Source organism: Hesperophylax consimilis, chromosome 1, assembly GCF_061612785.1.
Source record: "Hesperophylax consimilis isolate HC1 chromosome 1, BYU_Hcon_1.0, whole genome shotgun sequence".
Classification (NCBI taxonomy): domain Eukaryota; kingdom Metazoa; phylum Arthropoda; class Insecta; order Trichoptera; family Limnephilidae; genus Hesperophylax; species Hesperophylax consimilis.
Window position 1 is genome coordinate 46,542,598 of NC_142836.1, and position 72,089 is coordinate 46,614,686.

At 36.6% G+C, this 72,089-nt stretch overlaps 1 protein-coding gene across 1 annotated transcript; it reads right to left on the reverse strand.

Moving 5' to 3' along the window:
• Positions 1 to 3,115: 3,115 nt before the first annotated feature.
• Positions 3,116 to 9,493, reverse strand: LOC149427007 (uncharacterized). The gene is made up of 2 exons (XM_089632955.1): positions 7,693 to 9,493; positions 3,116 to 6,855 (listed from the first exon to the last, which is right to left on the reverse strand). Exons 1-2 carry the CDS (start codon positions 9,491 to 9,493, stop codon positions 3,116 to 3,118), a joined length of 5,541 nt encoding a protein of 1,846 aa, XP_089489081.1.
• Between the last annotated feature and the right edge of the window lie 62,596 nt (positions 9,494 to 72,089).

The following is a 72,089-nucleotide window of genomic DNA, read 5'->3' on the forward strand; positions in this document are numbered from 1 at the left end:
GAAATAAGTTAATAACGGCTCTTTTAAATTACATACCTTCCAAGTTATTTCACTTTTGCTTAAATGTTAGTATGTAGGTCAATGATGGGCAAAGTACGGCCCGCGGGCCAAGTCCGGCCCGCCAGGCTAGTCAATCCGGCCCGCGACATTGTTTTGAGTAACCCTACCACAATTTACCAATTGAACAAAATGTATTTTCTACGTAGATAGAATAGAATACTTAACGGTTTCCTTCTCATTGTGTTTTAAGTACGGTATTATTGCATCTAATATTAGTTTGCACACAACCTCGCGCTTTGCAGATCGGTAGCATGGCGAATGCATGGCGATGTGAAGTGCAATGCGTGTGTTGCTCGGCTAAGTTCGGGACAAATCGGGCGCTACCATTTTAGTTTCCTCTGTTGTCAAGGTCAGTGTTCAATCGTTCAATGTTCATCAGTGTAGTTCGGACAGTCACGACGCGACGTCACGTGCGTAGTCAGTGTCAAGTCACCTCTGCGGCTGTATGCCTGGCTTGTGTTTCTATGGTTGTGCTTTTTTGGTAGTGTTTTTGACATTTTTGATCGTTACAATGGCAAGTAAAAAACGTAAAATTGATTCAGAATGTCGTCATTTTAAAGATGAGTGGATTTGGAAATACTTTTTTACACATATTAAGGATAAACCTGTGTGCCTCATATGCAATGAAGCTGTAGCGGTATTTAAGGAATTCAAACTCTCACGACACTTCATGACAAAACATAACAACGCCACTTATGAAACTATGACCGAAGAGGAACGGAAGCAAAAAGCAGAAGCTATACGTAAGAAACTGTCAGGTCAGCAAAATATTTTTAAAAAACAAAGCTGTTCTCAAAAGCTAGCTACATTCATGCCAGTTACGTTGAAGCATACAATATTGCAAAAAGTAACAAAGCATTTTCTGATGGTGAATTTCTAAAAACTTGTATGATCCAAGTATGTGACATTTTGTGTCCTGACAAAACAAAGGATTTTGAGACAGTAAGTTTGTCTCGAAAAACAATTTCTTCTAGAATTGAAGTAATTGATAAGCAGTTTGTCTCACAACTAAAGTCAAAGATAAGCGAGTTTAAATTCTGTTCTTTTGCGTTGGATGAAAGTACGGACATAATTGACACAGCTCAGTTACTGATATTTATAAGAGGTGTTGATGACAACTTTTGTGTTACTGAAGAATTAGCTTGCATGCGTTCATTAAAGGGAACGACCAAAGGATCAGACATTTTTCAAGAATTTCAAGAAACTATCACGTCTTTGAAAGTACCTTTGACCAAAATTTGTAACATCACTACTGATGGAGAACCGAATATGACAGAGACGAAATCTGGTTTCGTAGGCATGTTTAAGGAATCATTTCCTGGGAACAAAGCTGTGTTTCTTCATTGTATCATACATCAAGAAGCTCTGTGTAAATCTGCTCTAGACATGAAACATGTGCTTAATGTTGTTATTAAGCTTTTTAATAGCATTTGTTCACGAGCACTCAATCATAGACAATTTCAAGAGTTTCTTGACTCATTGCAGTCTTAGGACGGGTTGTTTCGGAGAATCTGAACAATTTGTCAAATTTCAACGTTCATTTTCGGGTTCTGTGAAAGACTTATTCAATTTCTGTTTTTATATCATTGTAGGCTAGTTGTTTGACAAAACTGAAATAAAAACAGAACTTGAAAAAATCTTTCACAGAACTTGAAAATGAACGTTGAAATTTGATGTACTTTACTACACTAAAGTAAGGTGGCTCAGTGCAGGACGAGTTTTTGAACGAGTTTGGGATTTAAAAGACGAAATAATCTCTTTCATGGAAGAAAAGGGAATGGACGAATGCGAACATATGAAAGATATTGAATGGCTTTCAGACTTTGCATTTTTTACAGATCTTCTCAGTCACATCAATAAATTGAACCTTAAACTCCAGGGAAGAAATCAATTAATCAATAATATTTGGGGTCATATCAGGAGTTTCAAAATGCAATTGAATCTTTTTTCTAAACAACTAGTCAAGAAAGACTTTACCCATTTTCCAAGACTAAAAACTATTGCAGTTAGGGAGGACCAACTTAAGAACTATGAGAAGAGCGTGAAATATCTTTATGAAGAATTTGAACGAAGATTTCAAGACTTCAAAGTTATAGAACAGGACCTGGACATTTTCAGCATGCCATTTAATATGGATTGTGAATCAGTCAAACCAGAATTGCAGCTCAAATTGATTGAGTTGCAATGTAACACTGAATTGAAGCAACTGTTTCTCAACGTTTCCAAAATTGAGTTCTACAAGGCCCTGTCAAAATCAAGTTTCCCAAACCTGAAATCTCATGCTCAGAAGATAATTGCGACGTTTGAATCTTCCTACATGTACTGGACGGGAGTCCGCACAAGACTGTAGATTTAGGCGCCGGGTCCAAACCGTGTCTTCAACCGATGAGATGCTCCTTTACGGCCGATGATGATGATTGTAGTTGATATTGGTGATGAAATCTGCCTCCCGCACCCAGGCTTGGTGAATGGTGGGCACTGGGCGTGCTTTCGTCTCTGCTCGCTTCTGGTGTTGGCGGTTTTCCAAAGGAGGGCCGGCTGGTCTCGAAGAGGTAACACCAGAAGATCTTGGAGCAGAAGACTCGGCGAGGTGAGGCAGATGTTGAGCAGGAGTCACTTGTTGATAAATAAAACGCTTGGTTTTGGTGGTAAAGATGAACTGATTTATTTTGAATTATGGGGCTGCTTATATTTAATTAGCCTGACTCGCGCCCGACATTGGGCTAGGAGCCCAAAAGTGGTGGGGGGTTGTACCCGCGCCAACAATGAGTTTATAGCCTCCGACAAACTGTTGCATATTCATTTTGTCGGTAGTACTGGTGATAGTAGTCGCTTAAATTTGCGAGTTAGAAAAGATTTTGAGCGCTTACATGAATGAGTCAAAGTTTTCAAGCCGCTTGGGCCGAAAACTGGACAAAAATGACCAGTGGCGGGGAGTGGTGATTTTGCCAGTGGCGTGGAGTAGGGACATTTTATGAAAGTAAAACAATTTTTATGAAATTAAATAATGTGGTCAACTACGTCCGTTACACTCCCCCCGTTTAGCTATGCTAAACTAAAAAATAGGACGTTTGTTGGTACGGCGCAGTCCGCGGCGGCCAGTCCCTCTGGGATGGTGCTGGGCTGGTGGTACTGTTGAGGCTGCATCGGTAGGTGGGGCCGGCAAGATTACAGCGAGCTTCACAGCGGGGCGGACGTAAATTCCGGTGCTCGTCTGGATCCTGGCGGTCCTCACTTGGCCGTCTGCAGCAGGGGTGGCATCAAGGACTCGACCGCGTGGCCAGCTGTTGCGGGGCATAGCGGGGTCCATGATGATCACGAGGTCATCTTTCTTGATGGGGATGACTGGCTGTTGCCATTTTTGGCGAGCAGCCAGGGTGGGGAGATATTCGCGGAGCCACCGTCTCCAGAACATATCAGCGAGTTGTTGGCTGATACGCCACTGGCGACGGAGGCATACCTCCTCATCCTGCCTGTCGTATAGTGACAGATGAGGTCGGTTTCCGGCTCTTCCCAGTAAAAAGTGGTTGGGGGTGAGGGGCTCTTCGTCCCTGGGATCCACCGAGACCTGTGTGAGGGGGCGGTTGTTTACAGTCCACTCGGCCTCGGCAAACGCTGTCCTAAAGGTCTCTTCGCGTGGAGCTCGTTCCAGCAAGATGGCCTTCAGGGCGGTTTTTACAGAACGCAAAAGGCGCTCCCAAGCTCCCCCCATATGAGGAGACATTGGAGGGATGAAGTTCCATTCGATCCCCTTTGTTGACAAATGATCCCTCATCCGGGTATCATTTTTGAGTGATTCGATGGCATCCTTCAGCTCGTTGTCGGCACCATGGAAGTTCGTACCATTGTCTGAGAACAGAGCTTTTGGTTGGCCTCGGCGCGCCGTCATGCGTTGTAAAGCCATGATGGCGGAGTCCGTGGTCAGTGAAGTTGTCAGCTCAAGGTGAATGGCACGAGTAGATAGGCATGTGAAGATTGCACCATATCTTTTCTCCCGATGTCTGCATACGGTGACTTTCATCGGCCCAAAGTAATCTAGTCCACAGTTTGTGAATGGAGGAACATGGTGGGCTAGCCTTGATGGCGGCAAGGGCCCCATCAGTGGGGGGGCTGGCTTGCTCCTGCGCATCTTGCAGGTGGGGCAGTTGTGGGCGATCATCCGAATATTTGTTCGCAGTCGCAGCACAAGGTAGCTGCCTTGCACCTCAGCCATCGTTCTCTCCGTACTTGGGTGATTGGCTTCCTGATGATGATGTCTCACCAGAAGTCTTGTATAGGCGTGATCACCATCTAATATGATCGGTGTCCGCACTGCTTGAGGCACTTTACTGAGGGCTTGTAATCTGGAATTCATCCTCAGTAGGCCGTCAGGTCCAAGGAAGGGGCTCAAGGCTTTGAGCCGGCTGTCACTTGGTAGTGGATCTCCTTTCTGGAGCGCATTTATGTCATGATAAAATGTCTCTTCTTGACATATTCTTGCCCATCGGGCCTCTGCTTCTTTGATTTCATCGCTTCTTAAATATTTATCAGGTTGTTCGTGATGTTTTCCACGACACCTTTTAATAAAACGGTGTATCCAGCAGGTAGTTCGAATAAGTCGACGCCATGAAGAGAATCTGTTGATTTCGGGCAGTGTCTCTGCCACAGTTGTTGTGATGCCGACGTATTGAGGCCTCACTTCTAGGGTGCCATCATCAGGCTGAGGCAGTTTGCACCGTTCGCGCGGCCATTCTGCCTCGTCTGAGGTCAGGAAGGCTGGTCCACTGAACCATCGTCCAGAGTGCGAGAGGTCAGGAGTGTTGACGTCTCGGGTGCCGATGTCTGCCGGGTTTAGTTTGGTAGGGACCCATCTCCAATCTGCAATGCGGGTGAGCTCGTCGATTTCGCCGAGTCTGTTGGCCACAAAGGCGGAGTATGTGCGTGGATCTGTGCGCAGCCAGCACAACACTGTTGTCGAGTCTGTCCAGAACACTGTTCGCGCAATGTTGCTGCGACATTCTTTCTTCAGGGTTGCTGCCAGTCTGGCCGCCATGAGCGCTGATTGTAGCTCAAGGCGGGGTATTGGAAGAGGTTTCAGAGGAGCCACTTTGCACTTGCTGGCCAAGAAGGTGGCTGTGGTGTTCCCATCAATCTCCTCGGTATGGTAGGCGACCGCACAGCATGCCTGCTCTGAGGCATCACAGAAGAGGTGGAGGGTGACGAAGCTCTCTTTGTTTTGTAAGCAGCGCCGAGGTATGGCAACTTTGCAGTCTTGCAGAAGTCCCAGCCAGTCCATCCACCTTTCGTTGTGTTCAGGTGTGATGATGTCGTCCCATCCGATGTTGGATCGCCAGACAGCTTGTAGTAGTATCTTCGATCGGACTGTGAGGCAAGCGACGAAGCCCACAGGGTCGAAGATTTTCATAACAATGCTGAGCAGCTGGCGTTTGGTAGGCCTGCTGATCAGTTCAGGATCGGCAGCATCGCGAAATGCATATAAAAATCGATCTGTGACAGGATCCCACAGAAGTCCGAGGATTCTCTCGGTATCTGCTTCTCCGCTGTTTATGGTGATGGCTGACCTGGCTCGGTCTATAAGCGGGATAGTAGCCATCACTGAAGTGTCGTTAGAGGCCCAGTTTGTTAGGTGGAATCCTCCAGTTGACAGCACTTTGGCAACAGTAGTGATGAGTGCTGTCGCTTCAGTTTTGGTATCGACCGCATCCAAATAGTCATCCATATAAAACTTTGTTTGGATGGCGGCTGCGGCAGCAGGGAATAGTGCAGAATTCTCCTGGGCCACTTTGTTTCGCACGTACTGGGCGCTGCTTGGTGAACAGGTAGCGCCAAACATCATTGATGACATCATGTAAGTACGTGGTTCTTGTTGAGGTGTTGGTCTCCATAAAAACAATTGTGACTGTTGATCTTCACTTTTGATTTTCACTTGTAAAAACATCTCCTTGATGTCGGCGGCGAGAGCTATTTTTCCCTCTCGAAACCGGAGTATGTTTCCTAACAATGAAGTCAGCAGGTCAGGCCCAGTCAGCAACTGATCATTGAGGGAGGTCCCTCGGCAGCGGTTGGCAGCATCAAACACCACACGGATCTTGTTTGGTTTGTTTTGGTTCACTACGGCAAAATGCGGTAGGTACCATTTGCGGGCAGAGGGTTTTTCTACCTCTCGATCCGTAAGTTCACGTGCGTGGCCTTGTGTTATAAGTCCGTTGATTTTAGCTGCATAGGCGGTTGCCAAGTCCTTTTCCTTCGATAATTTTCTCTCCAGAGACCACAGTCGTTTTAATGCACATTGCCGATTGTCAGGCAGTGTGATATTATTCTCCTTCCACAGAAGGCCGGTTTCCCATCGGCCAGATGTCAGTTGATGGGTTGTATCTTCCATCAGCTGATTTGCACGTACTATGTGCGCAGTTACACGAGAGGCGGACGTGATCCCCAATGAGTCAATCGCAAAATTGTGTTTGATGAGATCACTCATGAGGTCGTCTTTGTGGCTCTCCTCGCGCAGGGCCAGTGTTGTAGCCTCAGCTTCGTGTTCAGGGGCCCCTCCGCCATGGGTGATCCACCCCAACGCCGTCCGTGACAATATTCGCGTAGAGTCACGAACGTCGCGCACTTCCCTCGAGACAATAAGGTGTACATTGTCTTGCCCGATGAGAAGTGTGGGGGTGATGTAGCGGCCGTGGATCCTCTGTTCAGGAAGGCTGAGCTGCTGGACGGTGTTGGCCTTGATGACGTACTCGTCAGAGATTCCGGCGCCGCGTAGAGTAATTGGCACGCGGCGGGACGTCAAGTCTGTTGAGCACATGTTTTTTGCTCCGTGTAGTCGTAGCTCACGGGTAGGTCCGGTTTTGCCGATTTTCTGTGCTGTGGTGGCATCAATAAGGGTGACAGTTGAGCCCTCGTCCAGAAGCGCAAAGGTTTTAATCTGTCGCTTGGGGCCCGACAATATGACCCCCACCACTTTTAACACGGCACTTTCGGTGTGGCGTCACATATTGTGAACGTTTGCCACTGTATTGTTATTTTCACGATAGTTCGGGTTGTGAAGAAGTCGGTGGTGGGGGTATCTGCACTCCCCCACTCCGCACCAGTCACTAACTTTGCAGAATTTGGTAAAATGTTTGCCATTGAGGCATACTCGGCACAATCCGGCACTTTTAACTGTCACAAAACGGGTTTTTATGTCTTTCGCGGCGAAAGTACGACATTCGCTAAGTTGGTGGCCATTTTCACCGCACTGAACACACCCGGCACGGTTGTCGAACTCGCGAACTTCATCGTAACTGTTTTGCACTTTTTCCCCGCTTCGATTATTTTCTCGATTATTACCAGACAAAATTTGGGGCATTCGATTATTACCAGACAAAATTTGGGGCTTTCGATTATTTTTCGCGAACTGTTGTTTTTCACTAGAATTGTTGTTGTAAACATTGTTTTCCCGCGATAAAAACCGTTCTGATGCGGCAGACGTGTTTAAACTGTTGTCACAAGTGTCACTTTTGTTCGAATTGTTTTTTCGCGAAAACTTTTCTGACGCGGCAGACATATTTAAGAAACTTTCACAGGTATCACGTTTTTTAGCACCGTTTTTGCGCGAAAACTGTTCCGTTGTCGCGAGCGTGTGTTCACGGCGTGGGCGGGACCTCGCGGGGTCAACCAAACCGGACTTTGGGATGGCGTTCGCGACGGTTTTCAGGAAGGCGGCAAACTGGCAGATGGTAGCGGAAGCCTCGTAGTGCCGCACTTCCATCAGCCACGCCAACCGCAAGGTGGGCGGCATCTTCCCCGCGATGTCACTGAGCAGCGCTGGATTCGTCAGATAGCCATCATTGTTGAGGGAGCGGAGTGATGCCACCAGGTTTTGAACTGTGCCAGAGAAGTCTGCGATGTCCTCCAGAGAGGCCTCAATTGTGAGGTGGGGCAGCTTCTTCACTTTGTCCAGCATCAGAGCAGCGAGTGAAGTAGTCCCTCCAAATCTCTGCTCCAGGACTGCCAGGATCTCCGGAACCTGGGCAGGGTACATCAGAAGGGGGCCGACGGCTTCTCTGGCTTTCCCCTTGAGGGCCCGCTGTAGGCGGATCAAGTTTTCGCTGGAGGTCATCCGACATGTGGAGGTAGACTGGTTAAACTGTGCCCTCCAGGTGGGCCACTCCAGTGGATCTCCAGAGAATGGAGGCAGGTCCTTGGCCATAGATTGTCTGGCAATAAGGGCCGCCATTCGTGGATCGTCCTCGATTGTGGGACGGGGGCTGTCCTGAGCCCTTGAAGCTCTGATGGCTTCTGTCAGGGCGGAGGCCAGCTGAGCCATGGGACTGCCATCATGCTGAACCCAGGCTCTGGTATGTTGGGCCGTCTCATCCGCCGTAGGTTGGGGCGGGAATCTCGGCATGGAGCTGGTACTGGCTGTGGGCGGGCCATCTGGCCGTGCCGGCACGCCATACTCCTGTTCGCGCAGTGGTACGGGCGGCACATGTCCAGATGGTCCAGAGGGTCCAGGTGGTCCAGGCTGTGTCCATGGCACGTCCCACTGCTCCAGCAGTCCGGCAGGTGATCCTGGCGTCGGCGTTGGGTACCCCGGGTGGGGCAGAGGTACGGGCAGCACAGGGCCATGAGGTCCAGGCTGCACCAGTACTGGGCATCCCTGAATGGTCCAGGGTGCTGGTTGCGCAGGGCCTGCTGGCTCTTGCTGCGCTCGTGATGCGTACCTCTGGTCCACCAGAGGTACAGGTCCGGCTGGCACTTCAGGTACGGCTTGCCTCTGTTCTATCAGAGGGGCGGGCGGTACGGGGCCAGAGGGTCCAGGCTGCATCATGTTTGGCCACCCTGCATTGGGCCAGGGTGACGAGGGCGGGGGACCGGCTGGCCTTGGCTGCGCCGCTGCTGAGTACCTCTGGTCCACCAGAGGCACCGGGCTCGGTTGGCCGGGCTGCACCCATCCAGGGCTGTACCCTTGGAAGCGCCAGGGTCCTCCTTGGGCAGGATACCCTTCCAGGAGTACGGGTCCAGATCGGGCAGGCACTGCTGCTGCTGGTTCCTCGTACCTCTGGTCCACCAGAGGCACCGGGCTCGATTGGCCGGGCTGCGTCCATGATGGTGGTGACCTCTCCAGGAGCTTCGAAGGTCCAGGAGGGGCAGGGGCTGCTGCTGTTGGAGCTGATTGAAGAGCTGCTTTAAGTCTCTCAATGTGCTCGGTTTGACTGCGAAGCTGTTGTCGCAATGACTCCATCGCATCCTCTTGAGATGTGGAGGGCGGTGAGTCATAATGTGCAGGTGGTGCCATGTCAGGAATAGTGCTGGGCGTGGGCATGGGGGTTACGTCAGGCGTGACGTGAACCACAGCCGTGGCCTGAGACCCAGCGTCCAGGGCATCTGCAGATGGTGTTGAGGATCCATCGTCTTGGATCCGGCTCGACCGTAAGGTTGGAGACATCCTGGTTGAAAGCGTGTGAGAATCCGGCTCGAAGGACCACTTGTACTGGACGGGAGTCCGCACAAGACTGTAGATTTAGGCGCCGGGTCCAAACCGTGTCTTCAACCGATGAGATGCTCCTTTACGGCCGATGATGATGATTGTAGTTGATATTGGTGATCAAATCTGCCTCCCGCACCCAGGCTTGGTGAATGGTGGGCACTGGGCGTGCTTTCGTCTCTGCTCGCTTCTGGTGTTGGCGGTTTTCCAAAGGAGGGCCGGCTGGTCTCGAAGAGGTAACACCAGAAGATCTTGGAGCAGAAGACTCGGCGAGGTGAGGCAGATGTTGAGCAGGAGTCACTTGTTGATAAATAAAACGCTTGGTTTTGGTGGTAAAGATGAACTGATTTATTTTGAATTATGGGGCTGCTTATATTTAATTAGCCTGACTCGCGCCCGACATTGGGCTAGGAGCCCAAAAGTGGTGGGGGGTTGTACCCGCGCCAACAATGAGTTTATAGCCTCCGACAAACTGTTGCATATTCATTTTGTCGGTAGTACTGGTGATAGTAGTCGCTTAAATTTGCGAGTTAGAAAAGATTTTGAGCGCTTACATGAATGACAATTACATAGTTTAAATGCATAGTAGTTATAGGAATGTGTATCTTGACAACTAGATTTTTTGTTTGTCAAGATACGACAAAAAATAAGAAATGTTTGTAAAATAAATGTGTAAAAATGATCTCAAGCGATCAAATTTGTAAAACATGTTAAGTTAGTATTTTTCCGAGGTCCCCCGTAACATAGCGCTCAGAAAGAGATAAGATTCACTATGCTACGAGGTTCCTGGATTTTTGTACACGCAAAAAAGGTAAAAAATATTGTTCAAAAATGGGTTTACATATGGGTGAAAAACAGCTTTTTTAATATCTCCTCAGCGGTAGTATATCGAAAATAGTGTTTATTTGACTACCGCCGAGGGGATGAACAAGTAAAATATACATATTTGCAATGTTTAAAAATTGATTTTTCCATGTAAAATTTACATAGAAAAAATGCTGGACATTGATCCACGCGGCAGGTAAGCCGGCGATGTGGTATCGAAGCCATTCGGAGTCAAAGTTTTCAAGCCGCTTGGGCCGAAAACTGGACAAAAATGACCAGTGGCGGGGAGTGGTGATTTTGCCAGTGGCGTGGAGTAGGGACATTTTATGAAAGTAAAACAATTTTTATGAAATTAAATAATGTGGTCAACTACGTCCGTTACACTACATCTGTGGACAGGTGTTTTCTACTATGAAGGTTCGCAAAAACAGTGTTAGAAACCGATTGACTAACCACCATTTAGCTTCACTACTGGGAATCAGCTCATCCCAGTTTTTACCAGATTATGATAACTTGTTGTGATAACTTTTAAAAGCTCAGCCACAGTCACATACGCCTTCATACTCTTCTAAAGAATAATCAATTTTTGTTATTTTTTTACCATTTTAGCATATAATGTACTCAATATTATGCATGATGTAAAAATTAAAAAATAAAGTACTTATATCACTTATTAAAAATTATTTTATTAAATTATTTTTCCGGCCCGCCTAGATAATTTTTTTATTTTATCTGGCCCTTTCCTTAAAAAGTTTGCCCATCTCTGATGTAGGTCAAAGATATTTCACCTTGTGAAAACGTACAGTAGCCAATTATTACACGTACAGTAGCCAAATAAATTGATTTTTGAAAATTTGAATTAGCCATTTTAAAGACACCCACGCATACACCACTTTGTATCACTTTTCTCCACTTGGATTATTCTTTATCTCCGTTCTTTACCCTTTCTTTTATCTTTTCTCACTTTTCCCGATGTGTGTGGTCTCCAGGAAAATTTCATACTTCATTTATTATTAATTAATATATATTTTTCCACACTTCTATGGGAGATATACCTAATTTGACTCTGGAATATCTGTAACTTTTATTGCCTTACTTGATCTCCGCCCCATCTCCTATCTCTTACATACAAGATTTCACATATATTATACGTCTGGACATCTGTTTACGTTCCAAATTTTGGTACTAGACTCGTAAATTTTATTTAATTTCAAACCTATTAATTTTAATATCTTTTGCTTTAAATAAATATCTCATAAGCCCAACGTTAAAGTTAATCGCTTTTCTAATGGCTTATCACCTTAACGTAAATAAAAATCATGTTCAAATTTCGATTGTTTATCCTTCAAAATACACATGAGACCGTCAACCTTTTATCTTGTTTCGATCCCTCTGTAATCTTGTGTAGCTCCAATATCTATCTATCCTGATAATTATGTAAAATGTCTACTTTTCCTACATCTAATCTATCGCTATATGTTTAGTTTTACTGTCTTCTTCTGATACTCAATTTTCATGTCCCTAGGACCTTTGTAGCAGTTCAAAATCTCTGTATTATCCTTCCATTCGGTCGCCGCACTTTTCTAAAATGTCTATTTTTTTTGCGAGATTTTCATTCAAAATTGATTTACCAATATGTCCGTTTCATCTTAAATTGATAACGATTAATTTCCATTGTTTCCAAAACTCTCACCTCTCTTTAGTACGATTTTTTTGAACTCGACACCCTACTTCTATCATAAATAATTGCACTACAGTTGAAAATTCCGCCAGTAACTTTCCTTCGCTTTTCCCGTCCTTTTTTATACTATCACGTTTATAATTTTTTTCATTGCATTTTCGTGTGTGTGTTTTTCCAACATGAAAACTTCAAAGCACTCGATTACCATTGGTTCGCTACCTCCTAAATTTCTCAGTTATTGTAAACATTCCCAGGAGTTTGTCACCTTGAAAGTCGATGCTTACCCTAAAGTGCGTTCACCTCTAATTTCTGTGAGAATCGAGACGTCGTTAATTATCTATTTTAATGTCGGGTCCATAGTTCATTCCTTTGTCTTTCGTAGACACACGCCCCTCCGTTCACTGATTGGTTACTCAAAATTTTATAGCTCTTTGTTCAGATCTATTGGTTGACAAAATTCAATATTTTTTTTTAGGCCTAGAAAGGGGGTTTTCTTTCTCGTGCTAGACGATTTTACGACCTCTCTGCTTTCGTACCGGAACCTTGATTTAATTCCAACTATTACAGGTGTCTACTGCAAGCAAGCTGAATCAATTCTTTCTCCGCCAGATGTCGTTAGCATGTCCGTTTTCATAAATAATTTGTATATTTTTTTTTTGCAGCTATGGTTTATCTGTTTTTTCACTGTGATTTAAAGCTTTTCATCACAGTTCCCCCCTCTGAACTCAATTTGCTGTGGCTAACGTTGTATACTACTTAGACATCGAAATTGTGTTCAAATGTGGTCTAGCTATTCTCCCCCCTCGTTATCACTTCCTGTTATTTCCTTTCTCTACCTCACTCTATCATTCCCTATCTCTCTCTCCATTCTGTTATTTCCTTTCTCCCCCCCCCCTCATTCTGTTATTCCCTATCTCTCTTTCCATTCTGTTATTTCCTTTCTCCCCCCCCCCCTCATTCTGTTATTCCCTATCTCTCTTTCCATTCTGTTATTTCCTTTCTCCCCCCCCCCTCATTCTGTTTTTCCCTATCTCTCTTTCCATTCTGTTATTCCCTATCTCTCTTTCCATTCTGTTTGGATTGTTAACAACCTTGACTTTGAATCACATTGTATTTTCTATTTTCTTTTCGCGTAGATTTTATTTTATGGAATTCTCTCTAATTTTGATAAACTCAAAATTAATCTCTTTTTTTTTTTCTGGGAAAAAACACGCCCCTCGACTCGCGTGTTTAGGTGGTCCTCAACCTGGTTGGACTAAGACCTCCCTTACAATGATTCAGGTAAAGATTGTTTGCAATCTCGCGGTCTATTGACCAACTGAAGGGCGGGTGGTCTCTTGGTGTGCAAATAATTGTTTGTTTTGGTTTTGTAAGTATTATATTTTTGTGAAATGTATATCTTTGCACGACCTCACCCAATCCGACAATCAGTGGTATACATGTTTCATTTAAACTTTTCCAGCATTTTGTTGTTTTTTTTTTTTTTTTCTTATTCGCTAAAAAATTTATTTTTTTTGTGTAATTTCTAATTGTCTTTTCATAGATCATTCAAACAAGTTGTTCTAGCCTAGGTGTTGCCCATCCTAATTTTTAAATTTCATAAATGTTCTTAACTAACCTCCAATTTTCTCATCGTTCCTGTTTCCTTTTAAATTTTTTTTTTTTTTTTTAAATTTTAACCTAACCATATCGTAATTTCTAATGTTCCCTTTTTATCTTTACCTAATGTCTACTCTAAATCTATAGATTACCTTATTTCAAGTTTTCAAAAAAAATTCTAACTCTATGCATTGTCAATTTAAAATCTTGTTTTATAAAACGTACCCTATCCTTTTTATAATATATATATTTTTAAAGTTCCTTTTGTGGGTATATAGCTCCTATACGTTTTCCTTCTGTGTTCTTACTTTTCTAACAAAATTTTCCTACACACTAACACACAAAATTTTTTTCTAAACTAGAAAATCAATATTATCGAAAAAATTTTCTCTTACTCTATTAGTAAATTAGAATATGATTGTCGCTTATTAAGAAATTTGTTCACTCAACCTTAAAGACTTAAGGACGACCCGCCCCTCGCAAACAAACTGATAGTCTAATATTTTAGTAATTTTCTTTCTCCCTCCCTCCTTAAATTATATCGTATTCTAACATATTCTTATTTGTATTTCTCAATCGTTTGTTTATTTAAAGTTTCAAATATTTGTAAATTTCGCATTTTATTCGTTGATTTCCACTATCTCTAAACTCGGTTTTTGTTCCTTATTACATGTATAATATTTCGCTCAATGAATTGCGCTATAATCTCCTTTTATTTCCCGAGTTACCGGATCAATTAGCGTATACGTGTTACTATAAACTTCTGACCCAATTACATAAGGTCCATCGTAAAGCAGATTGAATTTTTTTATTTCTTTTTTGAGTAGGTTTGATTGTGTAAATTTTTTCAACTTGACCAGGGTCCCAATCTCATAAGTTATTAATCTTTTGTTGAGATTATAGTATTTCTGTCGATTTGCAGCGCTTTTCTCTAAATTTTTCCGTGCTGCTAATCTTATTTCATTTATTGTTTTCGTAGATCTTCCGCAGCCTTAAGTATACCTGTCTAAACTATAAGTTGGTGATTTCCCAAAAGCTATTTCATTAGGTGAGAATCCTGTTGAACAGTGTATCGAATTATTGTAGGTTTGTTCTATTTCTTTAAGGAAAGCCGCCCACTTGGTATGTTTTTCGTGACAATAAATACGGAAAATTCTACCTAGTTCTTTATTCACGCGCTCTGTTATGTTCGGTCCGGGATTTCGTATTGAAGTATGTACGATTCGTATGCCCATCCTATTTAAGTTGTTTTCCCATTTCTTCGATGTAAATTGAGATCCGTTGTCAGTTAACAAAGCATCTATTTGTATTGTTTTATTAAAATCCTCTACACAATTTAACACGGTCTTAGTACTTGCTATCCTCAATTTATATAATTTTACAAATCTACTGAATGAATCTTGGATCACGAAAATGAATCTAACCCCTCCAATTCCTCTCGGTAAAGGTCCGTATAAATCTGCCATAGCTAATTGTCCTACTTCTTTGGTAATTATGGATTTACTCGGCCCTACAGTTGGTCGAATTTCGCGCTTCGCTTCGCCAGCTGACATAGGTGACACCCTCTCACTATGCGTTTTATATCTCGGTGCATGCCTGGCCAATAATACCTATCTCCCAAAGCTGTCCCTGTTTTAAAAACTCCTCCGTGTCCAATTTCTAAATGTATCATTTTTATTAGTTCTTCAGTCAACTCTTGTGGTACTGCTAACACCGTTTTGTTTAGTCCTGTTGTGTAATATAAAGTCTTGCCTATTTTTTTGTAATTTTTCAAATACCTATTAACATCTTTTGTCGGCGGCCCAAATTTTCCCTTGCGCAAATATCCGAAAATTTCTCCCAAAAATGTGTCTTGTTTCTGTAGTTCAGTTATATTTTCTAAGTGTTTTCGAATCTGTTGTCTACCCTTAACTGCAAAAGCTGCTATCTCTGGGCACGTGTTTTTCTCCTCCTGTACATTTTTTGCATCACAAGAATAACGAGATAAAATATCAGGCCCTATATTTTCCTTCCCTTTGACGTACTCTACAGTGAAGTTAAATTGATTTAAATACAAAATCCACCGTGTTAGTCGGCCACTGTACATCTTCCAGCTCTTTAAAAATGTCAATGCTTGATGATCCGTTCTAATTATTAAATGTACTCCTCTTAAATATGTCTCAAATTTATGTAAAGCATATATTATCGCCCATAACTCTTGCTCTGACGTGGTCCATTTCAACTCCGGTCCTCTTAAAGCTTTGCTAATAAATCCAATAACGTGGTGATTCCCTTCCTCATCCAACTGATATAATTCTCCTCCTATCGCGAACCCCGAACTATCTATCTGTAAATAATAAGTACTATTTGGGTCATGATGATGTAAAATAACTGTCTCTAAAAATAATGTTTTCACCCTCTCGAATGCGCGCTGTTCTGAGTCACCCCATCGCCAGGTTCTATTTTTCTGAAGTAAATCGCACAAAACCCGTGTTGTTTCCCCATATTTATTCGCGAATCTACGGTAATAATTACAAAGTCCAAGAAAGGCTCTAACTTGTTTTATTTTCTTGGGTACCGGAAAATTTTTTATGGCGTCAATCTTTTCCGGATCCATTTGAACTCCCAAAGGCGTTATAATATGTCCTAACATACGTACTTCTGTGAATAAAAATTGACATTTTTCGAGTTTACAAGTCATGTTTGCTTCCTTTAACCTCTCAAGCACTGCGTTTACATGTTCAAAATGATCTTCTTGACTACCACACGTATATATTATTAAATCATCTAAGTAATTAGCGCAGAATTCTCTCACCCCTGGTCCTAGAATTTTGTCCATTCCTCTTGAAAAACTCCCTACTGATGTTTTTAACCCCTGCGGTAATACCTTGTATACGTAAGATTTTCCATTGTATACAAACCCAGTATACTTGCGACTTTCTGGACTGATAGGTATTTGAAAGTAAGCTGAATTTAGATCTATTGTGGTTATGAATTTTACACCATGAAAACGCTGTATAATTTCTGAAGTTAATGGTGGTTTTTCTACTTCCGCCTGCATTCTGGTGTTTAAGAATCTAGCATCTAAGAGTATCCTAACCGTCCCATCTTTTTTCAAGGTAAATGTTAGAGGACTAGAAAACTGCGTGGCCTCTCTACTGATGATTCCTAATGACTCCAATTCTCTAATTTTTTCATCAATCTTATCCCTGTAAGCAAAAGGTACTGGGTAGGATCGCTTAACGAAAGGCGTCTCGTCCGTCATTCTTATTTCGTGAGTGTACAAAGTAGTTAGACCCGGTTTGTCTATAAATACATTCTTATGTTTAATTAAAATCTTTTCTAACCTTTCTTTTCCTTTTGAATCTAAATTTAATTCGGACACAAAGGTCGTTATTCTACGCTCGAGGCACGCCGTATTATTTATTTCAGGGTTTACTTCAATACTAATTATTTTTCCACTTGTGAAATTTTGATTTCTAACCTCCTGTTTAGGTTTCCTATGAATTACGGATGAATTTACTAACTCTATTTCCTTCTTTCCATTTCCTGTTTTTATTTTTAACTTTCTGTTTTCTCCACATTTAAATTCAGCTGTATATTCGTCTAACCAGTTGATACCCAATATAATTGGCCTAATTAACTTTGGTATTATTAAACACGGCGTATTTATTATAACATCTCCAAATCGCAACGGTACTAGAACCAACCTAGATATTCTCTGACTTTTGTGTCCTATCGCTACTTTAATCTGTATAGTCGTTACAGGCATAATAGGATAAATTGTTTGATCATTTAAATAATTTTCATAAAACTCTTGAGAAACGCACGTGATTTGACTTCCGGTATCTATTAAACAGTGAACTTCCGTGTTATCTATCTGTGCTTTGGCTTCCGGTAATAACGGTAAAGTGCTACCCTTTTCTACTTCCTCATAATCTCTGTCTTCGAAAATGTTGTTGAACCCACTAATTTCCCTTCTTGTTTTCTCTTCGTTCATTTCCAATTGATTCCATTCATCCGTTATTTGTTGTAAAGAATTGACACATACTTCCACATCTATTTCCGCTTCCGTTCTCGTTTCTTCCGCTCCATCCTTTCGTCTTCTCACATTCCTTTCTGCTTTTATTGGAACAGTCATCCCTTGTTCATTTCTTCCCAATCCTTTCATCGGATTCCACCCCCATTTCATCATAATCTTCAATGCAGTGTTGTGTTTTGGTGCCGGCGTCCCTCTCCCTGTGTGAGTCGTATTCTTGAGGGCTAATGAATCAACCCTCGGCCGTTTCCCGAATTGTTCGCGATGACTAGCTCCTTGCCACTTGTAGTTATTGTAGAACCTCCCTGTGAAGATGTCGTAGTTTCGGTACACTTGTTGCAGCTAGTGCCTCCTTCCACACTCTCTATTGCGTGAATTCTCTTCTTTATAGCGTGGTAACGGTCACGGTATTTGTCCTTCTTGGTGAACTCCTCCCCACTCCTTTTCTTTGTGTTCCGTTCTTCCGGTGTGCAAACCATTTTATCTAGTTTTCGAAGAAACTCAGCAGCGACAATCTCATCTCCTGACTGTCCTGAAAACCATAGCGATTGAACTTCTTTAGGGTAATGTCTCATAATCTCGTCAACTACGCTCAACGGTGTTTCGGTAATTTTTAATGCTTTCGCTAAATCCCAATAATTTGCGAAATGAGTGAGCATGGATATATCTCTCTTGGCATCATATACCCCTTCCGCAAGACGACGGCGAACCTCATTCTTCTTTATATATCCCCAATAGGTAGCTAAAAAATCTCTTTCGAAATCCAACATTGTTTCCCATCGCTTGTTGTATAACTTGGCCCACGTTTTTGCTTCTCCCTTCAAATTTTCCCGTACGACAATTAATGGATCTGTACGTTTATCTTTTCTAGTGTATTCTTTTAAATCTTCTAAGAAACTTATGGGGTTTTGATTTCCACCGGAAAATGAAGGTCGTTCTTGCTGCGGTAGCATTTCCACTACTTGGAGAACGTTTTTCGGCGCACTATCCTCTCCTGACACCGCCACTGTTGTTGGTCTTCCTAATTGTTTCTCAAGTTCCTGCATTTTATTAACAAGTGGTGCTAAAGCTGCTTGAATTATTGTAGTAACATCTCCGATGTTCACTGTTGACGTCCCAGCTGTACCATTTTCCCCGATTGCCGTCACTAAAACTTCTGCTCGCCTTCCCATTCCACGTTTTCCCACCATTTTCTTAGATCTTCCGAGTGTTACCGGCTTATGTATCTATATTTTTCTCTTACTAAGCGACAACCTCAATATTCCTATTTTAATTTTCTTAATTATTTATATATATGTTGCCTTTCTTATTCTATATTTTTTTTCAAATTTTCTCGTTTTTCTTATTTTTTTTTTGTTTTTCTAGATTTTTCTTGTATTTCATCACCTGATTGTTCCTGTAAATTTTCAAGTTCATTTATGATTTCCACGTCACTCTCTCGTATATCTTTGACTTCGACATCCGAATATGTTCTAGCCTCCTCCTCTGACTGCCTCATATTTTCAGGTGCCTTAAGATTTTCAACTTGTAACGAACTTTTTCGCGATCGTTTGAATATTTCTCTTAGTTCATCAACTAAAGGAACTGTTTCGGTGCTTACCTTCGCGTCATCGAGTTTTCTTTTCTCTGCCATATTTATTTATTGTTGAGTTCAAATCTATATTCAATTTGCAAAATTTGCAAATTCTATTATGATTTTTTGAAATACCTAACGAGATTTTTTTCAATACCTATCACGATGTTTCCTCTAAATAGGTATATATATACACATATATATATCTCATCATAAACATTCGTCAACGACATTAAAATCTCGAGCCAACTCTGAATTGTATTTTTTTTCCTTTGAGATTGAAGGTCGAATTCTCAACTAACATTTTGTCTTTTCAAAACAACGTTTATTTGTTTGGCCTATACTTGAATTCCTTATCGAATCCATTGACTGGGTTCTCTGTGTCTTAAAATATGTTTTAATAATCAGCAACCTGACCCGAATGTCAACAAAATTATCATGAGTAAATCTTACGTTATTTCAACTTACCCATTTATATGGTAAATTATATTATGTAAGATTAATCTTACCTCACAAAACAAAACATCAAATGTTTCACCCTCATTAATGTCTCTGTCGATTATCGAGATTTGTGATCCTGACAACAAGTATCTACATTGGCGGTACGTAGCGCGACCATTTGAATCTAACACGTGGTCCTAATGAGTAACTATGATGTAATACAATTACACTTTTCTATTTTGATATTATTGTTATTATAGATCTATCTATCACATGATATGGGTGTAATATTTCCGCTATTTATTATGTTACAACATGATCATAATAGATTACACCCCAACATCTCAAAATAATTGTTTTTCTTTTGTTTTATAATGATATTAATGTTAATCAAAAAAAATATTTTTTTTTTTTGTTAATCAATTGATATTAATCAATTTTATATTTTTCGTAATTATTATTTTAGCAAAACCAATGATATCTAGTAAGGTACATTGGGTGTTGTAAAACATTAATCAATTTAATTTGTCTAAACCTTTCTATTCTTCTAATAAATCTGTCGAATGTCTAGCGATGAAATAATAATATCTTTTCCTGACTTTCTGAATAATTTGTTAAATTACCACAGACCGCCGCTGGCCTGTTGTTTTCGGATAAGGAAATAAACAATAATTGTTTACGTCAATACTTCACGATATCCGAATGCAATGTTTATGTTATATTTGTTCCAGCTATCTCGTTTTTGTGTCATTGTTTATTTAATCTCGACGTTTGTTATTTAATTTTTGTTTCTCAGAGTGATACGTATTATTCAACGATGTTTCCGACTTTTAAAATCTCGATGTTTTTACGCCCGATGTTTATCTTATCAATTTTTAGATGTTCTTTGTTGTCCCAATAAGTTCGATGTTTTTCGGGTTTGTCTTTTTATTAAACTTGCTTCATATCAACATTCCGATTCGTTCGGTGAACCCAAAACATAAACAATGTTTTTGTTTACGGAACGCATTCCTCTCGAGTGAATGACATCATTAACCTACATACCCTTTCTTATTGTTTATATTATCGTATGAAAGGAATTTTTATTGACTCTAAAGTTCACGGTCATTTGAATTAACACATTTTTATTTATAAGGACACTTTTTGTATTATAAGATTTATTCGTTAACACTTTCTTTTTGGATTTATTGTTTGTTTACGTTAATCTATCATTATTTTTAAATTTCACTGTATATTTATGTAATGTCGCACTTTTCTGATATTTTTTTTTTTTTTGTTAACTCTTTAATTAATTTCGTCCTATTTATTATTATTATTTTCTCCGTTTTTGCAATAGGTTGACCAATAACTTTGTTTTTTTTCTCTCTCAAACTTGTAAAATCTGAACCTCCTGATCACGGCTATGCAGTGTAATATTTCGCCTTTTCGCCATTCTTTTATTTTGTTTAAAACAATATAAAATTTTCTTCTCTCTTGGCTATGATCGATATTTAATTTTTTTTCTAAGGCTTTGCATATGTGTTCGCAGGGATGGAAAATTCCTCCCCTACAACACATAAGCCTCCATGAAAATTGGACCCTTTTCTTTGATATCTACAGAAAGCTACTTAAAGCTCTCTTGTACTATATATCTTTATAGACATATGTACTTAACTAATTAATACGTTATTTACGAACTTGAACGCAAATATTTCCGTATTTATATTGTAATTAAATTCCATCAAACGTTGTGTAATTTTTTGATTTATGATATAGGATTTTAATTACCTTCATTTTTGTGGTAACCCCCTTGGTTCTGATCGAGGCGTCGAGTTTCACAATTTAATTGGTCTTTCCATTGCAAACCCAGACTTAAATGAATTCCCTGAATGAGCTAACTTTCCTATTGTAATTATTCTGATTCCCTGCACCCTAACAAAGTCGTAGTTAAACGCTGATAAAAGATATTATACATGTTTATTTGGACAGGTAATTAAAAATAACTCAAATGGTTAATTGTTAGTAAATTTGATTTTGGTAAACTCTTGTGTCTGTTTGGCGCCACTCCTTTATGATTCTGCTGCTATAAGGTACATGTAAAGATTGATTTAGTAGGTTAATGTAATTAGTTAATTGCATATTTGACGAACTCGGAATAGCCCATTTGCTGGCATAATTTGGCTCCAAATCCTCCTGCAAGTAAACAAGATGATCGTGAGTCAACAAGAAATTCGCACAATCCTTTGACACGGCTCTTTGATTGATACCTAAGTTATCGCGTCCCAAAAAGCCTTCCACGTCATCATGCACTGCCTTCAAGTTTCCCCTCGAGTCCCGATACCCCCAAATTCCGACCCCTCCTTGGACTACAATTTACTTAGGGCGAACCGGTTTCGTCCTATATACAATCATATACTCACGGTTTGTGTGGACTTACGGGTCGTGAATCCTCATTCCACGTTTAAAAGAAGATGCGAGAGTGGTCCAGAAGACCTAAAATGCAAGCTGTATGCAGGTCCGCATCCTCCAGTAAACAGTACATACGAATAAATATATGTATACATACAGTTTGGGAAAGGTTTATAACTCGCAATACGAGGCTATCTACCTCGCATTCCAAGCTCGGATCTCGCACGAAGAGTTCTGCGAAACTCTAGGATTGGTAACCGAATATATACGTAAGAATAAGGTTATACTAATAAATACTAGTAAAATAAGATCTTATGATAGTTTGTTTTGGAGAGCTATCGAACTCCAGGCTTTTTGTTTGTTTGGTTTTGACGTTTTTATTTAAGAGAATCGCCATCTCTATTTGGTTTGGTTAATGGTCTTGTTATAGGAGCGACCACTGCCTCCTATTGGATGAACTGTATTTGTTTTAAATTTTACCTCCAGGGTTCAACATTAATTTTGTTCATCCTATCCCGTGATTTTCCAATTGTTTCAAGTAGTTGGTTGCCACATTAGAGAGTACTCGACTCTCACATGTCTCAGGCAACTGATGGGGTTCTGTATGAGCACCCAATCAATAATATTCAAATGTTTTGTATAATTATCCGATATAATCCTACTAACCGGTGATTTTCCAATTGTTGATTGTGAATGATAAGTATTTGTAAGCACGCAGCTTCCAGCTGTTTCAGGTAACTAATAAAATCTATGCGACTATCTAATCAATGATATTTAAATGTTTCATGTAATTTTTCGATATAAATCTTGCTAACCCGTGATTTTCGATTGTTGTTTGTGAATGATAGGTATTTGTGAATACGCAAAAATCGCTGCACATTGTACAATGACATCCTGGTAATTATCCTTATAACCCTGACAAATTATCTAGTTATGGCCAAGGTCGTTTTCAAACTATGCAGTTGACTGACCCAATTCTTCAGTGTATGCTTTGTTTTATCAACAAATTGAACAATGTAAACATCTCATCTGACCCACTAACCCAGATGTGAGATTGTTTATTTTAAAATATCTCGCGCTCTCCTTGTGATTCAGTTATGCCACCGTTCACTGTGCATAGTTAATTTAAATATTTTTAATTCCTTTATTGAAGTTAAACTATTTTTCATTTTCCGAATTTAGTAAATTTACTAGAAGTTAGGTGAAAAATAAATATAAATATATATATAAGTACACATATCTCGATTGTCAAAATACGTTAAATAAGATTACATATATTAATAAATAAATATAAGATATATGATTCTACATAGTCTGGAATATTAATAAATACATATTTTCTTTTTCAATAAAATAGTTATGTCCTCAGGTAGGTATCTAAGATCGCTACCATTTCGATGTTCTGATTAAATGATAAATATATATATACCAGTAGGCACATACATTACTCATATATATATTCTTTATATACAATATATTACTTTATTTTTTTATATAGATAAATACAAATATTACATTTATTAGTGTGTAATTCCTTTTTGTTGTTTTTCTTTAATATTCAATTGATATACTTCCATTTCACAGCCCTTCTGTGTCTCCTGGGACCTGAAAATTATTTATAAAAGGAAAACTTACCCCAATCAAGGTATTTCCGGTTGGGTGTACACAACAACCTTGATGAAGAAATCCTACCTAATTAATTGTATTTTTCAACTAATTTCAAAATAAATCTTTTCGACTATTTATTCCTATATAATATTTTATTCTCGCTTGAATCATATAAATTAGCTGATATTTAATTTTTCTTCCGAACGAAATCCTAATCCAGAAAACCCGTTGATTTAATAACACCTTTCTAGTTTAGGCTTTTGAATGATAGCTGTTTCAAATACTTTTTTTCGAAATGGTAGATTGATGTTTAGAATTCCGGTTAAAACGACAAACACTTTTAACACTGTCGCTATACGCACGATGGATTTTAATTGATCAATTTTTTTGATTCTAAATTTCTTTTTATTTATTTTTATAAGAAAATTTTTTCCGAATTGCGCAGATTTTTAATTATCTCGATTCTTAATAAATTAGTTTCTTTTCCGAACTATTACTTTTAGAACAAAGGTTTGAGCATTTGTTGTTATTTCTTTTCGAACTGTCTAGATTGTGTTTATTATAAACTAAGACGTAAATATTTATTACTATTATTTTTATTTTTTAACCAAGTTGATGTTAAATTATAATCTATTTTTAAATTTCAATTCACGAGCACATCCACTCTAGATGAACGACAACACTCTCAATCGAATTTTAATTTTCACTTTGAATGAAATAATTATTTTTAAATTTTGATTTAATTTTTTAATTCCGTAATCACTTTTTGCACTTCACTTAACACTTTTTAAGCACTGAGTTTAAATTATATTTATTTTTCACTGTTTAACCAAATTAAACTGACTCAACAAAACTTCACTGATGGAATTTTCAAAGGAATTTAAACTGAATTTAAAATTTCTAACTTTTCACAAAACTTCCTAAGTCCAGGGAATTGTTCAGAATTTAAACTTAGACTTTTTCAAAAATTAACACTTAGATTATTTCACTAGAATTTTACCAATAGACGTAGTACTGCGACGTAAACTCCGTTTTCAAAATCTCGACTGACTGTCCCAAAACTGGTGTGTACCTTTATTTTATACCCTTCTCAGATTCCAAAAGACGTATCTGAATTTCCTCTGATGATCGATTCCATCTTTTACCAACTCGCAAATCCGAACATCCCTGCCATCAATATCGATTGTGCTTCCATAAGATGTTCTGCTTTCCGGCTCTGGGCGGTGGTCAATTTCCATCTCACAACTCTAAATCGATAGGGTCCGAATCGGGTAAGTCTGTGTTAATCGCCCAAGCTCCCTTTGTCCTCTGTCCATACAAAATGTAGTTAAAATCTCATGATTTTGCGTTCCTTTTTTTTCTCAATTCGCGATAGGTCTGTCCTCAATAACATATATATAGATCCCAATTTTATGCATCTCGTGCGAAAATTGTTTAAATCCATGTCGAAGTCTTTACTACGCATTTTTGAATTTCGATTTGTCTAAATTCTACTTAATTTTATTGTCACTTATATGAGCTTTTCCATTTCCACCCGTACTTTCTCTTCTTTATGTCGCAGATTCGAATTTTCCCTTTTTCTTCGAATTTTATATTATTCGCGACGTTTTCTTCCACAAATTTCTTCTTTATTCTTATGTTATTTCCCATAACTCTACAGCTACTTATTCTCCAAGTCGTATTTATTTATTTCACGGATAAATTTGAATTGTATCACTTTTCTCCACTTGGATTATTCTTTATCTCCGTTCTTTACCCTTTCTTTTATCTTTTCTTACTTTTCCCGATGTGTGTGGTCTCCAGGAAAATTTCATACTTCATTTATTATTAATTAATATATATTTTTCCACACTGCTATGGGAGATATACCTAATTTGACTCTGGGATATCTGTCACTTTTATTGCCTTACTTGATCTCCGCCCCATTTCTTATCTCTTACATACAAGATTTCACATATATTATACGTCTGGACATCTGTTTACGTTCCAAATTTTGGTACTAGACTCGTAAATTTTATTTAATTTCAAACCTATTAATTTTAATATCTTTTGCTTTAAATAAATATCTCATAAGCCCAACGTTAAAGTTAATCGCTTTTCTAATGGCTTATCACCTTAACGTAAATAAAAATCATGTTCAAATTTCGATTGTTTATCCTTCAAAATACACATGAGACCGTCAACCTTTTATCTTGTTTCGATCCCTCTGTAATCTTGTGTAGCTCCAATATCTATCTATCCTGATAATTATGTAAAATGTCTACTTTTCCTGAATCTAATCTATCGCTATATGTTTAGTTTTACTGTCTTCTTCTGATACTCAATTTTCATGTCCCTAGGACCTTTGTAGCAGTTCAAAATCTCTGTATTATCCTTCCATTCGGTCGCCGCACTTTTCTAAAATGTCTATTTTTTTTGCGAGATTTTCATTCAAAATTGATTTACCAATATGTCCGTTTCATCTTAAATTGATAACGATTAATTTCCATTGTTTCCAAAACTCTCACCTCTCTTTAGTACGATTTTTTCGAACTCGACACCCTACTTCTATCATAAATAATTGCACTACAGTTGAAAATTCCGCCAGTAACTTTCCTTCGCTTTTCCCGTCCTTTTTTATACTATCACGTTTATAATTTTTTTCATTGCATTTTCGTGTGTGTGTTTTTCCAACATGAAAACTTCAAAGCACTCGATTACCATTGGTTCGCTACCTCCTAAATTTCTCAGTTATTGTAAACATTCCCAGGAGTTTGTCACCTTGAAAGTCGATGCTTACCCTAAAGTGCGTTCACCTCTAATTTCTGTGAGAATCGAGACGTCGTTAATTATCTATTTTAATGTCGGGTCCATAGTTCATTCCTTTGTCTTTCGTAGACACACGCCCCTCCGTTCACTGATTGGTTACTCAAAATTTTATAGCTCTTTGTTCAGATCTATTGGTTGACAAAATTCAATATTTATTTTTAGGCCTAGAAAGGGGGTTTTCTTTCTCGTGCTAGACGATTTTACGACCTCTCTGCTTTCGTCCCGGAACCTTGATTTAATTCCAACTATTACAGGTGTCTACTGCAAGCAAGCTGAATCAATTCTTTCTCCGCCAGATGTCGTTAGCATGTCCGTTTTCATAAATAATTTGTATATTTTTTTTTTGCAGCTATGGTTTATCTGTTTTTTCACTGTGATTTAAAGCCTTTCATCACATCTTTCACCAGGGTGACACTGAGAGTATCTTCCACTCGAATCAAAATAGTTATAAGAATTTAACACAATAACAATAAATTAACATTTTCTGTTGTGCCGTGTGACCATTAAATGAAAGCACATCTACGAGTAAGCACTTATTAAATACTATTTTATTTTTATTAATTAACATCGCCCTTATGGCCTATTTACATACTTATACAGTTAACAAGATTGAGTCCGCTTATAATAAAACTATAATGAAGTCTCAGGTTTATCTTAAATTATTATCATGGATAATAAGTGCCTAATAATGCATTATGGGGTTGGGGTATCACCAAATTTCTATCGTATATTACACAATGATACGTTAGAGGATGTTTTTGCACATAATAAAATTAATATATTGTGTTGATTCGTAAGTTCGTGGCTTTAGCAAAATAACAAGCACATAAATCAACAAGCTGAGTATGAACAATATAAGCAGGCACAATCCAAGCTATCGCGGAGAAATCTACATCTCAAAGGGATTCAACAATTGTACAACAACAAGAGTACAAAATGAGTACTTATAATACTATGAAACAGTTACAGAGCAAAGCGTGGCAACATTGTTGAGGTTAAGAAAAATAAACCAGAGCAGTTTGAAATTGTTATAAGTGCGAGAACCTAACACTGGAAATTAAGTAAAATAATGAGTGATCTCACTAATTAAAAGTTTGTATTAAATAACATTTCATTTAATTATAATATCAGGCTACAAAAACCCATTCGTTCATGAAAAGATTCATATAAATACCTACGTCGAAATTGAGAATTTAAAAATAAATTAAACCCGAAACTCAGACGAAAATAGCTTTTTTGGAATTTAAATGGCAACAGATATTTCGTGTATCACTTACACTTAATTAATAACAAGTATCAGTAAAAATACAACATATTTTACTAAGAAACATATTATTATGAACGAACGTTAAGAAAATGCTTCACCGTATGTGCGGTAAAATTTGTTAATAATTCGTTCCCAATCTTCAAATAAGCCGCCTGCCATGAAAATAATTTCACGGAATTTTTCTCTTAGAAGATACTCGATCGTTTTTAAGCATCGTGGCTAAACCGTTACTTTTGAATACATTGATTTTAAACAAATTTTGCTTATTTTTAAGATAAATAAATATGTTTAAATTCCACGATTCATTTCGACCAACACAAATATTTATGCACCAGGTTAAAATAGTTACTGCGTTTAGATTGATAAACATGGGCCTTACGTGTATTACTTTTTTTTATTTTTACACAACTAATAAAAAAAACATTTTTTTTGAGAAAGAAAAACATTCCCGGGTTACGAATACCCTGACGATAATTTGAAAACCTCCTGCTATCACTAAAGATTGCGGAAAATGTTGCTTTTGTCGTGATGGAGGAATAGCTAGCGGGAGGAATAGAACCCAAGATGCTTAGATACCCAGTCAATGCAGGGTTATTCATCAGTTGTGTAAAATTTAAAACGAGTTTGTTATTAAGGGGTAAATATTTACTAAAATACCTCACAACCGTAAAGACTGTAAGATATCTTGAACACCCCTTGACCCCTTGACTCTGTGCATAAACGTTTGATTGTAATCCTTAGTGAAACGGGTCGCTTCTAAGATTCGTTCTTGAGTTCAACAACTCGGCTATGGAATGATTTGCCGTCCTCTATGTGTCCTCCCACCAACAACACGGATCTCTTCAAGACCCATGTACACTTCTTCATCTCCTCAAAAAGACTCTCCACACAGCATCCCCAAAGATGACTTAAGCCCTGAGAGAAATTATTTTCCTCAGGGTCTCCTTCTCGAGTTAATGTAATCAAAAACAACCTCAAAAATGATTCCGTATCCCTCGATTCTCCCTACTTTCTTATGCAAGAAATGTAAAATATAAAAAGTTAAAATAATAATATTTTCGTGCTGAAGAACTGGACCGAAAAGTTCCGTATGTCTCATTTACTATTCCCAAGACACTGTGATCACTGGAAACAAATAATTAGAATTCAGTTTTTTTAAATATCACGGTACTTAATATATTTCTGTTGCTCCCTTATGTTAATATAGGTTTATCTTCACCACTAGACTTACTAGAACAACTCCATTTCAGTTGAAAAGCGAATAAAATACCACGCTAAAAAAAAAGCAACCCAAATTTAACTCTCAATTGAAATGCCAGTGAAAATATTAATTTTTATCTCTGAAACGAAATGTCTGTATTCTTGATGCTATGTAAAATATAAATACGAATCTATTGACGAATTATAAATTGTATCTATGGTCGACCTAAGACGTGACTTGCCAGACAGTATGTCTAAATAAGGCTTACAAAGAACGCTAAGCCAATAAACAGGAAAAGGCAATAAGAAGATATTCTCCATGAATAAACTTACCCGTATAGCGGAGTCGACTGGGGGAAATACATAAATATACTTATTTTTAAATTCTTTATCTGCTCAAATAATAAAATGTCTAAACAACTACACATTTTCCGTTCAAACCATTACCTGTTTAATAGTAACAGTATGTTTATATTATGTTTTGCGTTTACATGCCATGTAAACACTTTTACTATGGAGACTCAAAGTTTACATTGGGCGCAAGTAATATTATTATTATTTTTATATTTGTACTTGTTGTATACTTGTTGTCGATGACAATGCATTATATAAACCTTGTGGCAATCACGTACACATGCGGACATACACGCTTTTCTCTGAAATCGAATGACATTACAGCAGTTACTGTAATTTGTAGAGTTGTCTACTCCAGTTCAATGGTAGTAAAGATTCAATCGTCAGTCAAACCAAAAAAGGTTTTAAAAGACATTTTTAAATGGATGTACCTATATTTTAATTTTAAAAAAAATTTATTAAAATATAGGTACATTGTCTTTTACGATTGATTTTTTTTATTAATATCAATTAAGTAAATTTTGTATATGATTTTGACGGAAAAATTACATTAAGTTATGTGTACAAAGCGTTCCTGGAATATGTAAGTTTAAAGCATAAGCAAACAGTATAAGAAGAGTGTCACAGTGTTAACAGTTTCTTAACCAGGGTCCTTTTCTGTTTTGATTAAAATGTGTGTTTTATTTATCTCTGCGATTCCTTCTGCCTACAACATGGGTTTCTTCAAGGCCCATGTTTACTCCTTCCTTTCTTCAAAAAGAACATTTATACGGCATCCTTAAGCTGCAGAAAATCAGTCCTCAATCAGTACATGCGGCCTGCTGTGTGCGTGGCATTTTATATTTTGTGTGCTGAAAAGGGCTCATTATTTGTTTTTGTCACTTCATGATCATCTTTCACATATAATTTCTGCAGGCCTCCAGAAAATGGATGCACCACATTTGCTCAGCAGAAAATACTTTAGAAAAAACAAAATAAAGTCTGATACCGAAGAATTCGAAAGTCAAATAAATGCCAAAACTCTTTTTTTGACGAAAAAAACAAAAAACTTATTTTTATTTGTATTCGACCAGTAACGGTATTTTTGGTATCTCGTCAGAGGCACACGATCTGCAAATAATTATTTATGAACAAAACAACATTCATAACAAGTTTTGTTTTTATATAGCACTACGTAATTTTGTCTATTGGATTCAATTTTTAAACGCATTATTTATTTTATTTTATTTCTTGACATTATTATTTTGACATGCTCTTTCATTTGATCCAGCACCGTGCAGCTAGGAATTGTTGACACTTGTGATGTAGTTTACCTGTTGCGGTGTTGATCTTGTTTGTACAGCGGCACCAGGCAGCTGTCCTCCTGTTCATCCCTCAATCACAACAAGTTTCTCCAAATCTCTCCGACCACAACAAGTTTCTTCAGGTCCTTATCTCTTCCCGCAAACCGTCCAAAGTGTTGGAGAACACCGACCAAGAATAGTTGAGAGCCTGTCTTTGATCTCCAGTTTTTGTAGAATAGTTACCTGGTTTGTCGGGTTGTCCACTGAATTTCCGGCACCGTTTTTCATTATTAAGACATCTTTATTTGGTAGCCCCTTTCCTTGATAGAGCGTGAAAAGATGCCACATAGAAATCGAAATATATAAGCCAATGTACGCCACACAAGAATTTACAACCTTTAAAAATAAATCTAAGCAAAACATGTGATTCACTTTGATCGTTCTATGTGACGCTTTTAGCAAGTACAAATAGAACACGTATTTATAAATAAATTATATATTTTGTTAATACTTCTCCCATCCCACCGCCGTACTATCAAGGAAAATGCCATATGGTTTTTATAGGATGCTTGGTACTTCTTGCGACATATTTAAAAACGTTATTCGCACATATAAATTATTAACTGATATAAAAATGGTAACAATCAAATAGTGTCGTGCGGAGTTTTCAGTTGCATTAAATCCCGTAAGTTTTTAGATTCTCACGGCCAAAAGCATTTTTGTTGTTTGTTTTTGGGGTGTTATGCCGTGTTGCGCTAACTCCTTCTTTAGCCGACGTTTCGGACAGCGTTGCAGTGTCCATCATCAGGGCAGATCCGGTAGATCCGAAGATGGACACTGCAACGCTGTCCGAAACGTCGGCTAAAGAAGGAGTTAGCGCAACACGGCATAACACCCCAAAAACAAACAACAAAAATGCATTAAATCCCATTCAAAATTGGTTATATTGTCACGATTCAGTCGATAAACTATAATACATAGTTTCAATACAATATTATTGAAACTATGTGCGCAAAAACTTTTTTTGTATCAACTACCAACTAGGTACTACTACAACTACCTTGAATTTCAATCCTTTGCTATTATTAAGTTAATTTTCAAAGCGAGCTTTGCCTTCAATGGCGCTTAATACGTTTGAAGTATTTTTTCATCGCTTAAGCCGCATTAACGCGACACGAAACATTACATAGGTATGTAGGTATTTTGATAATATAGTTGGAATATAATTACAATAATATTATTGAAGGATTATATATTATTATCCGAAAACATTTTGAAATATTCCAGCTTTTCCTTTTAGTCGCTAAATGTATTGAATATTTAACATAAATTTGACATAAAATCGAAAATAGTGAATTCATTAACATCCGAAGCATTAGTAAAAAGGATATTTACAAGGTAGTATGCTGTATGAAGTAAGTAAAATAAGAAAGCTTTGAAGGTTAATTTGAAAAATCACAGGGATGCAATCTCTTGGGAGGAAAGGTAAATTTAATAAGTAATAATTTGTTTGAACTAGCGTCATTAATCTCTTCTTATAATCTATGTTATTTAATATTTACAATTTTGTATTTTTTGTACATATTTTTAGCCCACGGGTATTTGACCCTTAGTTTGTTGTTATAATTTAATATTTACGTGAAAACCTTTCATTACATTTTATTTGTATTGTTTATAAATTTATTATTTAAAAGTTGTAAAACAATCTGTTGGTTTTCATAAATAAACATTTATATTATAATTGCTTAGGAAAAAACTCATGTATTGTATATTTACGGTTTTATTAAGCACTCTGTTTTCCATAAATTATAACATTTTTAATGAACCGAAATAACATCTGAAAGGTGCTCGAGGGCATCCATAAATTCAAATAACAAAAAAATCGTTGCCAAAATTATGTAAATCGTCCAAATGGAAACTTAATTGCCGATAGGAAAAAAAGTATTAATTGCCACAAAACAAATACCTGCCTCAATATTTGCCAGATACAAATTACACTCTTTGTTAACCGGCTAATAAGTATATAGCTTCATTTATAACACCTTGTCATCAGTGATATTTATACACGAAATACTTCTACATAAAGTACACTAGATATGCCCTCACATTGTACGAATTCTGGTAACATACTGATAAACTATGGTACCAGGATAAGTTATGGTATTCTGTTCGATGTTGCATTTTTTATAATGGATACATTTTTTAATATGTTCATGACGAGTTTCATCTGCGTTTTCTCTAGGTTCGGTATTTAGCTTAAAATATTTTATGGTAGGTAATTGTGATAGTTAAAGTGGATATAAGAGATTTTTTTGGATTTCGATTCTATGTCATAGCTAAAATACTAACGTTCAAACTTAGGAGAGCCGGAAGCCTATTGTGTCTGAACGTGTAATTAATAACGTATCTTTTATATCGACACCTCCTCAACAGAACGTTTATTCGTTTGATTTACAACGCTGTAATGGTTTAATCAGGAAATAGTACACTTTATTTATTCACACCGTATCTTCAGTGAACACTGTAATTAAGAGTACGTCCAACTTGATACTAAGGTGTTTCTTGAGATTTACTTCTGAAGAAGCCATTTTTTACATCTGATAAGATAAACCTATCATACTGCCAAACCGAAGTTATTGATTTAGTATAAAAAACATACTTTACTGTTTAGATTTTTATCAATGTTATACATATATACAGGTATAAACCAAAGGATTATTTTTTGTTTGTCAGACAAATCCAAAAAAATACTCTGTGATTAAAAAAAATCATTGATTTTAGACCGTCAAAAAAATTCAGACGTTGTAGTTTACCCTATGAAAAACTGATTTTTAATTACATACCGTTGACTGGCCAGACCCTAAGTTGAAAAATGCGTCGGGTTCCAACCCGGGCGCCGTGTGTTCAATTCCTCGGATATCTAAGTCTTCCATCATTGCACAAGCAACATCTACCGCAAAAGTCCGCCGTTAATACCTTTAAGTATTAAGTACACACCCGTTTTTCATCAGACCTAGGATGTGAGGTTCCAAAAACTAGAACCACATTCGCTCAACGACAATTCTGGTTCATCGCCCCTAAAATATACAACGCATTGACCACTGATCATCCAATAAGATGTCCCTTTTTACTATAGGTGTTCAACGTTGGATATTTAAAAGAGGGCGAGACTTCTTTAAAAAATTCTAAAGGCTTTCTAAAACTATTTCAAAAAAATTATTAAAAATATATATACCTATATCGTATCTTCACCTTTATATTATTTTTACACTTTTTATTATTTTTAAGTCGAAAAATGTAATGTTTAAAAATCAATAAAATAAAAGAAAAATTAATAAATTAGGCCCGCCCATCGAGACTGTTAACAGAATGTAGTATAATACTTCCAAAGGACAAGACGACCGGTTCATCAACTGAGATCTTTCTATCATCAATATTATTATTGTTCAATTTACAAAAAGAAAGTTTATGTATAAACACATTCTTCTATGAAATTATTTATATCCTTTTTATGCGGTGTTTTAAATAGGTACATAGTTATCTATGTCCTTAAGAGTGGGTTATAGGGCAGAATGGTGATTTGCTGGAAAACGGCTCTCTAAAACGGCTTAATACTACTTTTCGTATGTCATTCTCAGACTTCATATTCTTTGTTACCAATTAATGGACTATTATTTTTCAGTCTGCCTATTTTTTTTTGTAGTTGTTGTAGGCATTCGACCATAAAAAATAAAAACATTGATACACCATACAACCCACTTTTAAAACTTGGATCTATGATTATCGCGTTAATAACGGCTTTACACAATATTTTTAATTTAAAATATGTATATAATACACACATCTGTAGAAGTACGGCCTCTTATTGTCGTTATGCTATCTGTGGATATTAAAAATTAAATAAATACTTCATCTTGCACCAAATTTTCAACACATTTCACAGTTTTTTTTACTTATTCCTGGATGGAAGCCCCCGGTGATGGCGGTGAAACTATAAGCTCCCTGTTTTACGGCGTATATATTTCGAAAATGCCATCAAAATGTTTCATTAATGAGTCTAAAAGTAGAATACCGACTCACTTAAAGAATTGCAATAATCTAAGGAAGCTACAAAAACAGTAAGTACTCACAAATTCTCTTTTTTCGTGTAAATTTGACGTATTGTATTTTTTCAAGTGTCATATTTTTTAAAAGGCGTAAAATACAACATTTAATATGCGTTCCTTTTCCTAACGGTTAGCACTAACGTCATGTTGTTTACTGGCGGCATCTTTATGCAAGTGTGTGTGAGAGAATTCATTGTCTTTACGCGCTCTGACTAAGTGGGAGAATGAATGTTTTTTCATAGGGCACGTTTGGTAATTAAACCAAAAATTACCATCTCACGCCAGATCATTTGTTGGTTTGGTAGAATCAGACGTTTTAAGTGAAAACAAGTCAAGTTTTTCACTGTTCCTACCTTACATGGTAAGGAGTATTAACACGTTGAACGCAATTGTGGAAATGAAGAAACATTACCATTTTAAATTTGAAAAAAAAATACTCAGATGGCATCGGCGACCATCAAAACGTATTCATTTTTTTTACCAAAATTTTCCATGAAAATCAAGAAAATTAACTGCGGTCACCGGTGACCGTCATGGCACTATGGGAGAAAAATGACGATTTTCGTTATGAGGAGTTAACAAGTTTATTACCGTTTTTTATTTTTATCTTTAGATTAAACAGATAAAAAAATCTTTTTAAGGAAATTAACAATACCATCGCTTTTCTGCGTATAAACACGTAACCATTCACACGTTGTCAAATCAAAGATATTCTATCTATGTGTTGTGTTGTAAAGTTCCAAAAAATAATATTATTTTTCTCTTTGTAGATCAATATTATGATTTATCCATGGCAGCCGGAAAAAATACTCCAAACAAGGTATGCTTCAAGTAACGAATAAATGAAAAAAGATTATTGTTTAGCTGTACTAAATAACACAGAATAATTTAACAAATATATAAATAATAAAATAAAATTTCTTTTATTTCTCGAGGTCAATTTATTAATGATGTTATTAATATGTACAGATATTCTATCAAATATAAAATTAAGAAATTCACCTAATAAATCCACCTTCGATTTTCTCGAAAACGAAAGCTCAAATAAAAAAGTCAAAACCCAAAATTGACAATAAATGAAAGGTTATTCACAAGTTATCCCTCTATAGGAAAACTTTTTTTTAAACGATACGCCCTTAATGGTTTTATTTATGTATTCTATATTCATTTTGATGAACAGAAAAAAACTTTTTTTTGCTTAGCTTTTTTGAAATTTTCGATTTTCCAGCGGGTTTTTTTCTGACCGGTGTCCATTTAAAAAAAATGATATAAAATTATTGTTTTCATTACAAAACGACAGGTTGGTAAGGAAAAATTTAATTTTATTTATTTGCGTTACAGGGGAATAACTGCTTTGATAATGTTATAGAGAAACTGACCAGGACGCGATTTTCGTAAATTTACTCAACATGTGCGAACTTCGGGCGGTTGGTTCGATTCAAGACCTCTGTGCGTTACCTCAGAATGATTACAACCCAAACATGTAAACATAAAGAAATATAAACCTTAATGTTGCAGGTCTCAAAACTATCCGTTTTTAGCTTATGACCTATAAAGGGTTTTACCGTTTATACCACGAGTTTCCGAACACCGTGTAAAACAAACAATATGTATCGGAAATGTTCCTCAACACTAATGACAACAGCAAGTGACTGATGAAACATTTATAAAAAATGTAAAATTAAATGCTTTATCAAAATAGTAGGTTCTGCAAATAAGTCATACCTTTTTACTAAGTTGTTTGTTTTACTTAATATTTCACATTCATATTATACGTTCATTGCTTTGCGACAAACGCACATGTGACGTTATATTTTAACAAGTTCATTAATGTACAACTACCACCCTCTAGTGACAAAAAAATGAAGACATTTTGACAGTTTGCGAAATTTCGCTATCATATAACAAGCGCTTAAACAATCAATAACCATGTATTATTTTTATCCCTTCCATCGTCACCACTATTGATTTTAATGTACCGATTAGGAACACAAGACAAAATGTAACATTCTTGTACTATGCACACACAACCAACTATGAGACACACTCACTAATCAATAGGATTCATGATCCAGGCAACAAGTTAAGGGGTTCTATTGACACATTTACTGACACCATTTATAGAATCAAGCGTAATCTATACCGCTCTTTGTTGGATCCTACAAATTGGCATTGTATTTTTTGTGATTTGTCTTATACGTTGTATTGTTCCAGTGTCTATTTTATTTTCTGTTACTGTTACATGTTTTACTAATATTGTTTCCTATTTAGTTTATCAATTTAATGTTATTTCATGCTTTAAAAACTTTGTGTACAATTTACGATATTTATATAGCCCAGGTGGGCGTAAAACCAAACAAAATAAAATTAAACTATCAAAGAAACATTTTTCAGAATAAACCAATCACATATTTTACGAATTTAAAATTTGCTTATGTTTTCTTATAATTTTATTGCTAATATAACAACATATTCTTAAAAAATAAAACCATTGCAGCAGCAATATCATAGGAAGGCGAAATGGCCGTAACTAATTATACCTAAAGCGCTAAAAATCTCTTTGTTTGACAAGTTTGTTAAATTAAATTGAAGAAGCTTTGTAGGGTTAAAGTCATTAAAGTTTTGCGAAATTCCCGGGAAGAAAATATGTTTTTGCTGTTTGTAATCGACCAACATAAAACGCAATCACGTTCTGCTGATTGCACGTGATCGCAACGCCTTTTTTTACTCGCTCCAATCTGACGTCGGACGTTGTGACATTTGAGTTGACTTTAAAATACCCTTTTTGCTCCACTTGCCATTGTCCAATAATGAGCAATCTCGTACCAGTTAGCACCGATGCACGTCACAGCAGATGCTGTAAATCTATCTCGCGGAGGGGGACTGCGGGCTGCGACAGGTTCAGACGTAGCAGTTAGTGGCGTAACGCGTAAGTCGCGGCTCCGAGGCATTCAGTCCACTTATCGACTCCCGCCCACTGTATCTACTAAAAATGTGCTTGATAATGGCAGTATTATGTGGCTTTATTTAACCGAGCACCAGATTAAAAGCAGTTTGAAACCAAAGTTGTGGTTTAGAACCAAGGATGGAAACTGTCTAATATTATTTTTATTTTGTACATTAACTCCACACGGGATGCCCTGAAGAAAATAATTTCTCTTAGGGCCTGTGTCGTAATTGAGGATGCAGTGTGTAGAAGATGAGTTTGAGGAGACGAAGGAGTGAACATGGGTCTTGAAGAGATTAGAAGAGTCCGGTAAATCGTTCCTCAGCCGAGTTTACCGAGCACGAGTAAACACGAACGAATCGCAAAAGCGACTCGTTCTCACGTGAAATTTTTTAACCGTGTACATAAGTAGATTTGTTATTTTCTGACAATTAACCGGTGCTGAAAGGATCAATGACGCTAGTTCCTCGGAACATCTCGTACAGCCAGTAGAACAAGAAAATATACCTGCCTGTGCCCTAAAGTTTGTTAATATAGGAAATCTATGAAACGAACCGTCCATTTCCGTAGAGAATCGAGGATTTTTTTCTGGTGTTTTGGAGCTCCAGACCTAAAAGTTGCTGCTAAATTCACCAATGGGGTGCACTTGCAATTTGTAAAGGGTCAGCAGTTGTGTAGGTACTATTAAATTATATGCAGTTGTGTACTACTATATTCTATTATAGTTTCCCTACATAAATTCTTTACTAATCTGGATATATTTAATTCATGCAATATTTCACCAGGAACGATGGTCTAGTTGCGGTAATTAGTAGGTTATATAAGTAAATATTATTGAAACAACAATGTACTATGTAAATAAATAATTAAATATTGAAGACAATATTAGTGATTTCTAAACGAAAATCTGAAACAGAAAAATCAGAAAAGGAAACGGTCACATCTGGGACTCGAACCCAGGACCCTTGTCTTTCCGATGACAGTGCTCTACCAACTGAGCTAATGGGACCCTATTCCCCTCGGTCATTTTTAACTGTATCAGACTTCGAATAAGAACTACTAACATTGGGTCCTGGGTTCGAGTCCCAGATGTGACCGTTTCCTTTTCTGATTTTTCTGTTTCAGATTTTCGTTTAGAAATCACTAATATTGTCTTCAATATTTAAATATTACAATTTGAGGTTTTACTCAATAAAGTCATTCCGAAAAATAAATGTACTATGTTTTCTCACGCTAACGTATTCATCATTAGAAATAATAGTGTTATAGGTAGGAACTCGTAATCAGTTGCTATATTATGTCCGTAATACTTTAATTAATACAGGTGATAAATTATTTATTGTTATTAAGTTTAATTTGTAGAACTCCATTTTATTTTTTTATTTTTTATATATACAATAATATTATTATTGGGTTTATAAAAACAGTTTATTTTTAAACAAGTTCTGCTGTGTAATTATTATTACGCGTGACAGCTGTTTCGCCCTCTGAAGACAGTTTGATAATGCCTTCAGAGGGCGAAACAGCTGTCACGCGTATCTAATAATAATTACACAGCAGAACTTGTTTAAAAATAAACTGTTTTTATAAACCCAATAATAATATTATTGTATATATAAAAAATAAAAAAAAAAAAAAAAAAAAAAGGTGATAAATTATTAATATCGGTTTCGTTCCACAGGCAAATAAAGCAAGCGTCCAGTCAAAAAATAACGAGTTATTTAACTGGTTCGTTAACGCGTCGGATAATAATGCACTATCCCAGCTTTGGTCCGTCTTAGAGTATTCTATGGAACCGTGTACCCACTTTAACCCTTTTCTTTAATAGGATTTCTGTAGAACCTGCCTTTCTACATCTTCGGAGAGCAGAAGCTATCTCTCAGGGCAGGTATTGAATCCTGTTAATATGGAGGATTTCTCTCCAAGTATGTAGAGGTAAATTATTTTAGTGTTCAGCATAAACATTTAGATTTATTTTGTTGCGTTTCACGACTTGGTAATGTCCCATCGAGGCTCGTGCCCCGGGCGTCTTCTTGAGCTGCCCGGGTGGTCGATTTGCCTTTACTAGTAAGTGTAGAGTATGAATTTATTAATTCATTTATCGAATCGGTGTCTTTCCGTGTGTAGCTCAATATGTCAAAATCCTACGTCAAGTGGATTTACGAAGGTTTTCAAACATTCAAATTTTCATTTAAAATTTCTTCTAATACTTTGTTCCGCTCATCGAAAGTTGGAAGATATCATTAAGAATTCAAATAATCATTGCCACTGTAACCTGGAAAAGAGTATCTGGTGTCAAACTAGTATCGGAGATTCCTCCGTGAAGAAGTGCTCCTTCTGAAAGCTTTTTTAAGTCTAATCTCCCCCGTATTATATACTGAATGGCTTTCTCATAGTGTGTTCAATTTACATGTCCACATACTATCATTTCCACTGAGATAGTGTAGAAAAGGTTCTCGTCTCTCGATATTTTTATCTTAACTTCTTTATCATTTAACACCAAAGTGTTCAGGGAATTCTAAAAATGTGAAGAGGATTTAATTTACTGTCCCTAAATCAAATTAAAAAAAAATAACCTGTCTCCTAATCGCCTTGAAGAAAGTATATTTAGTACAATTTCAAGCAATATGGTCATATCTGCAATGGGACATGAAAATAGCAAATTTTTTTGATTTAGTGGAATGAAATCTGCTCTAAAATTTTTTATTCTTCTTAATATAAAAGTTATAGAGTAAAAGTTAATTAATTGTGTTAATATCGCAGAAATTAAATTACATAATACACAACGCAAATAATATGTTTCTAAATAAATACTAAATTAAAAACATGCTATATACATACTTAGTAATAATAGCATTCCCATAAATGACAGGAACTCAAAAATATTGTTATGATACGTAGAATTTTAGTTTATTCACGATTACGTAATTTTCAATTTTAGGATATACTATGGAGTTCAATCAATACAAAAACAATTGGTATCCCAGTCAGTGTAACACTACCACAAAATACAGATTAAAGCCATATACGGTCTCCACGGTGAAGTAGTTAAGCCAATTAAGTCGGGATCTGGAGGTTGCGAGTTTGATGCGTTGTTCATTTATACCGCAAATCATCAGCACAAACGCAGCGTGGATTTATGATGGGTTTCTTTGACCTCCCATTTTATCTCTCTTAAATGGCAATAAAAATGATCCGCCAAAGCCTTTGGGAGTGGAAGTTAGGGCTTGCAATATAATTCAGGTAACCGCATCACAGGTTAACGGGGAATTCTTATTAAAAACTAACAATTAGTAAAACAAAAAGTAGAAGTTAAACTGACATTTAGTAAAACTACTTAAAGTAATATAAAATGTAACTGTGCGCCGTTACAGTGTTCAACTCACCCTCAATCGGTATAATATACACATTATAATTAACACAATTTTTAATATCAAAAAACTTCACCTTCGAAATTTCAAATAAACGGAAAAAAGAACAATTATTTTACAAGCAATAATTATTCGCCTGAAACACTCATCCAAATTGAAAAATCTCCTGATAAAAGATACATAACGCCAACGGGACTCGAACCCTTGTCCCTTCGATTTCCGGTCGACAGCTCTGACCACTGAGCTATGGCGGCTTATCTCTTACCCGCGAAATGATTCAATATATACTAGTGTTTCATTCAACAATTACTGCTTGTTACATTTTCAGGCGAATAATTATTGCTTGTAAAATAATTGTTACCCTTTGTGCTATGCATAAAAACCTTGTCTTAAAAACATTAGTTTACCAAAAAAATAATAAGGAAAAAAGAACAGTTTCACCAATACGAGTATTTCTTATTATGAGCTAGCTATTATTTGGTAAACCGTTTAATTCAATTTAAAATATGTAAAAAAACATCCCTCCACCCCCTTAGCCGTCCATAATTAATAAAAGTATTTTTATATTTTTTCTCTCATGCGGAAATATGTATTTTTTTAACGTTTAAAAGAGAAATAATAATTGTTCTCAGTTTGCCTCAAATATTTATTCTGAATGCCATTAATAGAAATCCTAAAAAATGAATAATTCATATTTCGCGCCGTTGTCTGTTTAAATATTTTATTATTCTTTATTATATGAACGTGTTTTAGAAATATCGAGTTCTCTCAATTTTTATATGATTGGAGTAATAATTTGGTTAGCGTTTTTGACAACATTTTTCACGTTTGATATTCAAATTTTATTATTGAGAAATAGTAGTGTTTATTTTTTATGCATACACCGGAAATATAATTTTATCTAGTTTCCAATTGTATATAGCGAATTTTAAATATACTATTGAAAATATTGCAAACTGAACAGATGTATTGAAAGTACTGTAGGGTTAATTACATTTTGTCATTCAATAAACTACAATAATATAATATAATAAGGATAATAATTCATTATTATAATATGATATTATTAATAATATATCTGGTAACACATCAGATAACACAACTGTCCTGATGATGGACACTGCAATGCTGTCCAAAACGTTGGCTAAAGAAAGAGTTAGCGCAACACGGCATAACACCCCAAAAACAAATAACAAAAATGCTTTTTGCGGTGAAAATCTTAAATCATATTTTAATATTATACTAATATAATTAATGAATACGTACACAGTTTTCTCAGTACGTAGGTATACAATAATATTGTGGAAATAAAAAAAATAAATTAATATCGACGCTGGAAAAGCAAAAGAGCGTAAGCGATACAGATTTGATTAGATAAGAATTCTAATCAAATCCGTATGTCTAACTGATTTATGATTAAATTGTCACTTACGCCTTATTGCCTTTCCGATGTCGATATAATATTTTGTTCATGTAGTTCATGTTCATAATGCTTATATAAGAAAAAAATACTTGCGGAGATTTTTCTAGCGAATTAATGATTTTATAAAATTTGATAAATTTACAATCCCTGTTGCAAACAAGCACAACTACTTCATTAATCTCTGCTTATATTCCTCCAAGCATAAAACCTTTTTTACTTTATGAAGAAAAAATGTCACGCAAAATGATGAGCTTTATTGCCCGTGCAGCGGCCATTAACTTCATCCCATCAAAAGCACACGTGCATTTGTCATGCTTAACTTTATCCCCACGTGAAGATTTATCAAAACCATCATTTTCCTCCTCGGGTGGGTCGGGGACCTTTGGCTCCGGCTAGGAGCCCCAAGCGCGGGAGTACCGCTGCGCCCCCTCTGCTTAATGGAGGCCTTTGTTTTGATACTGCCAACAGAATAACGTTCTAACATCCCTGGAACAAAATAAAGATTAAGGGGAAATTAAAATTTTTCAACTTTTTCCATTTACGATTTCAATGTAGCTTTCACTTTGTGCGTCTGAAATGTAAGCGTGCCAATGATTTTTTATTTACCAGCTTAAAAACAATTCTTGTGTGAAAACATTTTACAATATTTATGGAAAAACAGCTACACTGCCTGTTTTTCCGTTAAAATCTTTTGTATATTTTCTTAAATTTACCAATAATCACAATATTTACTTTGTGCCGATGAAATAAAATTTACACATTTATTTAATCGAAATAATCGACACGTTTCAAAACCAATGGTTTCTTCTTCAGCATATAGCACATGCTGTATGCTGAAGAAGAAACTGCTTACACAATTTATAAATCATTGGATCATTTTATTTTGGTGTGTTAATATGCACAACGGAAATAATTAACAAAAAATAATAAACCAATGCCAACCGTGTACAACAATTTGTAAACGTAAAACAATGTGTGTCAACCATTGTTGTACGCTTATATATATATGTAGTTGTACAATTCCAACGTTCTAATCATGCGTTTGATGACGACGGTGAATATTTATCATATTATCATAACTGACAACAAATTTCAAAGATAATACAAGTCTTTGACGTAAGTAATGGTTAATTTTGTGTTTTAAATTGATGATACATAATAATAATCAATTTCAATTTGGGTACGGCCGCCAAGGGAAACAATTAATTGGATAACTAACATCTCTGCCATAGGTCAAACCATGTGGTTCGCTACGTGTTGTCATTTAGCAGGGGCGCCCGGGTTCATTGGGTGAGGTGTGTTCAGTATGCGCCTTTCCATCAGCTGCGTGGCATGCCAGATCGGGAGAGGCTAGTTAGGGGCAACCCTTTGACCTCTCCAACTAGACCAATCATCTTGCGCCGCAGCGAGGGATTTAGTCGTACGTCCGTCACTCCTGAACACTGATCCCTAGATTCCTACCCACCACTCATACCTTTTTCCTTCACAAAACTTCTTCTCCTTTCTTTCCTTACACAGCATCCCCAAAGATAACACAGGCCCTGAGAGAAATTATTTTCCTCAATGCCTCCTGTGTGTAGTTAGTGTAATAAAATAATATATATTTAACTAAATTGTTATTCACCCCAACACAATTCTATGCGTGCGAAAAAGCCTACGAGTATTATTGTGTGTTATTTTTGGCTATTTGCTTATTCAAAAGTCAAACGCTTAAATGGGTTTTCTTATTGTCGACTAGCTTTTATCGCTACGCATCAAAGGCGCAACGAGTGTAAACTCGACAACTTAATGACGATTTTTTTTCCAAAATAAAAAAATGTTATTTGCTTTTACAAATTGAACTGCGTCATTTGAGGATCGATTCATTGGATTAATTTCTCTACAATTACTGGTTTAATTCTTAGAAAAAGGAATATCATTAATAGGTGTTGGGTATAAGCGCGCAGCTTATACTCAGGAAAAGGAATATCATTATAATATAATATCGTATCATCTGCTCTTCCTCAACCATCATTCGACAAATTATGGATATTATTCACCATTGTTCAGAATGTGTAGACTAGTCAACTCAAGTCAAAACCTTAACTTTTTTCGGATAAGTCTGAATGATTTTTGCCAGTCGCTAAACAAGTGACGGTATATTATAAGTGTCCTTTGGTCCTGACCCACGGCGTGGTCTTGACTTGATTTGACTGGTCACTTTATTTTCTTATATTATATCTGCCTTATGTCTTTGCTTTCATGTACCTTTGTCTACACCTGTATTTTTCATTTTACTGTATTCGTGTTATTATTTTGTAATTTGGACGATATCCGTTAATAAATAAATAAATAAATCATTAATTGGGTAGATTTACTACAAACTAGTAGAAGTTTGGGTAGTTCTTCTGGTTTGTAGGTGTAATAATATTATATTAAGCTACACACGGAGAAAAATGAGTATTGTTGATTTATTAAGATCCTGTTAAAAACATGATGGCACGCCTGACGACCCAAACGACGCGACGATGCGAAATATTATAATTTTTATGAACTTCCGAGATCCTCGTAACGTATTCGTGTTTTACTGATAAATTCATTCGTCAAAAGTCTGCAATCCCGTTTTTAATACGAGTAGGAATAATTTTACCAGATTTTTTTATTAATCTGCAATATCTTAAATCAGTAAGTTTTCTCCGCGCATGCGGTTGACGGCGTCAAAACGATGGCGTAAAAAAATCTTATAATTTTCTTAGCTTCATAATACAAATAACTTCGTCCAATCGGATATATTATTCCAGCGGCCTAGAACCTATCGCCAGTGGATACCAGTGCCAGTGCAGTGCCAGTGCCAGTGCCAGTACCGGTGCCGGAGCCCAGGTGCACGCGCTGCATACCAACACGGCGCGCGGTATCGCATAACACTTATCGACACGCGTTGCACAAGCAGAAACCTGCATTGACTATTAGCACTTTAATTATTAACACTTTGTTGAAAATAGCGCAGCAGGTACGGCCAATAATAACTGGCTCGTTTCAGACATTTATTCAACCGAGCTAGAACTTTAAAAGCGGCATTGGTTTTAAATCGAAATGAAAAGCGGCTTTTGGTTGAGGTAAATATTCGGAATTTCAATGATGCGATCAATAAGTCAATGTGGTACCCGGTATCGTTTTCAAAACAGCAGTTAGATAGAGTATCTTCAATTCTGGAACGTGCCGCAATATATACTATATATTATATTTAAATAAAATTAAATTTGTTTTCGCACGCCTGAACCCGCGACCTCTCGCTTGCTAGTCAAGAGCTATACCCCTCCACCACGGAGGCTTAAAATATTGGATGAAATAAAGCTTTGTACGCTTCTATCTGGAGAACCTGATTTTTTCCTAAATTTTGTTTGCTTTTTTTATTGAACACTCGTAGGGCTTTTACTCACATAGTACAACCATTCTTTACATAACGCAAACATATATTATCAGTAGGTACATATAATACATAAAAATAGTTACAATAAAAACTTATCATGTTACCAATATAAATTTCAAATAAAGAAACTGAAATTTATATCAGTTTCTTTAACTAATCAGTTTTTTGATGTAGGAAGGAGAGGTTTTAAATATATCGAAAAGATCTGTAGTGGTATATGTATTGACAGTTTGGTGGTGAGTGATATGAGAAGTTAGAAGAATATGTGTAAGCGGCGTTGCTTGGGGACTTATAAATGGTTTGGGGAAAAGTTTTGGGGTTGTGAGGCTGTTTTAAGATAATATGCAATTCCGTAGTATATTATTTTGATATATCGCATAAGGTTTAGCCAGCGTTAGCAATGTAAGCGCCCGAAAATATAATTTTTTTTAAATTGATTACAAAACATCGAGTTTTATCTACTTTCTGTAAATATAATATGCATGTATGCATAAAATTATTTAATTGATGGTGAAAATTCGATCAGAATTCATGCGTAGTTTAGAAGAAATAAGCGTACAAACAGACAGACGTGGATAGTGACTTTATTTTATACTATTCAATGATTTACTTCAGTAAAACTGGTAACACTAGTTTTTTTCGAACTTTGTATTTTTTGCCATATTTATTACGTACATAGGTACACAGGTTTATATATAAATGTACAGTAAACATATATTTAATAATAGAAAGGTTATTGATTTTTTTTAAATTACACATTAGGAAATTATGAGGGCAGTCGATGAAGTCATTGAATAAAAAATTAAGTATAAGAGTATCTAAATATTGAAGACAATATTAGTGATTCTTAAACGCAAATCTGAAATCAGAAAAGGAAACGGTCACATCTGGGACTCGAACCCAGGACCCTTGTCTTTCCGGTACAATGCTCTACCAACTGCGCTAATGGGACCCTATCCTCATCGGTCACAGATTTGCGTTTAAGAATCACTAATATTGTCTTCAATATTTAAATATTATAATTTGAGGTTTTACTCAATAAGTTATTCCGAAAAATAATAATATAAGAGTATCATTTCGTTCTCCGGGTAGAAAGTTGTCGTATTTCAAGATTAGACATTAGTATTTTGCAACAGATTGTCTAATCAGAGGTTGTCTTAACTTATATCGAATATATATAAGAAATTTCCTTCGTACTTTCTCCAAGCGGTGTAAGTTACACGTATAAATAGGCTACCTTAGAGAAGATGCATATTCTAGCTGCGATTTCACGAGGGAGCAGAAAAGCAGTTTCATTGACTCAATCGTGCAAAAAGTCTTTGTTTTACGTAGGTATTACGAAACCTAAAATTTGCAATGCTTTATTGGAAATTTTGTCGCACTGACTATGAAAGCTAAGTTTTCTATCAAAGTTAACTTTAAGAACTTTGATTTAACTAATAAAACTTGGTTATTTTTAATTGAATACTATGTAGATTTTGGATTCCGTTGTTGACACCATTATTGGGTTTAAATCATGGTCAAATAATTTTTTGATAAGTTCTATGATTCCAAAAATGCCTACTCACTGAAGCGATTTTTATCAAATTGTGGTAAATTTGCAAAAACGTTTTGAGCGATTGCTTTTCATAATGTGACAAATTTATAAAACTTAAAATAGGGGATTAACGGCCAAATTTAGGTGGATTCATTGGCTTTAAACCGCACTCAGCAGTTCATATGTTTCTTTATTAATATTTTGAGGAAAGATATTAATTAAATAATATAGTAAATGTATATATTTACCATCGAATATATTCGCTGATTTTTTCAAATATTAATTGATTTTGTGAAAACTTATTATTAATGAAGCAGTTTATAACCAATCATTTTGAATAAATACATATCTTACGAACATATAATGTGGCAATTTTAAGAAAATACAATTTTATAAGAAAATCTGTCATCACGTATCTTCAATTAAACGTGGTCGCATCAACATTATTTTATTGATGTGATCCGATCCTGGCAGAAGCCTTCCAAGTCAGCGTTATTCTTTAGGAAACGGGCCAACAAATTACTTAGACATGGGTGATTCGAACTCCATTATAGAAGTAGAAGGTGCTGCGAACTTTTCCTTCTGAGCGGTAGGGGCTGAGCCCCCGCACCCCTTACCCGGCGTGCACCGCCCACTGCCATCCCGCACCACCCACCCCGTACTCCACACTCCTCACGCCACATCTACTGTCAATACTCGTACTTCTGCTGCACTTTCGAGCGAGTGCAGCATTCGAACTTACTCTACTCAATTACTCTAATTAATGGCGTCGAATAATGAAACTTCGAGTCGGTTGCTTCCAGAAGAAGTTACTGGTCCTTAGCACAATCGTTTAAAAAGATCATCTGTACTTTAGGTACATATCGTGTGATACCGCACAAGAGCTCCAACTTTCCGGAACCAGTTGGACTATGACATTCCCAATTTGAAGATTGATTTGGCTCTGAAGAATGTGGGAAGGTATAGTATTTTCATTCGTTTACTATTTATTTTTATTTGAATATCGCACAACAGTCCCAACTGCTCCCAACCATCTGGAGCCAGTATAACTACGGCATCATCAATTGAGGTATGCTGTGAGGTTGAAGGTAGTTGGGGGAAAAGAGATGCATTGGTTATACAGCCATTTTTAACAACAAATATAAATAATGATGGTATCTAAATAGTAATACAAATACTTATTACATAAAATAAAAGAAAGTATGTCCGACTATTATTGAGGTGGTCACTATTTCAAGCTAAAAAAAACCTAGGCGATTTTGAGTATGTCTTCATTTCTAAAGAATTTAGTTTAATGCTATCGATTATTCTTATATTCCCATGGCGGGACTTGAAGTAACCTATAGATCTAAAGCCAATGAGATTACCGCTCCATCGGGGAGGTGTCCGTAGATTTCACTAGGTAGCTAAGTAAAAATATATGACATATGACATATACGATACATCATGCCATCGATCACCCAAATCCATTTTACCAATTTATTTGAAATGAAGATTCATATTTTATTCTTATATATACTTGTTATTTAGCGAAAATATTTTTCTTCATTACATTTACTTATTCTACACCCTGAAGGTTAAAGGCAGAAATCATCCACTAATGTGCGTGTCGACGTGTTTAATTAAGCCAGTCGATGCAATTTGTCGATGTCACTAGCAGAGGCTATCGTAGTAACTCGACCCTACGTAATGAATAAATCAATTTCATCCTACATACGTATCGAGTAATCAATCTATGTGTAAGCGTTCAGTTGCAGTTGCGTCTTTTTTAATTTTTTTTATTTAAATATATTTTTTAGATTTATTTAATTATAGGGATATTCCACAGTTAACAAGTTTTTTTTAAACAATAAGAAAAAAGGGAAAAAATAGACAAATAAAAGATATTATAAATACTACTAATAGCTGAAATACTCTTACTCGTGTATTCACGTAAGATTGAACCAAAAGCCGCCATAGCATCTCTCTTGCACGGAGAAAATGAGTATAACTGATTTATTAAAATTCCTTTAAAACGGGATTCCTATTAATTTCTTTTTATTACGTCCGTAATACATCGGTACACATGTACATACACCTGCATTTGTTCTGATAATATACTATGACGAAATGATATAATATTAGAATTTTCATGAACACGTGTTCAAACATTCGTGTTTTACTGAAAGTTTATTAGGAAACCTATTAATTAATTATTAATGACCTGTAATCCCGTTTTACACCGGATTACAAATAATTTAAAGAGATTCTTAATAAATTAGCAATATTTTAAATCATTAAGTTTTCTCAGTGTGGGAAAGGCCGCCATTCAGAATTGAAATGTGGGTAGCTTGAAATAGCTTTTGCCATGTTTAGTTACCAGATCTACGACGGCTTCCGTAATTGAGATGTTCTTGACTACAATTCCGGGGGTCGAATCCCGACATCCGAAAATTTTATGTGTTTAATTTGTTTTTTTTTTCACAATTTATTAATTTAAAATTATATGTATAAATGTCCACAAAGTAATACTGGTACCTACCCTGATGAATGGCAGTGAGATACAGAACTGGCAGTGGAAGGACGAAAGTGAACTGAATGCTATAGAAATGATATGCCCGAGGTGTATGTTTAGTAAAGAAAGAAAAGCAAATATTATTATTAAAACCATGTATGGTGGTGTGAGAAATGTGTAGATTGGCATAGAATGCAAGGTTGGTGTAGTAAGTAAGGTTAAGAAAAGGACGTTTAGAAGGTTGGGGCATGTAGAGCGAATGCATGAAGAAAGGTGCGTAAGCAGAATACATGACGTAAATGTAAATGGTAGAAGAATTCGGGGATGGCCGATGAAGACTTGTCACGGTCAAGTGAATCAGATACTGGAGTCGGGCTATGTTCAGCCAATTTTCAGAATAATGGAATATTATGTACATGTGAGACGATTTATGAATGTGAATAACGCAAGTAGTTTATGCCAAGACCGAGTTGTTTAGCGGTCCATACTCCTTGCCTACCCCTGCGGGGAAACAGCGTGATGGTTAGTTAGTTAGTTATATATTTACGTCACGTTCCAGAACGGAAGATACTTTTAGTATTTTCCTGGTGTAAGACCACCATTTAGAGTTGAAACTATGCTTAAATGGCTTTGGCCAGATCTGAAAAGCCAGGTACTCTCCCATATTTCTCTTCCCCATCTTATTCCCTCCCCATTATCTTCAGCCTCACAACATACCCCAATCGGGGATGCCATATTCTCACTGGCTCCAGAAGGTTGGGAGCAGTTGGGACTCTTGTGCGGTATTCATATTAAAAATCTAAATAACCGTGTAGGTACTTCCCGACCGTCCATGAACTTCTCCGTCACTTCCCCACTATTTTACGCCTTACAGCTTGCAACAAATTGGGGGTGCCATAATCCCACTGGCTTCAGGCAGGTGGGATTCACCGTAAATAGTTGGGCTTTGTGGATATGAAATTATTATCGAGTATTAATGCATACAAAACTATGTCCTTTTAGATAAATAAATTAATGTACTAAAAAAGTAATTGAAACATTCGGATTCCTTAAAACCATTACTAGCAGAGAAGTCACACAATCTCACTGCTTTATAGATATTTTGAAAGCACACAATTTCCTTCGGAACACACCAAATCTCCGGTGACTAGAGGAAACCAATGTACAAACTCCTCTGTAAGGGTTGTCGTTTAAATAATACTTTGTAATCTATTCATTTTAATCATATTTTAAGTATTATACTAAAAATAATACGCAGAATACTTGCATGCTGTACCCGACTTTTATCAATTATCCCCTCATTAGAGCTAAAAAAAAATAACCCCATCCCCAAAATATTCAATTTATTTGGATTTTATTGCATAGCGGAAATACTCTGACTTACTGGTAAAATTTTCCGCAGGCCTAAGCGTAAACTGTTATTTTTTTTACGCCATTCTAAATTTTGTAGGTAGGTGCAGATATTTTCTTCGATAACCGAAATAAGTAGGTACTCAAAAATTTCTGCAGTATCTACCAGTACCTACCTACAACTTATTTATATCAATATCATTGTTATGTTGCGATATGATTTGTAAAGCTTGCGCATCGCCCGTCATGATATTTTGCAGCTAGTTTTGTTGGAAAAAATCAAAAGTAAGATGTTGATGCTTTAAAATATTTTCATTTTGTAATTTCCGACATAATTTGAAAGTTGTTTTTGAATGAAGTCCTTTAAAGTGTGAATTTAAAATTATAAATTAACGACCGTTTAGATAGAATCACACGGAAGGCATTCAAATAATGGCGTTGGGCATCTTCTCCACGATGCAGGTGTGGTGGGAGTAGTACAGTCCAGTGGCGGCTCGTGAATTTTGAGTGTTATACTAACTTTGTCAAAATTCGATACTATTAAAGTTGTTTAGTCCACAACGGTTTTTGTATTTTTTCATTCCATTTTTGTATAAAGATTTTCAGGAAATGTCAGTTTGGCTATAACCGCACCGATTTCCTGAAAACCTTTATAAAAATAACCCAATTTTTGTAAAAAAAAGAACACATAATAAAGTATAGTAATGTATAGATTCTATGTCCGCAAATTGTAAAATTCACCCGCCATAACACAGGGTCATCCCTAGCATGGAGGGTGAAATATTAAAAAAAAAAAAAAATTGTTCTCTACATCATGATTCAATAAAATAAAAATAAAAATATGTTATTTTTTCCCATCATTTTTATCCATTAAGGCGATGACGAAAGTCATGCAAAATCGTTTTTTTGGTTTGTAAATTTGATCGCTTACAAATATTTCCGATGCTTTAATTAAATACTGTGAGTGAACACATCTTGGCATTTTGTGTATTTTACAAGCCCAGAAAAAAATAAAGTATCAGGCCTGTAAAAACTAACTTAAAGTTGAAAATCTCCTTCTAACGAACCTATTTTCGGTTAAAGTTTTATTGTACAATGTGGAAAATTAGGGTATTTAGAAAACGATCGAACAATTAAAATTTTTGTAAAAAAACAGGCGGCTTATCGCCATCTACATAAGGAGTGTTTATTGTAAGCCGCTCAATTACAAATTTTACACGACGAGGTCGATTGCCTTAATAATAAAGACTAAAAATGGACTAGATATTTATTAAATTGATTAAAAAGTGGCATATTACGAAACATGTACACAATTTCAGTATTAATAAAGCGTTAGTGTACGAACATAAAGGACGTGGGTTTCGGCTTTCTGATTAGTCGGCGCGTAGGCAGCCGACTGGCGCAGGCGCGCCGACGAGAATTTTTGTATGTAAAGGTATGAGACCGCACACAGTAAAGGCATGTTAAGTTGTACGCGCGTAGCGGCGCCGATAAGCTTTACCGGAATGAATTCTTGATTCCTAATCGCCGGTGACGCCGTTTAGTGGCGCTTATTTTGTTGAGCATGAAGGTAGTTTTCAAAATGAGCGACCTGTTAATTGCCGCTGTTTTCAATTAATCGCCAGTCTGGGATAAAAGAAACCCTTTACACACTGTACACATGTTTTATTTCTTAATTTCAAGAAAGGATTCTCCAAAAGTAAAAAATCTTCATTTGTCGACCTCGAAATTTTGTTAAAACTGACAGATGCTATAAGGCTACCGCGCAGGTGGCGCAGATTTTACCCGCGTTCTATATGTCCACAACTCAGCGCCAATTGCTGCTGACGAACTCAGGCACTGAGCACCGACAATCTGAAAGCCGGAACCCACGTCCTTTGTGTTCGTACACTAAGGAATGTTTGAAAGAATTTAATGGCTGCAAATAACGTTTTTTAAATCTTTTCATGTCCCTTATCCCACCGCGGAGGGGGGAGATCGCTTGAGGCTACGCTCCATGTTTTAAATTATTATTTTACTTTATATACATAGTAGGTACACTTTAGATACTGTCAAGGCATCTTCCCCCCAGTGACTCCACAAGGATAAAAATGTAAATTGAATACTATAGATTTTTTACGAAATTAAGATGCTTGTTTATTAGTTATGTATTTTTCGCCTTTCATGCTAGGGATGTCCCCCTACTACGGTGTATCAATCTGTGTAAAATTTAAAAAATTCTAATGTTGATATAATAATTTGGTAGCAACACAGTTGCCTGTTCGCAAAATGTAAGACTTCTATTACTAATTTCATTGAGCAGTATGGTTCCACATGCAAAAAGTCGCACTAGAATGAAGTCGTGCCAATTGAAGCTAATATACAAAACCATATATACAACAAAAGATTTGTTTAAGTATGGCTTTGTTTGTTTAAATATGGCATCTCAGTCCGTCTTTGTACGCTCCGGAGCGAAGTTGCTATGAGCCATCCGCTCAAATTGTTATTGTACGGAACGAAAAGCATGATGAAATGTTTTGCTGTGATAAATATTATCGAATTAATGTAGTTCGGCATTTACGCCAAAGTTTTTTTACCATTTTTATTCTTTCCATTCCGTAGCTATTACGTTTTACTAAATAAGTTTCCATCAATACCAGATTACTAGAAGTCAGGATTTTTTTCGGTCCAGAAATTCTGGGACTAACTAAAATCTGTACTCCTTATTGCCCAGAATACTAATGGAGGGTAGTAACGTGGATTCTTCAGTAGACCTCTTAAATTTATCAGTTAATAAATTATCATCATCATCATCATCATCAATTTTGGCTCTACAACCCCTGGTGAGTCTTGGCCTTCTCAAGAGTCTTCCTCCACTCATCTCGGTCCCGCGCCAGCTCTCTTCAGTTTTGAAGCTCCAAGGCAGACAAATCTTTGAAGACGTTGTCGCTCTATTTTAACCTTGGCCTTCCCAGGCTCCTTCTCCCTATCGATCTTGAGCTATGAATTATTTATGTTAATAAATTATACAAAAGATTATTATTGAGGCACTTCAGTTTCCTATAAAAATAAAATTTAAATAAACAAAAACAGTTTCAAAGTAATATAATTGTAAATAATTTTAAAAACCTCCAAACGGACGTTAATTAATAAAATAAAATAAATGGTCAAGGAATGGATCTAATGGATTCTTTACCAGAAATGTTAAGCAATTAATTATAAATACATACAAGTTTGACAGTTCAACTGACTGAATAAATTAAATTAATACGTTTGCATGTTTAAAATTTAAAGATTTCCAATATTCTACAATACGTAACTACAGACCATCTTGTTGCGATGTGTCAAGAAACGCTAACAACGGCACGGCGGTTGTTTGGGTTGTCATTGGGAGGCAGAAAAACTGCTCCGAACGTGATTGTATTTTGTATTTTTTAGATACTCGTTTATTTGTAACAATTTGTTATGAAATATGTATATTTTATAAAGTCAGCTATTACTTGAAATGACATAATAATTATTATTTTCAACATTCAGAAGATCCATAATTTACAAAGTTATAAAAAAATGTACACACAATTTATTAACACAGCTTATTGGAAAAGTTGACTCGTAAAAGCCACTCATCGAAAATATAAAAAAGGTTTGAAACCCCTGCAAACATCAGACAGTACTCGCGTTAATGAATGAACTTTTCGGGCCAACAACGACAATGCAATAAAACACATTTAACTGGCGCGTTACTTCTATATTAACTGCTAGTGCTAGTAGCCGTTATTGCGCGTATTTCATCTGCTCCAGCTCCGGATCTGACAAAGGTGGAGGTGATACAGATCGGGCGGCAGCAGAAATGAAGAGTCATTTATTAAATGTAGGTATATATTTTTAAATATGAATACAATGTACAAGCTGTTGAAAGAATATAAAACAAATTTTAAAATGGGTATTCCAGCAATTATGTTGTAGTACAACACTCTGTTAAATTATATGAATATGCTCGAATTGGACTGAACTCGAATCTCAAAAGAATTTTCACTGACTTCGTATTTTTATATAAAATTCTAACTGATTGAGTTGATTGTCCGGTATTGCTAGAAAAGATAAGCTTTTGGATTCCAAAACGAAATACTAGAAGTCAGGATTTTTTCAGTCCAGAAATTCTGGGACTACCATATGTATTCCTCTTTGCCCAGAATATAAACGGCGGGAAACAATTATAACAAGTCAGTGGACATCTTCAATTTATCTTTAAACAAATATAAAACGTAGTTAATGAAACAATTTAGTTATGTACAATAAATAATGTATGGTTCTTAATATTCATATCTAAAAGCCCCGAAAAGGGGTGTTAATTAATAAATAAATAAAGAGTCCCAACTACCCGGAATACTACAAATATTAAATATATAAGTGTGACCAATCATATACTATTAGAATATTTGTAACAGATCTATTTTTTTTCATGTGCACATTTATCTTTATATCAATTTTTCTATGCTCTGGAAAACACCAAATCGGGCTTTTTAAAGGTTGGTTAAAAACAAACGTGCTTTACAAATAACTATTCATGTTTGAAAATCATCAATGTAACCCTATTACTCTTTACAAACGAATAAAAAAATTTGACTTACTGTTTCTGTATAAGATAGTCAACTGCCTTATTGACTCACCAGCTCTATTAGAAGAGATTGCATTTCATTGTTCTGAACGCAAGACCAGATCGAATACTTTATTTTACATACAATTCAAATCAAAATACGCCCAAAATTCTTCACTAGGTCGTATGTGCAAAACTTACAATTCCCTAAGAGATATTGATGTTTTCCACTGTACCCTTAATTTTTTTTAAATCAAACAAACCTTACAATGTACTTAAACCGAAACAATTTTTTCTTATTGCTCGTCCACTCTTTTCATAATTTTGATTTTAATTATAACTCTCTATCTACTATCTTCTTAACCTGTAACCATAAAAAAGATTATAACTGGAACTTAACTGGTTTATTTTATACTCAACATCTTAACATCTAGCGGGAAGATAACAAGTCAATTGGTTTAATTGTTGGCAGATGAATCATCTAAATGCGTTTAAGATTGACGATTGATTTTATACATTAATATCATTCATTTAACATATATATCCAGCTAACAATAAAAACACCCTAATATAATGGAACTTCCTTCTTCTTCTGGCGTTAGTAAGATTAGATTGTTAATATTAATTTTAGTTATAAGTTGCTAAATATGTAAATACTCGTATATATGTCGTTAAGATGGTAGTTATAGGCCTTAGTCGTAAACCACTAGATATAAGTCTTAGAGATAAGTCAGTAGTTTTAGTATTAACTATTTAAGAAATATATTTGTACAGCACCCTTTAAGTGATTTCTCACGAAAATGGCGCTATATAAATTAGCCGAATATTATTATTATTAAATGCAAAATTAATTCACATGTATAACTGCATGAAAAAAATGACATGAGCGATAGGAAATTATTTTCCTCGGTCCTTTTGTGGGGAGTTAATGTTAATAAAGCAGTTTCATATTCATTCCTGAAGATTCCTTGATTTACTTTAGAACATCAATAATATGTTCATCTTAAATTGATTAAGTTTTAGGGCTATTGTGATTGTATTCATTCATAAAACTTAATGAATAAAATTAATGAATTTTAGATAGTAGTGGGTGACATTAAAATTTTCTGCGTAGGCGTAAAATATTATTTGATCCGACCCTGCTGTAACTTTGCTACGTATCTGCGTGTGGTCACGGGTACACGGCACGGTACGGTGTTCAGAAAAAATATGAAGACGTACGTACACATTTTAACATTTGGATTATTTTTTATCATAAACAATGGGAAGCTTCAATAATTATCATTGCTGTATTGCCGTATTGCGTTTTCAAAAGTACTCGATTATTTTGATTACCTATAAGTAATACGTGATGCGAAAGATTATGTAGTGTTATTTGTTTGTAGTTTCGATATCGGTAGAGACTGTAGATCTAAGTGTATTTACATAGAGGGCGGTACTTACGCCACATGACAGAGATAGGATGTTGGTTGTACCTGAATGGTTACGATTGTAGCCTATACTAGCCGATCCCTAGGTATCCAACTCACTCCCAATTGCTTCCCTTATTATAGAACGGACGGATGTCCTGCCAGACTTTTATTGTTATTTATTTATTTCTTACGAAAATAATCTTTGACGAACCAAAGCATTTACTAAATACTCTCGATCTTGAATGTATTTCATTCTAAGAATATAATTTAACAGAACATTAAGAATTTTTATAATTAAATATTTTACCAACTGTGTTTCCATCAAAGGATTTTGAATTATGTTGCTTTAGAAAAATGGTTAATTCTAGGCCCTGAGCGAAACTGAATGTGTTAATATATTTAGACCATGGAGGAGTAATCTTTGGTCTTACAATATATTTTGAATGCAAATTATTAGTGACGATTATGTCAATGGGGGGATGTATGTCGCTACCATAAAAAAGTAATAAAATTACTTAAAAACATTACTAAGTGTGAAGTGTGTTCCCGAACAAACCGGTATGTGTTATTACACTGCATCTCCTAAATATTCAAATACAACAAACCACTTAAAACTTCATCTCGGCGCCAACAATTTAAATTGCAGTTTGTCTCTGTCCGCAGTATTGTCGTAAATGGAGTGTTTGTAGTTGTTACAGTTCGAGCGGAAGATATGCGCCCGCGCCGCTCGGTCCATCGCCAGTTAACTCACGTATAAGGTAAAAATCATTCCTGTCTAATTGAGTTCAGGTACTGTCTGCCAATTATCTTGAAATACTGCTTGAACCGGGCCCCTGTATCCGCTCATATTGAATACCAATTAAATGCAATAATAATAAAATTCTACATTACCCCACTTCGTTAACGCATCTCAGAAATGTAAAAGAGATACAAGTGCAACATAAATTATCGCTTGCATCAATTCGATTACTCAGGGTTACGAAAATGTTTTTAAATGCTACTCATGATTATTGAAAGATGCTTCTAGTACTTCAGTAAGGGCAAATGATTTTTAGTTCATCTAACACTAACATAGCTGGAGACAAGACATAAAAACATGGCTGAGAGAGAAAATTGATGATCAAATTGATAACATTATAGTGTAAAAATAACTAGAAACTAAATACAAATATTAAAAAAACATACGCCGCCTCAGAACAGGAAACCCTAGTGAGAAGGATGGTGAAATTAAAAAAAAATATTATTATACTATGCTTTATATTTACATAACATACAGGGTTTTCCAATAAGAGTTGTTATTTTGAATAGACCGCTATTTCGGTAGATTTTACTTTTGAAGCTGTCATTTTTGACATTTGACAAGTAGAAACTATTACATTAATAAAAATGGAACGATACACGCTTCAACAACGCATTGAAATTATTAAAATTCACTTGAGTGAATTAAATGCAAATCATCTTGAGTGATGAGGCCCATTTCCACCTCTGTGGCTTCGTCAACAAGCAAAATTGTCGCATCTGGGGCTCGGAAAACCCAAGAATTATTGTTGAAAAGCCTCTTTATCCTCAACTTGTGACTGTTTGGTGCGGTTTATGGTCCGGCGGAGTCATTGGACCTTACTTTTTAGAAAACGAGGCTGGAACAACAGTAACGGTAAATGAATCGCTATCGAGAGATAATTAAGTTTTATGGTCGGAATTGGATGGTATTGATCTTTACTTTCAACGAGACGGCGCTACGTGCCATACAAGCAACGAAACCATTGATCTTTTACGATTGAATATCAAAATAACACCTCCTTTGGGAAAATCCTGTACTTAAGATTAATAAAAACATGACCTTACCATTAAAATATTTTATGTAAAACGGTTTTAAAATTTTATAAAAAGTTTTTCAACTCTAAAACTAGCAGTAAGTACCAAATTTTATTTTTTTAGTCGAGGAATTAGTAACATTCCGAGAGATCCCTTTAGAAAAAATTGAGATTTTAATTTGTAATATGTTATTGTATCAGAAATAATTAAAGTAAGCCCCACGGAAAGTTTTTTTAAATAAATTTTTAAGCCTGCTAGGGCAAAGTCGACCGTAGGTCCGTGGTATTGATCTGGACAGCGTTTACTTTCAACAAGACGGCGCTACGTGCCACACAAGCAATGAAACCATTGATCTTTTACGATTGCATATCAAAATAACACCTCTTATTGGAAAACCCTGTATCTACAAATTTTGTCAAAAAACTAATAAAAACAAAAAATTGAGTAGTAAAAAACAAAACAAAATATTAACCAACAGAGGCAAACATGCTTGGCGTTGTTCTTTTTCTAATTCGTAACATCGGGCAAAATAAAAATGTAAATGTTTTATGAAAAACAACTATTTTCGACAACGCTTCTAAAAAATTATTTTTATTTTTGAACTACAGAAAGCGAAAAAGGTCTGTAGGCACATTTAAAGTGTGACGAAAGGATATGCAATTGAGCTTACAACACTTGACAGCTATATACACGCAAAAAAACTTGAGGTTAGTTGTAGCACCAGAGTCAATAGGTACTAACGTCCTTGAATAAATCGGTACAACTGACCCCGAATGGTCATTTCAAATCAAAACGCTAAATTTCTGTTATTCTATAGTTCCGATCGCTTCAAACACCGTCGTAAAATAAACTCGCTTGCCCCGAAAAATGCGTGGATAGTAAAAGATCATAATAATTGTAATATTAAGCTATGAATACGCTAAAAAATTTCTTCTTGCAATTGTAAACGTCCGGGTTCTACTGTTTCCCGCGGGCTCTTGGCGAAAAGTGTCCGCACGTGTCAGGGCCATTTCCTGACGAAGTATTATAAACATACCTATTATAGTAAGCAAGTTATTCGTTTTGGTACTACTGACCCATGGTACAATTGTCCCCGTTCTCTCCTACCGGTAACTCAAAAATGCAACACCTATACACATTAGAGAGAAAAAATTTTACAAGGTTGCAGAAAAACAATAGTGAATAAACAAAGCAACGGAAAAACAGATATATGTTGTAAGTTGCGTTTTTTATCTTTTCCTGTTTTTCACAAACCCTCCCAAATTCCCTCACCAAAAAGGAGAATCTTGTTTCTTTACGGTGAACTGTGGCGGACGGTGACTTTTTGTAGGGGGAATACTTTGTAGTAAGTACATACCCACTATCAAATTAATAATATTAAAATCTATAAACTAACCCTAACAAACTAACCCGCGACCAAGATGTAATTATTGACATTAAAATAGTTCGTCGAATAAAATCCATTATTCCTCTTCTCTCCGCAACATTAATTGCAGTTCCAAAATTAAATTATTAAATTGGTAGGTAATTGAAGAATATTAATTAATTCAATTCTTCCAATAATGTGTCACGATAGCTAATCCCTAATCGTACTAAGAAAGCACTCGATTCGTAATATTATGTGGATTTGCTATTCTGTGCATTATTGCGATAAGCATTTAAGGCGTTTTTTGTGCGCCGGATGATGTCGACAAATGCATTTACAACATGCAAAGGCATTGGCAGGCTAGACTGAATATGAATGCGCGAAAGTCAAGTAGCTTCTTGCACCGTAGATTCACAAATAAGAGAATGCACACTGCTACTATTATGAGTGTTTGCGATATTTGAGGACTGATGATGTATGTATACCTACGCATTTCGTCTCGATCTTGCTCACGTCGCGGCGTTTGTGTTCAGTGTTTGAGTCTTTTGTTTGTTGTCTCTGTTATGTGTATCTTGTGTCGTGTGTCGTGTGTCGTGTGTCGTGTGTCGTGTGTCGTGTGTCGTGTGTCGTGTGTCGTGTGTCGTGTGTCGTGTGTCGTGTGTCGTGTGTCGTGTGTCGTGTGTCGTGTGTCGTGTGTCGTGTGTCGTGTTGTTATGATGCAGGGCTAGACTCCTTTTGTTTTAATATTTTATTCATTAATTTATTCTGCATCATCACATTTATCCTCGCCGATTCTCTAACCTAGTTAGGAACTGGGCGATTGTCGCTGGTATTGGTTTTGGTAAAATTTCGAATCATAATTTAAAATTTAAAATCTGTACCGGGCGGAAACAGAAAAACAAAACACTTCTTGGCTGGACAGTCAACGCGTGGGTTCGTAGACTGTACAGACGATGGTCGCAGTGCTTTTCGTTTTTGAATAATTAATTGTACGGAATGTAATTCCTTATTTTTTGTCGCCGATGAGTGCGATCTTGCTTACGGGCACGGCGGTAAACGTTTTTGTGACCGTAAAATAACCATTCCCGAAGTGGGTAATAGTGATCTCGCTGGACGGAAGTTGTTATGGACGGACCACGCGACCGCCGTATACGATTGAACGGGAATCCGTAAAGCAACGGTCAATCCTGTGTAGGATTGGATCATACGCGATTTATATTTTGTGCCATGCATGGCTGTCAATCGGGAACTTCGTTCTTTTTGATTTCTGGAGTTTGAATCCCGACATCGCACGTGTTCGACGGGCCGAGAAAGAGCCCTATGTATGGGTTGCAGCATCCCCAGGAACGGCTACGCGCTTATAGATAGCTGGAGTTCATGGATGTGCACAGGAGGAGTATATCCATCTTTCCAGAAGACGGATCACGCTTCTACGGAGTTACGTCCGCCGCCGAATGGGTGTGCGGGACGTTCCGTCGCTTCTCCCATAGTTTAGATACAGATAGCTAAAAACTGGTCGGTCTTTGGGGTAAGTCAAAATTATATAATTATTTTAACCTGTTGAGCTAGGGCTCATCAGCAAAATGTCCAAAGGGTTTTTAATACATGTAATATCTATCCATGCACCGCCTTTTATTTATGTACATTGAGATACCATCCTAAAACAAAAGAAACTATCATGATGCTGACACGCGACCTTGGTTGCAAACTTTCACACCTGAGATTATTGAGTATAAACATTCTAGATGATTAATTCTAACCTAGATTGGCGCGTTCTACCGAACAAAGTTTATACAATTATTATTATTTGTACCCTGGGTCAAACCCTACTTAACAATTGGCTGCCCGCGTTTTTAATAAAAAAACGGCGTAAGTCGTGTGTCAGGATTATGTTTTTTTTTGGATGGTTTAGGGTTATTTTGTTCTCTTGGAGCTCTGATACATAACCTAAAATGTTAACCTTGTTTGTTAAATGTTAACCCGATAGCTGTAAAAGTGACAGCAGTGAAATTGTTATCGCGTGATTGTATGAATAATGTGCGTTGTTTTAAGGTGTTGTGTGAATGTTAGGGATCATTTCTCCTTTATGGTACCGTTAAATAATAAATTGAAACATGTTTATTTATTAATGCAGTTGACAACTGAATATTATTATACACAAACAACAACGCATATCGAAGTAACGGGAGTCGGTTCATTGCCATTAGTTCATAGCATGGGTTGCGTCTTCGCAAATAATTTCAAATAAAAAATGTATATTCTAATTAGGTAACTGTTTTCATTTTGAAAAGTGATTCTTTTTTTTTTATTCTCGTGTGGATTTAATACGAGAATAAATAATATTCTACGGAAAAATATAATAATATAAATATAATAATAGAACGGAAAAACCAGGGCTGGCAAAAGAAATAAATATTTTATCAAGGTTGCCACATATATTTTATCAAGGTTGCCACAAATTTTTTCAAGGTTGCCACAATTTTTTTTTTTTACCTTATTTATCAAGGTTGCCACAAATACTTTTCAGGGTTGCGAAATTTATTTTTATTAATTTTTAATTGGAAAAAGGTACGCACTATACTGATGTGTTTCTACTTAATATACTTCTTTTGAGTTTTTGCTTTCTAGTATTGTGATAATATGTTATAGACAAATTCTTTCGGATTTTTGAAACTAACGGTCTACTTCTTTTTCTATTTTATTTCAAGTATAACTTCTGACGTCATCATGTCTACTCCAATTCCGAATGTGAACAACGCTTCCAAGGAAGAGCTAATTAAGGAACTAACGGCGTGGTCAATCAAACCAGATAATACATTCCAAGCGTTACGCGCACAAGCGCGCGCTTTTAATAAAAAAACAAAAACAAATTTCTAATGCGGATTCAGAGATTAATGATTCAGATTGTGACTCTGAAGTTGAAACGACGGGTAATAATTCGGACGGGGAAATAAATAGTGAAGTTAAGGGGAAGGTTACCCTAATTAAAGAAACCAAAATAATTTAAAAGGAATCTTCGTCGCGTGGGCTTGGTAACTGGGATTACAAGTTCGTAAAACCTGTGTGCGGGACTTTTTGAGTTTATTAGATGAACGTTGCAGATCACGGGGCATTACGCACAAAGAAATAGTGAAATCTTTTAATGAAATTCTAGATGGTCTTGCCTTACTGTGGTATAGGTCTATTTACACCCCAGATTTAAAGTGGGATGACCTATCCAAGCTATTAATCAACCAGTTCGAGGGAGAGGGTAAACAGCTAGAATTAAAAACAGAACTTTTTAATATGAAACAGCCTGAGGGTATGTCTGTTTTAGAGTTTACTTTGAGAATGAAGGCCCTCAATAATAAACTAGATGCCAAACTGCCAGAGGCAGAAATGCTGCAATTAGCAATGAAGGCACTGCTACCATCATATGCAAACTTACTAGCAGCAAGAGATTTTATCTCTTTCGAAGATCTCTCTAAGGCAGCAACAAAATTAGAATCACTAACTGAAGCTTCAACGTCTTCTTCTTCTAATCAAAAAGTGGTTGAACTACCAGAAAAATCAAGTAACTTTAGAAAGTTTCCGTCTTTCAATAACAAGGCTAGCTTCAATAATGGCCACAACACTTCGACTTTTCATCAAAACAACAAAGTCCTCAGAATACGTACAAGAATGATGTTTTCACGCGTAAGACGTCTTCTCTTCCAAATAATAAGATTATTTGTGACTTTTGTAAGAAAAGTGGGCATAAGGTAACGGAATGCTGGAAGAAAGCCTCCAATTCTAAAAATGCTAACGTTGGTACCGTACATACTGGTACCAAGAATCACACTCAAAAAAACTAGCTTGGAGTCAATCTGGACACGCCCCTCCCTGTGCGCAAAGGGAACGGGAGTGGCAGAGTTGGCTCCGACTGGTTCGTCAGTTTTTGTCAACCCCGTCTTCTGGGGTGGTGGGCCCGCTACCACAGAAGCCGGAGGTTGTGGGAGATAATCGTCCATTCGTTAATATATATATATTAGATAATAAGTTTTCTGCTCTCTTAGACAGTGGAGCGACAGTCTCTTGTTTAGGGGGAGATAGTTTTAAGCAATTTGTAGATTTAGGCGTAGAATTAGAAAAAGTTGATTTTAAAGTTAAAACAGCTGACGGTTCGAGTCAGTCTGTTCTGGGTACTTTAACCTTGCCGGTGACGTACAGGACAATCACGAAGGAGGTTGTCTTTTACGTCATACCATCATTATCACCTGATTTTATCTTAGGAGTCAACTTTTGGAGGCAGTTTTGAATCGCACCGGAACTGTTTCCAGAAGTTCACGAACCTGACCATAAAGGTCACCTTAATGAATTAAGAGCAATACCGCCAGCTTCTTCATTATCTGTTTCTAAGAGTAAAGCTCTTTCGAAAATTATTAATAAATTCGAATCTATTTCTTACGAAAGGAAAGGTCTGGGTTTAACTCATTTAGTAAAACATAAAATCGTTACCAATGGTCCGCCAATTAAGCAGCGTTACTATCCTCTGTCTCCGGCAAGACAAAGGCAACTTGACGCGAAAGTGGACGAGATGCTAAATTTGGGAGTAATCCGTACATTAGTAATTGTACAGAAGAAGGATGGGACAGGGAGATTTTGCCTGGATTCCAGGAAAATTAATAATGTCACGGTCAGAGATAGTTATCCACTACCTCATATCGCACGTATCTTGGACAAACTTGGTGACGCAAGATATGTGTCTTCGATAGACTTGAGTAACTAACTGACCGCACTAATTTATTAATGAACTCACCTGTAGGGAGAGCTACGTACTTTTTGAATGCGGTAGATAAAAAATTAGATTTTTTTTTTGTGTCCTATAGCGCATTTGCGAGATTTTTGGCATTGCATATACACTGCATAAATGGTACAATTATAACGTCTTAGGCTTTATTACCTGTAATTGTTATAAATAAATGTACAAATTATATATAAATAAATAAAATAAATAAATAAATAAAGTAAGGCCTTTTGGCAGGTAGCGCTGGATAAAGACTCTTGCGAGAAAACGGCATTCGTCGTCCCAGGTCGGGGACTCTTCAAATTTACTCGTATGCCGTTTGGGTTAAAAAATGCACCCTCTGAACTCTGTGATGTTTTGAATATCCACAAAAATAAACGATAAATAATAAACGAACGTGCTCAAAAAAAATTTTTTTGTTTAGACAACGACGGAAGATTTATTGACAGACAGGCCTGGAGTAAACAGATTCCCACGGGAAAAGAGAGACCGGAGGGACAGTCGAGTCTGGAACTTGGGTGCATTGACAGCCCCGAGGAATGGATACAAATCAGAAGTGTTGTTTGAAATTACAGTTAATTATTGAATTCAAATGGTATTAGAGAATATTGCGGAATATTGAATTAAAGTGAAAGATTATTGATCCGGTGTTTGTGTGAAGTGAAAGTGGTTCGACTCAGTGGGAAAACAATTAATAATAATGACAATAATAATAATTGGATAATTTGTAGAGCGCCGTTTTGTAAAAACCCACCTCAGGGGCGCCAGGTGTTGTGCAATCGCGATTGTGTTATAAAGTTGTGTTGATTTAAATGTGTAGTTCAAACTAAATTACTTGTCTTAAAAACATGAAAATAATAATAATAATGATTTCGTTTTAAAAACAGAGTGACCGTATATAAAGGCAGCAAGTTTTTAATCGGGCTAGGTTATTGATTTGGCGAGATGGCATTCTATCCACGGAGACCGAAAACCAGAGAATCAAATATATCATTAACTGTGGGTTCGAATCCTGACAGATTAGGGAGGTACAATTTTATTTACAGGAATATTTAATTACCCTTTTATAAGCGTAGGGAGGAGGTCGAAAATTAAAGTGATTTAGCTATATAGTGTAACCAGGTAAGCTTCACGCTGAGAATGAGAGGTGACTAACTGGGTGAGTTTTTTTATATTATTTATTAAATTCCAGAGGACCCCTTTTAAAAGACGGATACAACTAAGTTTACGACACCTGCCGCCCAAACAATGTTATCATTAAAAGGAATACCCTAGACGGATTGTCAATCAGCTGTGAGTGAGAGACAGGCCAATGACCTTTTCATATATAGGCCGAGAGGCGCGGTGTACAGTCAGTCAAAGGGGGAAGTTTTGCTAGCGTATGCCGTCCCGAATTGAAAGCGATCGGATGCAACCAGACGGAACAAAATGAAAACTTTTCTTCTGTTATTTGACTTTCTAATTTAATACTTTTCATCTATTGTTTGACTTTCTAAGTTACGAATTGGGATGCACAAAAACAAATCTAAAGTCGAAAGAGGGAGATGGTAATCTCCGAAATAAAACTACCAACCGAACAACTTTTCTCAACAGGTACCTTTCGAGAGGTAGGCAGCCTCTTTAAATTAAATGCAAAAATCAAACCAATTATCCGTTTATACCTACCTGAGAGGATAGGTATTCAGTAGGAGTTACCCATACCTAATACACGAGGATGCTAGTAACCTCATAAAATAATTACTAGAACCGAATATTAAAATACAGACAGTCCTCATCCTAAATTTGGCATTTCGAGTAGACCTTACATATATCTCACATGATAATTGGCTGAATGGGTAGGCACACAACCTATCGTTAGAAAGCAGGCTAAATGTCGACAAGATCGTCGTGTGTTATCTATGTATTGACCTAGAAAGGGATGTAAATCCCCGACGGCGTGGGAGTTACAACGTTTTCTAGAGGTGGCACGTAACTTAGGACCTTGCGTGTCACATTTTCGCGGCTAGATTCGTGACAAGGGATGTCATGGTTTTCCCCTTCTACACTCAGTAAAGTAGATTTTCCTGGAGGTGTTTGAGATTGGGGCAATTCTGAAATTGGTGATGAGACCTGGTTTTCTTTATTCTGGCGTGAAGGTTGCCGATTTGGAACAAGGGGAGACCCGGCCGGTTGTGATATCCAGACACGCAGATATCGATCGCCTTGCTCAAATTATCATCCATCAGTTTTGTTTGGTAAGAGGAGGAGTCAATCTTAGCTTGAAAAAAATTCATTTCCTTTCCTCTCCTTCCCCTCCCAAAATATATACATGGATGGCGCCGACAACTAACACCATAAACTTATCGTATGTATATCACATATATAAAATCTAACACTTTATTATATTCACATTACCCTACGATAGGTAGAATCGAGTAGCTAGTGGGGGGGGAGCAGGCGACTTAGAAGATAAGGTTTATAAAATGGTTTTAAAACACAGCGGTAATGGATTCAACTCACTCTATCTCAAAAGAACCAAGGGATACCACACATACATAAATAACTAGGTTTCTAAACCGAGAAACAAAAACCCAACACAACGTTCGGTGAAGCCTTTTTATACTGAACCGTCACGTGAAATGAGTACGTTCAAGGTCGTACGACACGTAGACAAACTAGGATGTACACACTTGAAGGGGTGTGTAATAAAGAAAAGACGGCAGGGAGGACCTTCCTACCCCGGATATATATATAACCAAAGCCTTATGGAAAAGTTACCTACGGGACTTAAGGAAAAATATTATCGTAGAAAGAAGAGAAGGAAAAGTTTGAAGTAAAAAGGGCAGATCATTACAACTCCAAAGACTGGCTGACGCTCTTTTTGGACCTGAATTTGATGATAACGCTTTCTGTTGTCTGGACGATTTAATTTTAATCTCGGAAGATTTTAATTCACATATGAGACTACTTAATAAAGTTTTCGAAAGACTGAGAGACGCGGGTCTCACAATAAATCAAAAAAAAATCAGAGTTCTGTAAATCGGAGCTTAAGTACTTGGGGTACATAGTAGATTCACAGGGGCTTCGCACGGACCCGGTAAAAATTGAAAGCATTAAGGATTTCCCTATTCCAAAAAACAGGAAAGGAATTCGAGCTTTTATTGGCCTTTCAGGGTATTTTAGACGTTTTATCAAAGGCTTCTCCAGTATAACCGCTCCGTTAACAAAGCTTACTGGATCAAAGAATGGAGTTAGTAAATTTAAGTGGACTCCAGAAGCGGACAAAGCGTTTAATGATCTAAAACAAGCTCTTATTAGTGCTCCAGTTCTAAGCTGCCCAAATTTTTCTGAACCGTTCGCGATTCATTGCGATGCAAGCTCCGTTGGAATTGGTGGTGTTCTAATTCAAAATATAGACGGTGCCGAACACCCGATCGCGTACTATTCACGCTGTCTTAATACCCTCGAACGTAACTATGGCATCACGGAAAGAGAGCTTTTAGCGGTATTAGATTCTGTCACCCATTTTAGACCCTACATAGAAGGGGCTCATTTCACGGTAATTACAGACCATTCGAGCCTGAAATGGCTTGGATCCTTGTCAAACCCAAGTGGTCGTCTGGCGCGTTGGAGCACTCGTCTTTGTCAGTTTTCCTTTGACGTCATCCATCGTAAAGGTACGCAGCATATTGTACCAGACGTACTTTCTCGCATGGATCTCGCGCTAATTTCGGGTCTTGACTCTCAACCTACGTCGGACAAATGGTACCAAAATGCATGGCAAGGTTGCCAGGATTTTCCTCAGAGATTTTCTAACTTCCAAATTAAAGATAACGAATTGTATCGCCATACAAAAACTCAATTAGCCTTACGGGAGGACACTGCTTGGAAAAAGGTGATTCCTCAGGAAAATAGGAAAGCTATTATTTCAGGCTCCCACGAGTCGACTCGTTCATGTCATCCAGGAGTTTTTAAAACATATAAAAAGTTACAACTTCGCTATTTTTGGCCTAACATGTACAAAGATGTCAAAGAATTTATTAGTCATTGTGCTGTTTGCAAAGCGCATAAAATCAGCACGGCACCACCGAACGGTTTATCTTCTAACCCGAAAAAAGTAACAAGGCCTATGCAGATGCTATCTTTAGATTTGGTAGGACCTTTGCCTCGTAGTTATTCAGGACATACGGTAATTTTAACTTGCGTTGATGTTTTCTCTAAATTCACGTGGTTATTTCCGCTGCGCAAAGGCACCGCGGGAAGCATAGTAAAGAATTTAGAGGAAAATATTTTCCTAGTACACGGTGTACCGAAAACTATTATTTGTGACAACGGGCCCCAATTCATCTCAAAAGAATTTAAGGACCTCCTTAAGAGTTATAATGTTCCACCCCCATTTTATAACTAGTATTATACTCCTCAGAATAATGTCGTCGAAAGATACAACCAAACTCTTGGAACCGCGTTGTCAATCCTGGTGGAATCAGACCACCGTAACTGGGCTAAATTTCTGCCACAGGTTCAGTCCGCAATGAACAACACTGTTAATTGCGCGTTAAATTATACACCGTACTTCCTTATGCACGGCAGGGAGCAAATTCTCGACGGAGATTTGCACCGTATACCTATGGATAATGGGGAAATTAACTCGGAAAGAGGAGCTTCGCCCTCCGCTTATGCTCAAAGGCTACAGGGTCTAGCAAACATATACAAGCAGGTTTCAGACGCTTTGTTCAAAGCCTACAAGACGGGAGCGAATCGTTATAACTTACGCAGAAGAAACGTCACATTTCAAGGAGGGGACGTCGTGTGGAGACGAAACTTTGTTCAGTCAAACGCATTAAATTACTTTTCTCAAAAATTGTCCCCACGCTTCGTGCAAAATGTTATAATAAAGAAGAAATCGGATTTAGTGTATACCCTGGCAGACCTTACAGGAAAAGTATCTGGCGATTTCCATGTAAAGGATATCGTCAAGACGGACAATGTTCCGGTATAAATTCTTTTCGAACATCAGTGCCTCCGAAGGTCTGGCCAACTTTCGTGAGGATTGATATTATTAATAAATAAGAACTTTGGTTCCTTATTAGAATTTCTAAGCACGGAAAACTTCACCGGCCTGATCAACCGAGTTGAAGAATTCCCATGCCATCTGACAGACTTTGGTCCTGTCATAATTTCATTTCGGAAGAAATGTTTAAATACCTCGCGAGGGCGTTTTTTTTTTATTATATATCTGTTATTGTTAATTATAAGCTACTTGCTTAAAACAATTAACCATCAACTCCGGTATGAATGCTCGAATTGAATGGACTAGAAATAAACCTTATTAGAATTAGTAATAATTAATGTAGTATTTATTTATTAGCAATAATTTATTTATTTACTTAAACTTAAGTACACAACAGACTCCAAGTGAACAAATGAACACTCATTTAAAAATATTATGAATTTCGTATAATGTAATTGGCTAATATACTTTAACATGTAGTATGTGTTAGGATATAACATCTTGAAATGTAAGGAGTTACATTCCCACTGTCTCTTTCGTTTCATGATGGTGAAAACAAAGAAGCATTGTCTACAAATTACGTGCTTGAACACTGGTTGTTCTCGTTTCATCATTTATATGTAAACGGATATTTTTGTCATTGTTTTACAGTAAATGTCTTGATGGGTCCTGAAAATATATTAAAGACTTCACCAAGCGGTGCACTGAACATTTAATCTCCTAGTGATAAAATGGAGCTGTTCGCTTTATTGCTGATGAAACGAGACATAACTTCCTTGTTTTCCTTTATAAGTACGGTTCTGACTTATAATGTGGAACGATATCCCACCACCGATCCTTCCACATTTTAAGCCACTTTGTTGATATGTTGATCCTTGAATCATATTTTCTTATATTTAACCTTAAGACCAGAACATGGGGAGATGTACTGAGACCTTTCTTTATGTTCTGAGTCAAATTTTTCTCGATAAACGTTAATTTTATTGATTGTTGATCCATTTACTTCTCATCAGTTATGTCTGTAAATACACTGGTGTTACTTGTTACAATTAATGTTTCAATTTATGAATTTTTGTTTTTTTTGTATTAAATCTTGCTATCATGTAAGTAACCTGGGATGTTCCTTTCCTATTGTTATAGAATTCATATTATGAATATTATAAGTTTGTATTACACACTTGTTGGTATTGTCCTACGAGAATTACTATTATCAACTTTGTTAAACAACGGTTTACAGAGAAAACCATAAGTTGTTTCATAACAATATCGATTACGCCTTCGTTACTGTTGGACGTATACCTAGATCACTGCACTAATAATAGTTGCATATCACTTAACACGATTGCACCTTCTATATTGATGGCTGTATACTCTATTACTTTGGCTCCATTCTTATGCGATGGTTGTTGACTGCTTAACACTCTTTGTTGAAATAAGATTGTGTATTTTCATTAACTGCTCTGTTCTTTTGTGTGCACCCCCATACGACCTAGTTAGGTAGATTATGTAGAAACATCGACAAAGTGTTTTCTTATCTCCTATGGAGAAGTAGAGTCAGTGATAAGTGAGGGTTGCTATGCTCCCTAAAAAGTGTTGCCTGACGGGTTTATAACCCTATTTTGGGACAGTGATGCATTTTTGCATTTGGTTGTGTAAAATGAATGTGATAGACACTCAGGTATTACGTTAGTTATAAATGTAACGTCAACGGTTGTCCATGACGCTAAGTCAATTAGTCTTCACCCAGCATATTCAAGCTGTGGGTGTTGATCCCGTTCACGTAACATTGGTTGTTATGTTTAGATTAAGTTTTTAAGTTTATTTCCTACAGTATTATAGTTATTTAAGTAAGAATGGCTGCACCGCAAACCTGTTCATCCTGCCTTACGTTCGATGAAGTGCGACCGGAGTTGCGGCACGCCCATTCGCTATTCTCACTTTGGTTTAATTT

Excerpts from the sequence above, each read along its gene's own strand:
- LOC149427007 (XM_089632955.1), bottom strand. The coding sequence starts at position 9,493 with ATGTCTCCAACCTTACGGTCGAGCCGGATCCAAGACGATGGATCCTCA. Across the intron at positions 6,856-7,692 it reads CGCGAGGTCCCGCCCACGCC|ACTTGACGTCCCGCCGCGTG; the intron begins GTGAACACACGC and ends TGTGCTCAACAG.